The 63,716-nt window shown below is 35.5% G+C and overlaps 1 protein-coding gene across 1 annotated transcript; it reads left to right on the top strand.

Moving 5' to 3' along the window:
* The first annotated feature begins 4,610 nt into the window (after positions 1-4,610).
* Positions 4,611-52,479, top strand: LOC109855286 (somatostatin receptor type 2-like). The gene is made up of 2 exons (XM_020429372.1): positions 4,611-4,953; positions 50,854-52,479. Exon 2 carries the CDS (start codon positions 51,214-51,216, stop codon positions 52,459-52,461), a length of 1,248 nt encoding a protein of 415 aa, XP_020284961.1. The 5' UTR covers positions 4,611-4,953; positions 50,854-51,213; the 3' UTR covers positions 52,462-52,479.
* Positions 52,480-63,716: the final 11,237 nt, after the last annotated feature.

The raw sequence follows: 63,716 nt of genomic DNA, 5'->3' as shown, positions 1-63,716 counted from the left end.
GTTATTTCTGACATTTCTTATATGTGTATTATATGGTTTATAAGACGTATATACTATCTGTCATCGCGGTGACAGGTTGTGTTCACTGACAACACGTTAAATAAAAATAACAATAGCGTGCGCGTAGCGCGCGTCTGTGTTGTGCTAGTTGATTTAAAAAGATATTGACAATCGCCAAGCACACTTGGCTGCTATCTGTAATGTTAGACAAAACTTTTCTACTTCGCTACATTGTAGTGCATACGATCAAATTTCTGCCGTCAAAAAGTTGCGGATGTGTTTCCACGTAAATGCACGTGTGTAATATATATGTAGATGTATTATATATATTTAAAGTTTATTAATCTCTTTCTTGGAAAACAGTTAGCTTAATTAATTATGACATATTACGTAGAAACGTATATAACAGTTCAAAGGTTACATAAAATTAACACTTGCGAACAGGTTGTTATCTTAATTAAGTCTACTGCATCGTAAGTTTTATAATACGCGCTAGAATAAAATGATATATCATCGAGTTTCAAATTCTTCTGGGAAATCCGTGATTATATATTTTATGCCGTCTGGCGGAAAATATCGCACAATGATCTGTTTATGAGAAACTCATTTCAACTCGCTATCACAACCATCGATCCGCAAAACACGTTTTCTCGGAAATTTCCGTTAGTTGATCTAGTAAAATGTTGTTACGTTATTATGTTATATTGTGCATCATCTCCAACCAAACTTCTTTAATTTTTTCTGCAAATCTTTTTCCACTTTTATTTCCACTACGCTGCAACAAAACTACATCGTTATATCTACGTCGAGTTAGATCGAGTGTTGTTCAGATAATTTGTTAAGTATATACAAGAGTCGGAAAATGGAGAAAAACGCGAAGAGAAATTCTGTTCTACAAAATAAAACAAAGTTTTAAAAAGCTTCCAAGATGCTGACATTCTCTTTTTGCTCTTTTGGAAGAAAATAGGTTTTTCAGGGTAATAACGAGATTATATAACAAGCATTTTACGGACACTTTTGCGTGGAAAGCTAATATCCTGCAACAAAAATTTACAATAGCTTTTAAAAAGCTCGACAATAAGACACACTTTCGGTGTTTTATCTTCGCAAATCGATACATAATTCACGATTTTTTTTCTGCCTTTGTTACACCCACGCTCGGCAAACTTGACGTTTGCCGAGCTATCTGATGACCCGGCACGGTAAACTACTGCCCTACTTGTATTGCTTGGGGTTATCAAATTTCGGAAATAAAAAGAACTCGTCCGAAGATAGACAGTAAATCACATCGAGCAGGCGTGTTGCGTCGACGTGCAAAACTTTTCTCTCGTTTTACACAAAAGATCGCTTTGAGATTCCAAAAAAAACAAAAAAAAAAAACGGGCAACTATGTGCGAGACAAACGGGAATATATTCTAGTGAGGGGTGTATCTGACAGCTAGAGAGAAACGTGGTACCTGCGCCTCCACCAAATCGTCTACACATCACACTCGAAAAACCAACCCAACAGATGTTATGTTCGATAGAGAAAATCCGTTGGGAAATAATATCATCTCGATCAAGACTCGAATCGCTTGCGTTCTCTAGGTCGCGTTCTCGATTACGCTACCGAGATGAAGGTAACGTAATAAAGTAAGTGTCCCGCAAGGTATATCACTGGCCGGATACTAGATTACTAAAGAAATAATTACAATCGAGTATTTATACACGCAGAGTTAAGAAAGTTAACATTTAAAAATTAATATCTCAAAAAAAATACTCAAACATTAAGAAAACATAAAGAACTGTTATAATATTTTTACATATCTAATAATTATTTCTTTAAATAACCGACTACATGTGGGTACACTTTAGGTCAGTGAGGGGGCATTCGCCTCATTCGTCGTGCAACCGAACCATTTCAAGTCAACATTTCATAGGTTGCTGACTTATTCGCGCAGATCATGCGTGACATACACGTACAACTCCGGAGAGATATGAATATTCTCACTCAGCAGATGCACGCCGCCACTCTGCTCGATGTCAGCGTCCGTGGCATCACACACATGCATCACCGAAGGCCAATGCAATAAAATAAATCCACCTGGATACGGTAAATAATAACATGTCCTTTCGTGCGGCCGGTATTATTAGAAAGCCCGCGTGCAAACTGGGAGATACGTATGTACGTGTGTATCTATTCGCGACGTCCCAATAAATTTACGTTCCGGCGCGCGAGAGCGCGTGTATCTAGAAACATGTCCCCGAGACGGTAGATTTATGACGTACAGTATACGCAATCACATCACGAGAGCGAGTGTTGCAAAAATGAGAGCATCACGCTCTTCCGAGCACATTCTCTCTCCTTTCAGGAAGAAAACATGCTGCTACCAACTGACCCGAAGCTCCCAGAGATATAATGAAAGCGAAGTTTTCTAATTACGTGCCTCGCGCGGGGATATATGTGTGTGTGGTTTAGGCAAGCTTCAAACTTTGGTTTGAAGGTGAAATGTTACACACACACACACACACACACACATACAGGCGTGTCTTGCAAATTAAAACTAAAGTTTTTTAATTGTTCAATTATCTAATAATACTGAAAAAATGAGCTTAATTTTCCTGATGAACTTGACGAGATGGAGAAATTAAGAAACCTTTTAGTCAAACTTTTCTATACGACGTATTTGTCTCATTTTTTTAAATTACTTATTAATTTATTTGTTTCACGTAATGAATTGCAAATAATAAGTCGGAGCTATATTATCTGAGAGAATTTATGCAAATTACTCAGCGGACAAAGGGATGCTGTGCGCGTTTAGGTAAATCTCAGTTGGGTCAAGGTCCTGGAGATCCTTCATCTCCGCCATCCCTTTTCGCCAAAAAACTCCACCTTGTGACGGTTGCCGTATAAATCATCTCGGTGGTTTGAGACTTACGATATGTCTACCACCAAAATGTATAACAAATTTCTATTCCGGCCACACCGCGCTTCAGTTATGATGTCTCTCGATTTCTCATTTTTCTCCGAATATATAATACAATTGAAAACACATATCCGTCTGTTAATAGAAATGTTCCTGGTACTGTTGGTCTCGCACAAAGAAATACATATATGTATATTTTTTCTCATTTATCCGATATGATTAAAAACAAATTTATTTATTTATTTAATTTATCTTGTTTACTTCGGTTAAATGTACAATATTTTTTAGTTTTTATGTACAGAAAACGGTTTAAGAGCTTTAGATCGTAAAATTTGATAGTTTACTTATTATTATTAGTGACACACACCCACGCGCGTTCACACGGACTGAAATAGAATTATTATTGCACGCCTCATCTCTTGAGAATATGGTAAACAGTTATGGTAATCGATCTAATGTATGCAGGCAATTACCAGGGTAAACTGCTCTTTGCAGCTAACAGATTAGTGAAGTAATTTATAACAGCTTTTACGTTCTTTGACACTTTGTGATTTTAAACAGCAGTAAAATGGCAGTAGGGGACACTTGCGGTTGTTAATGCGTGTAGCAGCAATAATTTATCAACGTTTCCCTCGACTTTTTGGTTTGAAATTCTCTTTAGGGCAAATCAATACCAAATCGGAAGAAAATATTGAGGTCGTACGAGTTTCCGCAAAATCGTTACGCAAATCGCAGCGCTACAAACGTGGAAAGAGGCGCACACCAAAATAGTTTATTCAAAAGATGTTGTACATACGAGTCTCTCACGAGCAAAGAAATATGCGAAAAGGAATATATTTTTTATTTTTCAAAATTCAGTTTGTTTTATTTTTCAACTTTTATACGTTTTTTAACGTTCTTCATATTCAGTAGATATTTAATACCGGTTTACCCGTCAATCTGCAAATGGCATGCAACGCAACACGCTCAAGTCTTACACACATACAGCGTTTTGTATTGCAATATATTACGTGACGGATTTTGCAAGACTTTTTCTACTCGCTCTCTACTAACTTTTTTCTAACTTGTTAACTAGCCGAAACACTTTAATGAAGACGGAGACTTTTCTGTTTGATCGAAAATTTCATAAATAATCGATTTTCTAAAGTGTAAACAAACAACTTTAACGATGTTCTCAAGTGTATTAATGCGCGCGCTTCGATAACTTATCTTTCCGACAACTTGGCAACTCTTAAGCAGCAATTTGAGCTTATCGAGCATCAAGTCAAGACTGCCAAGCTGTCTCATTAAACGCTAAACGATCGGCTTCTTGAGGGAAGTTGCTAGATATTGATACACAATGCATTGATGTGCACGATACCTATTACGTATATTACACAATGTACACAGCGCATGTGTGTATCAATATCTCCTCAAAAATCCGATCATTCTTCATCGTTAACATTGATAATTTGCGACGGAAATTCTAGAAACATTCTTTCCGCTCGTCCGCAATAATAACGAAGATCGAAATACGAAGTTGTTCGCGGGAGGGAAGAAATGCTACGTGGAAGAAACCTGCGTTTAATCAGACGCGAGGGAAGTACGGCGCGCGCATGTGCGTCCCTTCTTACACTCCTATAAACCACCAGTAGCTAGTAGCACGCGTCGACGTCGACGTCGTCATTGTCGTCGTTGTCGCCGGCGCCGCGACGCCTAAGCAAACGCGTGTTGTCGCTTTTCTCTTTTTCTCGAGAACAGTGCGTTTACCTGTCGCGACTCATTTTTCTTCGTCGCTTTGTTGTCTCTTAGTTTGTCAAAAATTTGCGCTTTTCGAAATTCCTATCCGCGACTTCACTATGCCATCGGTATTTAACGTATACTGCACTCTTGATCCGCGCACGTGACACGGCACGGACGTTTTTCACATATCCGCGTTATTTATTTCCGCCGTTTCCTCGCGATCGCCGGAACCGCGCAACGGAAGAAACGTAGGCGACCGAACGCAACATCGGAAGTTGTTAAATGCCGCACGACAGACTCTCATCGGAAACAACAGGATGCCGAGGTAAAAGCGTGAACGCACGAGCGTGTGTGTGCGGTCTGCGTGAAAATGTCTCGTGTGTGCCGCGCGCGTGTCTGACATTTGAAATTCAAATTTTTTGACATCGAAACACCATCGCTGCGCGATAGATTCTCGCGCCACTGAATTTCAAACGCATTTCAAGCAAAGCAAAGTTTTCTTTGTTAGCTAAAATGGCATTCCGCTCTTTCACCGATATTATCTCCGATTACTTGCTGCTTTCACAGAAGAAAAACGCGAAAAAATACAAAAACTGAGAGGAATGCGTACGTCTTATTTATGTAAGAATTCTATATGTGTGTGTGTGTATTTAAGGGTAAAAGCAAACGTATCGAGAAAAGTGTTATATGTAATCTTGAAAAATATGAAACGTGAACTACAAAAATCCATTAAGTTTTTTGCTGAGATTTAAAATAACAAGAGTAATATCTCTATTTTACTATGATATGTATTTTATGCGTATTCGGTGCTTTAAACAGAGCGCAAAAATGTATAATGTACAAACGCGAAAGGAGACGAGATTAAAATAAAAAGCAAAGAAAAATTAATCTTTTGCCAACTCTCTATATTGTTTCACATTTTTGCTTAGTTTATTTAATCCACGTAAAAGTACTTTTATTCTTCTCGAGATATTATGTTATTTAAACAATAACAATAAATACATTTACTTACAATATTATTTTACATTTAAACAGAGATTTTGTGTAAGCATATTCTCTTCTCTCTCTCTCTTTCTCACACATATATTTTTTCTTTTAAAAAGCAATAAATATTTAATAAGTGTTACCTAAGGTAAAAAAAAGCATATTTACCGACTACAATAAAGCACTATAATAAAACACATAATAGATATTAATACCGTGCGAAATATCTGAACGTATTAGATCGATGACTTCTGGAACAGATAAAAACATGCCTGCGTGTTTTTTGACCGATATCTTTCTCGATAAAACGACCGAGAAAAGTATTGCATAAGTAGTATGGATTTCGACCTTTTCCTTCTCTCTAACCAATGCTCTTCCGAGAAAAACCGATTGCTAAAGGTTCATATTTTTCAGAGTAAAAACTACTCGACATTTTTCTGAATAAGTAAAAATTTTCTGAACATATAAGGGTTGAACTTTTCGGCGTCACGCGGCGATCGCGCGTTCCGAAACTTGCCGGAGAAGATGAGATTTCGCGGAGATCTTAATTCAAGTTTATTATTTATTAAAAATAAAGTATATTTTTCATAATAAAATAGTATCTCCCTCACGCGTGTGTATTCAACGATATTCAATAATTAATCATAAAATAATTTGACAAAAACATTATTTGTTTGGATGTTTTAAATTTAACCGCCTCTGTTACAACTTTTGTTACCAAAGAATCACGTTCATATACGTTTTTCTTACGTTCATATACTTTTTTTTCTCTCTTGATTTTTTGTCACGTAGGTAACGCACTTTATAAAACATGCATAGTGTGTTAGTATCTATGTTCTTTTTCTGCCTTTTTCATTGTCTACGTCATTATTACATTGCCAGTGTAACTGGATATGCACGTACCTTTCTGCGCTATTGTTTCCGTATCTTCATTTTCTTTCCATCTATCAAAAGAGACAAGTCTCATTGTTTTTCAGAGATATGCAACTACCTTTACATCTATTATAGTAACTTAACGTATCTTCTTGCAAATTTTGCGTCATTCAGTTTGTCTTTTTTCTTTTGATAAATTATTATCTTACGAGAGAACACATATTTAAAATTAATGTGAACATTAGTGTGAAAAACATTTACTACGCAATTCTTTTATACTTTTTATCAGAAAACATTCATTTATTTGCTCGGTTAAACTTAATGACTACTTATTTGACCGATAGCTCGAAATATTACAACTGCAATTGAAAATAAGTGGTGAAGTTATAATATTAAAGTATCTCTCTCTTCACCTCTAATTAAAAAAAATATATATATTTTATTATTCTAAATATATGTCACAAAAGAAAGAGAGAGAGAGAGAGAAATGTAACAATAAATAGAAAATTGGAATTCGGACGCGGATATGCATTCTTAAAGCGAGCAAGAGCTTTGGTTTTATTTAACGTATTTACACGCGTCTTAACGCGACAGTTGAACGATCTTCTCTTTTCTCATAGAACTTTTTACTGTCGTTTGTGCGAGAACAAGCAAACAGCAGTAGCACGTCCGCAAAGGAAAGTGTGCAGGTGGAATTTGGAAGTGCAATATTAAAGCCGGGTGCAGCGCCCCACTTCTTTTTGCGACCATTTATGACACTGCACTCAAAGCGTGAAAGCCATTATAACATTTTATGCAAAAACTTCTAAGAGGATGCGCCAGCTGTAACACTCTTACGTGCAGCAAGTAAAAAGCAAATTGCGATTATAACCTGCAGACGTATTTTGCAACTTTAACGAACTGAAAGTGCATTAAGTTGCATTATATACGTACTTCGAAATCTGTTATTATTTAGCGCGCCACGCCGATAGTGAAGAAATGCTTGTGTAGAAGTTGACAGAACTTATAGTTAATAAGTGAAGTTGTTGCAAAAGCGAAAGTGTCTGTAGATCGTGCAGCTAAGTTTGTGTTAAGTAAATAGAGTATAGAAATGCAATGTATGTGCATGTGTAGCTTGTAACACGCATGCAAATTGATTAGTAGCCTGCGAGTCTGGTATTACAAACCGGGATTGGATTGTTTGCACACACGTACGCGTGATTCGGTTTTTGTGGTTTTCATTTTGTATAAAACTAAACAACAATGCAAAAAAAAAATTTGTTTATTCAACGTGAGCGAATTGTCGAATATTTCTTTCATGCTATTCACGAGTTTCGTACAGACCAAAAATCACAAATTGCGAATATTACGTGCATCACAATCTTGTGCTAGCTGGTTCGGTTTTAATTAGAGTTTTAGAATTTTAGAAAGCAATAGAGCAACGGTTACGAGATATTTATATTATATATATTGTTGTATCGTGTTCTTTTTGTGGAATACACACAAGTGTGTAATGGAAGAATTAGTGTCCTGTGAAGGACAATATCCACATTTACTTATCTGTCTATGAATGTTAAAACATTTAAAAACTGTTATTAATTTTGAACGCAATTTTAAACACTAATTTTACGCAAAGGAAAATTTTAAGTAGAATATTAAGAAAATTAGGACAATAACTTTTATTATGTACTTTTATTATACGTAATGCAGAGAATTACGGACTTAAAGACAAATTGTTCGGAAAATACAGAGCACAAAAGAATGTTTAATATTTGAGAATTATTAAAACACATAAAAAAATAACATATAAATTTAGCGGATTACTTCCCGTCTGTTTCTCACGCTTTGATAGTTTTTTTTTTTATAACAGCATGTGCATTTTTAAATAAATAAATTGTAGAATTTTCTGCATGAAAAATGTCTTTCAACAATTAATGTTTTAATTTACTCAAGCGCGAACGGTTTTATTATATTTTTTAAAGTTAATTTCTAAAAATATTTATACGTAACAAAAAATACAGAAAAATTCAATATATATTTTAATATAAATTTCACTACATCGCGTTGACTCTAATGAAACAAAACTCTGTTCTAAAGTTTGACAACGTAATGACAATATTTAGCTTTTCCTTTTTTTTCAAGAAAATGCAAATGAAATCTTTTTCTTGACGCAAATGAAAGAACAACCTTGCTAAACGTTTTTCGTACGTACGACAAAATGATAAAAAAAAACTATCGCATGGTCGATGGGACGAGGAGACTCGCATATATTGCAGATCCTTTAATCTCTGCGGAACACCGCCAATCTTTTTTTTTTTACGCGTCACAGCGTAACGCGTGACGTGCGTTAAGATCGGAAAAAGGCCGAGGAAACAACAAGCTTGATAGTCGGTAGCCACATCGTAGTCACTTCGTCCGACATGCTTAAAATAAATATGCATCAAGTTGTCTCGCGCGTTCGTCGCGACTTGCGATCGATCGGCGCGTCGCGCGCGTCAGACTTTAACGGCGCAATTATCGTCATAAATCTTGCCTGACACTACGTATTAGGGAAGTTAAGATGTGAATTCATACGAATTCACGCGTCTATAATTAGCGCCGTCCCATTTCGATCGCGTGTTTCTCTCTTTCTTGGTCTTGTTGCTAAGCGATCGATGTGTCCTATCGTCTATCTGTGCCTTTTCCCCCAAACTTCGATAATTGTCACACGATTTTGCGCAAGCGTTTCTCGTTACGTGAGGACAATTTTTGCCACAGTTTTGGCACAGTAAACTGTTTACTGCTAAAATTAACATCTTTTGCCATAGTTACCGTATTATTGTTAACATTTTTTTATTTACAAAATAGAGGAACGCGCGAAGAATTGTTATCTCGTTGTATGCAGGCAGTGCTACGAAAAAAAAAAAAACACTCGAACGCAGAACATTTCGTGATCCGCATAGATACCAAAGTTAATGATCTCAAATATCCTGTGGAAATTACAATTCTCAAATGTTCTCGTTTATACGCAATCTTTCGGTTTTGCTCTAGTGCACCTTACACAGTGGCTTTTATCGTAATCCGATCTTTACGACTCTCTTTCGTTCGCGGCGTTTTCATTGAACTCGGAAATTCGATGTCTCTTCGCGCGCTTAGTTTCCCAAGGAGAAACTCGGGCTTGTTTTTTTATCTGCACACAAATTAAGAAAGTGCGCGGAAAGTTTTTAATATTGATGGAATATATCGCAAAGTCTATCTCGTGTGAGCGCGCGAAGAAAGCCACAAAGCTCGTTCGATCGATCGATGCGGCATCTTCTTCGAGCAGTTTAAATTTAACGCACCTATTAATCGGGGTAGGGGAAAAGAAAAGTTGAGATGACATGAAACACACAATTTCATTTTGCTGTTGCGGCATTACACATTTCGATTAATGCGGTCTGAAATAATCTATCTGTTCTATCTTCGGGCTCGTTAAAGATGTATGTAGCTGCTAACAGTAATAGTTCGCGCGTCTTTTGACTATAAGGGAACGATGTTTTCATTTTATGGAAATGTGCGCACATATCTCGTCGCGATGAGAGAGAAAGAGAGAAAAAGAGAGAGACCGCTTCCTCGTAATATTACGTACCTTTCTTTATTACCAGGACATTTCTTTGCAATGTTGGAATGACATCTATTAACTTTGAATGCATATACTCGCTCGTGCACATCAAGCGAATGCACTCGGGTTTTTTTCACGGAACGCACAGAGAGTTTTTCACGGAAGTTTTCATTGTCAGAGCAATAAGTTTAATAAAACCTATGATTAAAACATTCTTGTAATTTGTAAATAAACATCTGGGACATCTTGTAATTTTTAGATAAAATCAGATCAAACTTATTTTATATATTGCAAAGATCAATATTTATTTACGAATATTATTATCTATAAGTTACACACAATGTTATACGTATGAGAAAATCATTTATTTATTTTTAAATGTATTTTTGTTATCTTTTCTTGAATTCTTTTCGCTCGTTAGCACTCTAATAGACCAGTTTTTGCTCTTCCCTACAATTTTCTCATCACAAATTTGCCTTGCGCTTATCATATCACTTTATTGTACGTGAGTTTTTTTTCGTAAAATGCAAAATTTGTTTGTTCGCGAAGTCAAAATAAAAGCCGTTTGTACGTGACTAAAACCGCTTATACGTATTTGTCCGCACACACTTGCTTCTCTCGCATTAGAGACACTCACACCTTTTTTGCTTTTTTTTTTTTTTTTGCCCGTAAACGCTACTCGTGCACATGCACGTCCATCACGTATGCATCTCGTGCCCACGTTCTCAGCTTCTTCAGATTATTTTCACTTAGCTGACGAAAAATTCCACGGTACTTCAATCAAAAATCGCTCTAGTCGCGCGTTGACAGGTAATATATTTATGAAGAAAAAAATTACAGTTGCGGAGTTTCTATACCTACGTTGATATCGTTTCGCTGCTTTGACGGATTGATTTTCTGTCTTGTCGGAGTTTACATTAGAAGTTCGATGCTCATATCAACATAGAAAAACAGCTCACGCAGCAAACTTCTTCTTCCCTTAATAAGCTTCTTCGCGATTACCCATCTGCCGCGCAGTTTTATTTATTCTTGCGAAAAACTGTGTTCTTAGCGATAATGTCGTTAAAGTTTTTGGGGAAATTTCATGTATCTCATGTATCTCTTACTTTGCTTTACTCTTAGTTTACAGTTAATAAGGTGTATCAATATTTTGGAGCTTGATAATGTATTTATTGATTATTTATATAAAATACACACACAGAAATAGAAGCAAAAATAATATATATAGTAAGTATAGATGCACGTGATTAAAAACCTTTTACTAAATTAAAATATTTGTTTATATTTAAATATCACAAGAAAGATCAACATTTCTGTAATTGACGTCTCCCGCAACAAATTTCTCTGTATCTGAAAAGTTGCTCTATTTTTATCGTAATCCTATTTGTTGCTAACCTTTATTTTCGTTCGACTTGCTAAACATTCAAAGCAAAATTCTTAACCGTCTCTCTAAGAGACACAGCTCATTAGCCTTAAAGAGGCTCTAACAACTCGCAATCGGCTTAACCGGGAAAGGGCGAGCGAAACCCGTCGATAGCTCCAAAGTAGACATAAGTGGTTTGCTTCAACGTGAAAACGCGACGACGCTGGGTTTCGAGCGATAATAATCCGAAATATCACAATGATTACAGAAAGAATTACATCACACGATTATATATCATACAATAAAGCATCACGGGTCAAATGCGGAATTAAAAGATCGAAATTAAAGTAATCATGAACGCGCACGTAATTTTCCGTGATGTCGCCCATGAATTGCAAGTGTAATTAATCCATGCGTTGTTCTGATCTTGCGATCGCGTGCGTGTACGTGTGTGGCTATATTTGAGCGAGAAATGCAGTTTTAATTGCATACGCGATAATACGCGCATATCCCACGTTGTAGGTATATGTATGCGCGCGCTGTATATGATATTTAGTGTCAAAAGTTCCACGCAAATTCTTCTGTAATAAAAATTTTTGTAATTTGCAAATTTTATATGTACGCAATTTGAAACACGAACAAATAGAGTTTTCAACGATGCGGGATTTTAATACTAAATATAAAGCGAACACTACATTTTGCGATTTCTTTCATGGTGAATGTAGTGTAGTTTGTTCTAACATATACAACATAACATTTTAATATTTGTTCTATTCGATGAGAGAGAAACTTTCTGGTATATATATTTATATATTGTATGGTTGGTAACTAATAATATTACACGGCGGATTTTATGTAGGAGTATATGTTCGATTTCTTATGTAAAAGGAAATGTGTATCTTCTGCGTAGAGAAGCGCAAATACAAAATCTCGATGAACAAATTGAAAAGTAAATATAAACGTTCGCCAAAGCGAGCGAATTCGAAATTCGAACGCCGAAATGAAAGTTTTCCCCAATAGCGAACTTGCTGTTTGATAAACACGTACGGACGACGTATTAGCCGCGGCTTAGCTATTAACGAATTCTGACAGACTTAGATGCGCACGGCGATGGATTAGATCGATTATAAATTAATCGCGCTTATAACTCGTTTGCGAGTTGACGTCAATCGATGAAAACATTGATACTTGAAATAAAACTGATAGCGGAGCGCTCGTTTGTATTTGCATAATAAAATGTGAACGGTCATGTTTAATTAACGGTCTGTATTTATTTCTATTGTTGCATTTCTCGTCACAATTTAAATCCTCCCGATCTCGCGCGCGCACACGGCGGGCAAATAATTTATTTTTAAACTAATTTTAATTCATACCGCGCGCACCACATCTATCGTTTTGCTCGTGTAATGTGTAGGTTTCTAAGCATTAACTCTATTATTTTGACAAAGTGTTACTCGTTACATTTTGACTTTGTAGGCTGTGCGATTGCCGGATTTTTGTATTTTCTTTATCTTCTGACGAATGGAATGAATTGACCCATCTTCAAAACAACTTGACTTATGAACTTATATGTAATATATTACATATTTATACTGTGCAATCAATTCACGAAGTCGTAAGCATTCATGTAAATGTGACGTTTAAACATGGGAATATCGATTCACTCGGTTTACCAATCCAATGTCATCTCTCTTGACGTGTACAAATTGAGTTATGTCAAAACTACTTGCGTTATTATCTTTGGTAATCGTGATTGCGTTAGTTGGCAAACGTAGATCTAATTATTATCTCTTCTCGAACACAAGAGAAGAGAGGAAAGACAGTAGCGTCTCGGGAGCACAAGTTCTGCCATTTAATTTGGAGGATGGTTGTTAAGGGCAGCTGTGTATCTAAAACAGAGAGAGAGAGAGAGAATTTAAAACGTGCCTGGATTACGCACCCAAATAGATTAGAACAATTCGGTACGTTTGCAATTAGTGACAGTGAAAGATCAGTAAAATATAAACAAACAGAGATAGATTTAAATGAATGGAGATATGTTGATGGAAATTGTGGATTGCATGACGCACGAGATAAATTACAATTGAACATAGCACTCTGTACAAATATGTATCTACTAACGTAGACGTACATATCGCATTATTTGGTTGTAATGTATTACTAATGTATCAAGCAATTAATTAAAACACAAATCTGCATGTCCAAATCTGATATTATATTTGATGGTGATGATGGTGATGATGATGATGACGACGACGTAATGATAAAGAGGCACTTCGTAGCAAATATTTGTGAACGGAGATGGCAAACTATATTGTCACGTTAATAAAGATTTCACTGATGAATTAGTCAATATAAAGTCAATATAAAGAAACGGACATGCATATATAAAAAATTGTTACAATTATAAGTGCGTTATAATTAAAAAAAAAAATTAATTATTGTTATTGGTAAAAGCCTGAAGTTAATAAATTATTCTCTTGTATGTGACACAAGGATACACTACGCAAGTTTCGAGAGGATTAAAAATACCGAGTAATGGAAAGATAATAAGCGGTTGAAAGTTGAAAGTTGACATTTTTTTTGTTTGGGAAATTGTTTGAAGAAGGATGACTTTATAACTTTCTGTAAAAGTCTCGTACAATTTTTATAAAGAAAAAAAAGAATCAGTCAATTATAATAGAATTTAGTAAAACGCAAATACAATTTTAGTTTTTGTCAAAACTATTTAGACTATATTTATAGAAAAAAAAAATATATATAGATTCAAAAATCTCATATAACCGATATTAAATGTAATAATTTTGTAACACAAAAATAACATGAAAAATTAGTTAAACAAAAATAGACGTTTATATATGTGTTATATATATGTTTACATATATGTCTACTTTTAATTTTTTTAAATAAAAAATTTTATTCCGCAGTTGTTTTGAAGCTTAAAATTAAATTTTTAATGTAGAATTACTATCACTCGCGTTAAATTGTGCATATAGACGCATATTCACGCTTAAATGCGCAGGAAAAATAACTTTCGTGCTTTCCACCGTAAAAATATTTTCATGTACATAACAAAGTGTTCACTGGAATCGATTTCAATGCGATAAATAAATAAACGACGTGAAAAAGATACGATGAGAGGAGTGACAAAGGAATTGGATCTAGAGGAAACGTATTGTTGTATGTTAGAACTGGTATGTGTGTGTCATCAGAAACAGCGGAAAAATACGATCGAGCGGCGAAACGTTGGATCCGCCCCTACTGCGATTTAGTCCTCGAGGTGCCGTTGCCGCACCCTCGTTGGCCTGACATGCGCCATGACCCGCACAAAGGTATCCATAGGTACAATGTTCCAATGTGTCTCCACGCTCTTACCATATGGTCAGCTCTTCGTCATATGCCCGAGTACACGCGTGAATACGCACACTGCGCATCTATACTACCACGCAAACCACATCCACCCTTTTCCTCCTTCCCCCTTCTCTCTCTCTCTCTCTCTCTCTCTCTCTCTCTGTTTTTCGCTCTCCTATTCTCTCTCTCTCTCTCTTTCGCTCATTCGCGGTGTTTGCACCCTGAACATACTCATATTCATTGCGCGAATGACATTTCCGCCGACTGGTCGCGTTGTCCGTCCGAAAGAATTGAACTCCACATCGATGGCACGTGTACGCTTTACGAATGTAGAGATTTGAGATACGAGAGAGAGAGAAAGTAATATGTACCACGCGTGTACCAGTTCGTTCCGCTCGCTTTGCGAACTTCGGACTTGTATAAATAGAATAGCGATGTGCAAAATCTCGATGCGCGTTACATATCGCACGACCTCGTACAACTGATGTTTCTGTGCCACTTGTTACGCTCTTTCTCATACCGAGAACCGCACGCTAACGAAATAGGTCAAGTCTTAAGTTACATTGTTGGTTTTACGCGGGAAATTAGAAGCAGTGGTTATAAAACAAAAATGGTTTTTAAATGTGAAAGCGCGTATATCTCACGGTTCTGCGATTTTACAATGCTTTTACAAAGAAACGTCATTTGCTGGCATTTTTCTGCTGTATATTTTACATTTATGTGGGAAAACGAACGACTCAGGTTTTTAAGAAAACGTTTTAATATTTTTTTAAATATCCATTATATCTGCATTATATAGACGCATATGTACAGAAGAGATTGCAAAAATAAATTTATATATAATTATAGTAATATTATTAAAAAACTGTTATACAAAACATTTTCAAGAATAAACATTTGCTTCGTAAATTCTTAAGTAAGTTTTCTGTGTATAAGGAAATAAAAAAAAAAAACTGTGATTGACACATAACATAATAGCTGATTTGCACGTAACGACAAGTTATCAGATCGGCTTATCAGAGTAACAAACGAGCAAACTAGCGGGCAATCCTCTACGGACTCATTGAGTTTTTATTTCCTCCGAGTTTTTATAACATATCGTCGATGAAGCTTTGGAACTTCAAGCCTTTTTTTACCATATTAAAAAACATCTATGAAGCAGGATACAAAGAGATGTACAGAGGGTGTTTACGTGTTTTAGAGTTCAAATTACCTCAACTCGGTAGCTCGAACAAAACCTGACGGTGCAGAAGCGATGTAGTCGGTACGGACGCAAATTTTTCATAAAAGCGCGTTCGGGCACATCGTTTTTCCATACCCTGAGAAAACAAAATGCGAAACAAGTCTCTGTGCGCAATCATATTATAAGAATAATAGTGTCAATCAATACGTAATTAAAACCGAGAAGATAGTAAGCAAAAAAATTTGCAAAAAGATGATTCTTTTAATTTCTATATTTGCTACAGCTGTTCTACTTTGCCCAGTATCGCGCGGACACAGGTTTATTGACAGGTTTTGCGTCAGTATCACCGTTGTAAAGGAACTGTCATTTGGCCGCGTGGTACTCCAGTCGATTGAGCAATAAAAAGAAAAAGAAGCGACAAGAAAAGTGTTCTTAAACTATTTTGTAACGCGCTATCGATCAGTTTTTGTACGAGTTTTTGTCAAAATCATCAAACACACATGTCTTTTGTTCTTCTTTCCATCGCGAAAAACAAAGTCACAGTGGATTTTATCGAACAGTTATCTCGTACTGTTTCGGAAATATTTACCGACATATATATGTAATCGTTACGACAAGAAAAACTGTGTATATATAGACGCAATATATAAAAAGCGAGAAGGGTGAGCTGGAAGTGTCGGAAAGTGGCATCCGAAATTGACATTTAACGAACATCTTCGCCAGTCACGAAAAAAGAAACGATCGATAACGAGATAACACAAGGATAGGCTTCGAGATATAACTTCTCTTCTCTTTCTCTCTTTTTTGCAGAAAAAAATATCGTTCTTTTTCCCTCGCAACTGAGTAGCATTTTGTAATGTGTGTTTGCTCGCTATAGAAACGTGTGAAGTTGTACGGCAAGATGTACAAGCGAGAGATATGCGTTCGAGCAAAAAGATATTGCTTTCGATATTTTTCAATTGTGTATCGCGGGCCACGTGGCACTCCCGTTTAATCTCCACCCTCTCCGCCCGAACGAGAGAATATCCTTCCGAGTGTGGATCGATTTCGTACGCGATTGCTTTGTTACTCCCTCCCGTGGAGCATCGGCTTCGAAAGCTTCTCGAGCACAATTTGGTCACGTTACTGCGAAAATAGTTGGAGCTTAAGAGGGTGTTGTGTTTCCACGTTTTCTACTCTTCTTCTATTATACTCTATCTGTTCGCGCTATTAAATTGATATCTTTCATAACGGTTGAGAAATGTCTCGATTTTCGGTAAAGACCTTCTTTTGTCGAGAATACAAACACCCGGCATTTATAATGAGTCTCTTCTCTCTCTCTCTCTCTCTCTCTCTCTCTCTCTCTCTCTTGCTAACATTGCACGGTACGTATTTCATGTGAAATATCTTGGACCTTACTCTGAAGTTTGTGTAGAAACGATTTTTTTAACGATTTTTTATTTTGCAGCAGAGTCTGCAATTGTTGTAATTGCGTTGAATATTTCGCTGGTAATGACATACTTTGGTAAAAAAAAAAACAAATATATTTCTTTACTGAAAAACTGCATGTTGTTTGTTGGAAAACAATTATTGTAATACGGTCGACAAGTCGTATAATTAATAATTTTTTATAAATATGACACAGTTTTATAATTGCTGTATAAATATTAATATGTTTTTTTAAATATCTTACTTAGTAAATACGAATAAACTTATCGTTAAAAGATCGGGCCGCCGGAAGTCGTAGGAGAACATAAATTATCAGCAATTTTCTTTTCATTCCACTCCCATTCTACGCAAACTCCAAACAAAAGGAGAAATGCAAAAATAAGAATAAGTAAGATAAAAACATAGATGCAAAAAAGTCAACAAGACGACTGACCGAGCAAATAATTTATTATATACTTGCATATATTTATATATATATATTGTATGTATATAATATTTATTAATATATCACAATATACGTACGATAAAATATGTATATGTACGATAAAATATTTTACAAAATTATTTTTTATTTTATATCTTTAGCTACACAAAGGTTGTCCGTTCAAATAGTTGTTTGTTTCATGTAGTTACGTCGCGAAATTCCAATTTACAAACGAGTTTTCTGCATATGTACATATACGGTAGATGTTTTATCGATCTGTTTCGTAGAAAGAGATGGTATTTCGGAAATTATTCACGTGCCACATGTAATCGAGATCGGTGTGCCAACTTTTCGTTATTTGCGTGCTTCTGCTGATAGTAGTACACCTCGAATGATATGTTGTTACATCTCTTTTTCTCTCTCTTTCTCTCCTGACGAAAAGTTTCATTCATTCTTTATCTCCATCGGAGAAATACAGAGCCTGTTACCGCTTAAATTGTTCGCCTTTGGTATACGAACGATATTTCAGAATGTTTCAGCGTGCGCTGTATAACGCAATATCAAACCATCAATGTCTTTTCTTTTTTTTTTCTACGAGGTAGAAAATGGTCGAAAAATCGATTGAAAAGCGAAAAGTGAACCGTTAATGAACGGATTTCCGTTCGTACAATTTACACGAACCTGATATGGTCGATTTTAAGTAATGGCAATTCTATCTTGGCAATACGTATGCAATATGAGCACATTTTTTTAAATTGTGTAAGTTTATATGCTCGCAATATACGTCTTTTTGATGCTGTAAAATACGACGAGTATCTCGTTTCTTAAAACATATTTAGTCTGTTTCTCGTTTTTCATTGATATTTTTTATCAATAATGTTATCGTAATATGATTAGAAACAGAGAGAAAGATGATCAGATGGGATTTAGTGGAAAAAGATGTCAGGTGGTCAGACAGAATTCAGTGGAAAAAGACGATAAGCACTCAGGCGGGCTTCAGTGGAGAAAGACACTAAGCAATCAGACAAAGTTCAGTGGAAAAAGACACTAAAAGGTCAGACGGGCTTTAGTGAAAAAATTACGTAAATTTACGAAACATATCTACGCGCGCACGAATAAAATTGATTAAGCCTTTGTTTTGTGAAAGATAAATTTTTGATGTATATACTATTGTTATCGATCTAATTAAATTTTTCTTGTTACGAAATAATTTATATAATCGGTTAATTGTATGATTTTACTAAACATATGAGGAATTGATAAAATTTTAAACTCGATCCGAATAGCGTAGATTTATAAATAAATATTTTGATATTTTAACAAATAAATAATAATTTAATATATAAATAACACATATCTTATGTATTATGCAAGTTTATATATAAAATCCTCTAGAATTTTTCTGAATGTATATTTTCTTCGATTTTTCTGAATTTTTTTCGCGATCAAATTACAAATAGTTGCAAAGCTCGAGATTTAAACGAGTGCGAAAATTAAACTCGGACATCATATTCTACAAATTAGCGCCAAATCATACACCAGTCGAAACAAATGTCAAAACAAATTGTTTCAATACGCGAAAGTCTGAGTAATGACGTGTAAACTCGTAAAACTACATTACGACGCTCAAAAAGTTCCATAACGGTTTTAATCATTGTTTCGAGTTTTTTTTCCAACTTAGTTAGCCTAGTTTTTCTCAAAGTAGAGAGTTCCTTTCTCTTCTATTAATACATTGATAAAGTATTTCTCTTGGAAAACGAAAAGTGTTCGGTTCGACCTCCTGGCCAAAGTGATATTTTTGATTAACTTCTAATTTAATTTATATAAAAGTTATATATAAATTAAATGTATGTAAGTATATAATATTTCTACATATATAAGTTAAATTTATATAATCCCAGTAGGGGCGCATCAACGGTGTGTTTTTCTTGACAGAAAGTGAAGAAACTAAACAAATAAGTCTCTAACTTCCTTCCTGCGTAGTCATGTGACGCGCCATCTCTTCCCATGTGTCATTTTTCCCCGACTTTGTCCTACATATCGCGACAAGAAGACACTTTGTCGATTTTCTTCGGGATTTTTATTCGCGACTTAAGTCATGTCGTGTACTTATTAAGACAGTTTATAATTCCATGAACAACTCGATATTAGCGCAAGGTGTTTAACTGTTTTTTTCTGATTGTATAATTTTCTAACAAAAGTTTAAACAAAACAAATTTGCATGAATCCAATTTGTTCGTCTGATTAAATTTAGGTAGAATTGATCATGTCGTTTGTGGAAGTTGCTAATTATTCACCACGTACAATAGCCGGGGAATTCGTTAACGCGAAAATTGTAACAGCTTTTGTTGTGTGATATTTATAATGCAACGTGTTTTTGTTTGTTAAATATATTACGATAGAAAATAAAAAGTTAAATTTTCCACATACGTAATTCGGTGTTACTGTAAAATTTTACGTGGGAAACAAATTACGAAAGTTAATATTCGTTATCAAGTTACGGTGCTTTTGATTTAAGTAATCATTTATATTAAAAATGCAAGAAATATTTATATTTATAAAAATAAAACATTTGTGTAAGTCTTTTTGTTGATTTTTAGTTTCTCTATCGATTTATTAAAACGCTTTTTGAAAATTTAACAATTTAATGATATATGATTGCGTTGTACACACATGCGGTGCGCATTTATTTAATTTTCATAACATCTATGATATTTTTTATATAACACAGATATAGACCTTCTTTCCTTCTCTTACAGAATTTAACATTAATACCAAAATAGAACGCGATTAGAAGCAATCTTTGTGTGGCAGTCTTTAAGCTCCACTAATACCTAATTTTCCAAGTTGCTGAGTCTTATGTGTACATGAGCCCTTCAATGCTATTATACAGACTGATTATAAAGTTTCGCAACATATAAGAACGTAGATTATCTTTTGAATGATTTAAAGTCTCGCGAACAGCAGAGCATACAAAATATATTTCAACTTTGTGGTATTTATTATGATAATTATTATTATATTTACGTGATATTACAAGCGCAATTTAGTTTAAAGCGCATTAGAAAAAGAATAAAAGAAAAAATAAATTTTTATTTTCTAAGAAAGCAACAAAGAGAGAAATATTAGACCTTTATTGTCACATATAACACACAATCTCTTTTAAAATTCAAATAATTACATTTTGGATGTTTGTTCGAATCTCATATATAAATCCTCATATCATTGGATATTTTAATTTTAATTTTAATTTTATTATGAATATTTCAAATTTTTAAAAATCTATACATATTAACAATCTGTTTTATATTAACGCGCTACGTAGGAAAAGAGTATTTGAATACAATATGTTGGGATAAAAATCTCGGTATAACATATTTTGTTAAAAAATTTTCCAATAACAAGCGTACGCATAACACATTTATACACGAAGATTAAACTATGAATATATATTACGCGAGTCAACAACGTAACAAATGTATTATGGCGACAGAGTTTTGCAACATACAAGTAAAACATCAAGACACAATAAAATGATAATGTTTCGCTGCACGTAATAATATTCATTCATTAATTTACGCGAGTTTCCAAACTTTTAATTTTGTTAAATCTGAGATCGCTAAATAACATATATATTATATGTGGCGCCAATGGTAATAATAATTAATAATATAGCGCTTTTACGATGTTGGATACTTGCATGGTGTAGTTGTAACAGCCAAACAACATTATTGCGGAGTGACGTGAAAGGTTAAACGTGCACAATAAAACTATATGTCTCGCTCGTAAATTCAGCTTCAGAAATTAAAAGCATGCTCGCGCTTAATTCGTGATCCATTCGCGTTCTTCCCATCTTGCCGATTTCTTCTCTCGTTTTTTTTTTTCTGCCGTACTCAATTGCTCGAAGCACTACTACGTGACGAAGAACAATTCACGAGAAAGAATCTCGTGGATGTAGGACGTTAATGTCTTCGAACTCGAGACGCGTTCTTCAACTTCATTCATTTTTTACTTCTCCACTTACATCGACCTTCGTCGATATTTGTCCAGAGTTTTTTTTAAGGAGTGAGGAGGCTTTTCTTTCTTTTGGATTTTTTAAATGTGATTTAAATTGCGATTGTTTATTTCGGAATAGATGACAACTCGAACGATTTCCAATAATGGATGTTTAATGTATTTAGTTGTGCATATATATATATATATACACATAACTAAAATCAATCTTTCGATCAACATACATACACACACATATCGATCAAAATTTAAAATTTAAGAAAGACATTACAAAACTTTCAAAATTATATGAGTTATGTTACTTAAAATTAACGCATATATGTATATTATATTATAACGAATTATTTAAAAAGTATAAATTTTGTATATTTATAATTTTATAATGTATAATTTTTTACGCTAATGATAAGTTTGATTATAAAACCAAACATTACAATGAAATTTATTTGTAGCTTTAACTAAATAACTAAAATATGTGAAAAATTTCTACTAAAACTGTTTTGCTATTATCTTATGTTTTTTCCCGTGCATTTCTTCAGGGACTCATTCTTCGACATAACAAATTGTACAGGGAGTTTCTTATCCCATTTCTGTGTTTCTTTACGGTTTCTCATTTCTTTTTTTAGTCCGCGCTTATTCTTACATACATTATGATTTGTTCGATGGGACATTCGATGAGACAGATGAATTTTGTATAAATAAAAGTTGTCGTACGTGTGACAGTTTTGTTGATTTTGTAAAAAAAATATTTGTTTTAGATATATTTTTGTTTTCTGATTTCTTTTTTGTATAAATATTATATTTATATCATGATTTTTGTTTTAAATAACAATAAATTTTACGTATACAAATGTTTGTATAATTTTATATACACATATATGTGATATATACATATATTTTAATATAGTATAATATATATATATACACTTGTACTTTATGTATTTATTTATTATATATTTATTATATATAATACTTACATATTCGAGAAAGTGGCAAATGCTATGAAAGGAATGCAGCTCGCGAATAGTCTGGCATAAATAGGACGTATCCAGAGACGCAATATTAAAATATCTGTCTTCCATATTATACAATCTTTCTCGATGTGACGTACATTTTTAAAAACAGCGTCCTTTCAGAAAGCATTTATTAAGCCGTACGACACCGAAAAAGGTAAAAAGATAAACGCGGGAACATGGAATTGTGGCTGAAAATATTGAAGCTTTTGTACGATATTAAAAGTCTGCACTCAAGAAAAAATTTGAATTATGAGGAAATTTTTAATGCACCTTCTCGCTCTTTCTGTTTTGCTTTCCGCCAATTATAATATCTGCGTCAGGAAGAGCATAATAGCTCGTATTACGCGATGCGATACAATTGCATATCCGCGATATTGCCGTAATGACTTGACGTGTTTCACAGCAATCGTGGCGTAACAAGAAATTAACGCACGAACAAGTTACATAATTTGCGTCACAAAAAATGTTCTCGATTCTATTCGCGTCGAACTTCGAAAGCTACGCTCTTGTTTTGAGATAAATCAATTTCAACAATGTTGGCGCGGAAGCTCTATACAACTCTTGCAAATAGCATCCAGAACTCTCGTACCGAAGGCCGGAAGACCGATAAGGAGAAGAAAACGCGCGCGCTATGAAATGCGGCAGTGAAACTCTCTCAAGAACAAGTAGTACGCACGAAATTTGTAACGGACGAGAACACCGACGAATGAACGATTGCGCGTTAAATCTTTTTCGCGGGATTTGGCACGTCAAAAAGTTTTGATTTAGTACGGCGAAACGATTTCTTACTTGGAAATAAATCCCGCATCTCCAGAAAGTCGCCGGTGTTCGTCGACATCGCGCTAAAATCGTTAACACGTCGTCAACTGTCAAAGCTCGGGATCGAATGCTTGTCACGCGCGTTCTTCTCATGAAACTTTTATTGCCAACTATTCCCACGTCACCTGAGAAATAAGTATTTATGTGTATATGCTTTATATATATATATATATTTACAGTGCGTTGGGTGCGTATCTACCAAACAGAATCTTCGAGTTTGCGCAGACGTGTTATTTACTTAGTTTTTTTTTATATATATATGAATTTTTTTTTATAGTTTAATTTAAATGTAGAATATATAATTATACCAACGTAATATAAATTTTTTATTCTTTCTCTCTCTTTAAAAATTAATTATGTATAATTAATCATAATCGATATTACATTTTTATACTTCGAATAAAGGTTTTATATGTATACAAAAAACTTTTAGAAACACATATTAATTATCTATGACACATAAATAACTTACTTTTACGTATTAAAAGAGAGAGAAAGAGCGAGAAAGTTAAGAAATCAACTAGCACTAGCAGATTCACGTAGTTTTGCATTCAAAGTAGGAGAAGCGTGGAAGAACTTCCTCATCCCGTTTGCGCAACTTTAAATGATATTCTCGAGCACATTGCCATCATTGATTATCTTACGATATAAGCCACTTCCGGTGCGCCCGGTAGTTACGGGCGTATGACCTCACAGACAGGAAACGTGCACTACTGCAGGATGTACTTTTATTGCTGTCGTATACGGAGTGCAACAGCGCTTCCAGATAAGAGAGTTTCAACGAGGTCGTTGTCGTGGACGTAACGCGCGGGTGTAGATATTATAAGAAAGTGCAGTGTTGTTCTCATCCGCGTAATAACATCTCTAAAACAACTCAAGTCTGTTTTAACTACATTGGTAAAGTGTCTCAATGACACTCGCACTACAATATCCTAAATTGAAATATGTTCTGACTGTTGATTTAAGGTAGAAATCTTAATTTTCTTCTCTCTCTCTCTCTTCGCGCTTGAGAGAATTTTTTTCAGAGCGCTATATAACTAGAACGATTTGTCTATCTATTTTTTTTATTCTGCCAGTAAAAAATTTATATATAAGATTATTTATATTTAAGATTAATATGAAAAAACATGATGCTTTATAATTATTTTTAACGGAAATAAGAAATTTACCGTAACAGTAATTTTTAATGTCTTTTCTTTCTTTTTAAAATTGTAAAAAATTATTATTATATACTTTGTTGTATGTTCCTGTTATTTCTTTTGTTTTAAATGTTAAATTACCGGAAAGATAATATGGTGATTTTTTGGTGTAGGTTTTTTATTTTATTTGTTTGAGTTTTTCCAAGTTTTCTCTTACACACTGAGTAACATCAGACAGCGATTAGTTTAGAGCTTAAACGAACTGGATAATTGATACGTCGCAAGAGTATACATGCAACGCCCACATTGGGGAACCCACTAAATGCCTTCTTGAAACTTTTTATAAGCATTACCTATTTAAATGCAGAAGGCGTTAAAGGGCTGGCTGCGCACCGCAACAGTTGCTTATCTCTTGTGGAATAAAATATATTCTCTATGGACTCATGAAATTCTACCGTTGCCGTTTGCCACATATAAATACAAATATACAATAACAGTTATTTTTATTCCCCAATGTGCAGTTAAAAGTTTTCAAAGCAAAATAGGAAATGAATACATACATACATATGAAATAAAAGTATCTCTTTAAATGGGAACAATCTCTTTTAGATAATCGAATCCAGCAATGCTTACGTGACCTTTATAAGATTCATTTAGTAAACGATTTCTCACACATCTTTCTCGAAGTACAGAGATGTTTTTTTTTTTATGAGCTTTCACATTCACACGCAAGTTCCGAAATGTAATTGCGCTACGAACATTATTACTTCGTTCCGGAAATGAAAAGGGCAAGCGCGTTTACAACGTTGGCTTCGTGATCGATTCGACAACGGTCCCCGAGAAACAGCGCGCACGGTTGAAGTCGCGCGGCGGCTATCATATTTCGCAGAAACGAAGTGGAGGAGGACATCGATGTGTCTTGAGAAGTATAGAGTGGCTCGAGCGCGATCTTGTGAGATTTATACAGCCGTGCTCCTTTCGAAGCTCCGCCATTTTTCTTTCGAACTGAAAGTTTCAGAGAGTGCAATACCGGTTGCCGCGTGCCGTTAAAGCAACGATTCTCGCCGGATATTAATTCTCTCGCGTCGCGGCAGCTTTGCCTGATTAGGATCTTGCGGAGAGAGATGGGCAATTATTAAGACATCGAGTGTCATTCGACAAATTGCACCGACCAAGTGCGTTTTTTTATAAAAAATGTGTTATATAGTTTTACACAACTTATAATAAGTTCTCTCTCAGCACGAAAGGAGGAAATGTAAATTGGATTACATAAAGTACACGTGCTCCGCACAAATGGCGTATTCTGATTTGATAGAGATCGCAAGTGTTTCCTCGCGACGTGGAATTAATTTAAGTTAAATGATCGCCGCGCGAGATAAAATTTTGATTTCGACAGGCAGTTTTGGGGAAGGAAGGGAAGAGAGACAAAACTAATTTCGCGAGCTTTTGTTCGATTTAAAATATTTTGTTTTAGATAGAAGAGAGTCTTACATAAGAATATTCTCGTTCTCGTTAATAATCGTCCATCAATATCGAACGTTTCTCAGCGAACAAGGAATATGGCGCGTAAATTCTCTAATTTCGCTGTCTTGAATCCGAGGTTATGATTAAATCCGTAGCTTCTCGCGCCACGCTCCCGCTGCGCAGCTGCGGTTTCTGTCATTATAGACGCAAACGCTCGTACAGTGACGCTATTTGGGTCTCGCTGATTAAGCCCCAACATCAAGCTACCGATATGAACTCCTGCATTAAACAGGTTAATATTCTTGATAACCGGCTGGCCTACGTGACTGTAATTTATAGTATATATACCATTAAATAATATATATTCCGTATTATATAATATATATTGTAATATATTATTCCGTATAATATATATTATATAATTTATTATATATTTATAATATTATACATTATATTATATTATATGTGTATTATATACTACAGTATTACATACTACAGTAAGGTCACTGATCTTGGTCGCGTGACCGCGGCGGGGTCACTGACCCGGCCGCGCGGCCTTGGCGGGGTCACTGACCTCGGTCGCGCGACTTTGGCGGGATCACTGACTTTGGTCACGTGATTACGGTATATATATATGTATGTGTGTGTGTGTGTGTATTATATATAGATATAGAATATTATATATGATATATATATAATATTCTCGTTTTTACTCTTTTCCTTGTCACATGACTTTAGTCATATGGTGTTTCTCTACTTCTCCTTGTTATGTGTTGTTTTTCCACTCTTCCTTTTTTTTAGTTTTTAAGTTTGATTTTCATGTGTTATTTCTAACATCTCTCATTTGTACTTCATGTGTATTATATGGTTTGTAAGACGTATATATTAGCTGTTATCGCGATTGTGTTTACTGACACAACACGTTAAAATAAAAACAATAACAGCGTGCGCATAGCACGCGCCTGTGCTAGTTATTAAAAAAAAACCAGAAAAGCGCGTCAATTCAAAAGCGATTTATGTCATTTATTCTTGACGCGCGGATGTCATAAATGCATAACTTGTCACTTTCGCATCGGCTGTCTCTCTTTGTGCTCGTTTACGGGCAAATTTAAGTAAGAGAGAGAACATCCATCGCTATAAATCTGTGATAAGCTATCTCGTTTCTGGGGAACTCAATAGTGGACGAAGTGTATAATTAACACGTCCCGAGTTGAGTTACTTAATTAATTTTTCAGAACTACAGTATATGCGCGATATGCGAGAATGAACATAATCCACTGGTCAGATTTAACTCGACGATATAAACTACTTCCATCGAGAGGAGTGTATCGATTCTGCGTTACAGCAGTTTAATTAGCGGCCTTTGAATTGCGCGATCATATGCACGTTTAAACTTACGGGGAAAATTTGAAAGAGAAAAGAGACTTGAATGATTAAAAACGCTTTTTAAACCATTATCTCGCGACCTATTACTTTACAATTCACTTCATCAAACAAAGAAAAAGAAGAGGGAAGAAGAGAAAAAATCGATGAAAAAAGGTGCTAGATAATCGAAAAATAATTAATGAACAAAAACGCCGATCTGTGTTAGATGAGAGAAGATAGATACATATTTAAACACGATTCGATGTGGAAAAATATGTTGAGTTGTTGTCAGCCAAAGCTACGTGAAATTTTTAATCTGCGATTCCGATAAAAAAAAAACTTTTACAAAAGTTGTCGGAATAAAATTCTTCTAAAAGCAAAAAACAGGATTCGCTTGATATCAATAAACTTTTTATAAAAGTTATTATAATAAAATTCTTCCAGAAGCAAAAACAGAATTTACTCGATTTATGGCGGTTAAAGAAAAACGATTCAATGGATTTTTATGTTGAAATGGGTTTACTTACCGAGAGAACACAGGTAACCGCAATTGCGGAGGTTGTAAAAAAAAAAAAAAGAAAAAAAAACGGTTGGATAAACGAATAAAGCTCAAAAATTGAAATCTCTCCGATAAAATATGATGTGTGTTGGACGAATGAGGTGAAAAATTGCTCTGGCTGTGGGCGCGCCCGCCCGCGCGCGATCGGCGGATAATAATTAAAGTAAGACATTTCCTCGGCGCGCTTTCACGCTATTCTCGGAAATTAATTTTCTGCGCACATTTGTGCGATAGTCGTTTCGCTGCCATTTGCGAGTAACGACATCAAAACCGGACCACATCGCAGAAGCAAAGTAGAAATCACATCTGTATCGGCTAATAAAGCGAAACTCTGCGCGTTAGCACTTTGAAGTCGACGCTGACCGACTTTACACCGCGCTTCTCACCGCTAGACCCTCAACGAAAGGACTCGTCTATTAGTTTCACTGCTATGTCTCTCTCTCTCTCTCTCTCCCTATTTTCCTCCTATCATCATTAAGCAAATATGCGTGGTCCAACACACAGCTCCGCGTACGCTCCAAATATTCCTTTGAAGTACATACACGTCGATATCATTTGTTTGAAAAGAGTGTCCTGAAAAAAAAATCCTCCGCTCGTTATGTAACGCGCACTTTTCAGTTCCGCTTTTTGCAATTTTTTGAGTTGCTTAAATATCGTAAACTAATTACGGATATCCTTTGTCGGAGCTTTTCACATTGTAGTCAGAAGTTGATTAATTTTCTCCTGTTGCTTCTCTGTGTGACTGTGAGATTGAAAGCCGGCGCGCGCGCAGAGTTCTTTATTAAAAGGCACCGAGTGAAAAGGTGCCTTTGAAAAATTTCCACGAATGTAAAATGTTTCGAAGGGAAAAAAATGCAAAATTATTGAGCATGCGGAACAAGCAAACGGAATTTGCACACAAGTATCAGTTATAAGGTTTTTATTTATGCTTAAGTGTCAGAGCGTTTGCTCGTCCGATACGAATTTTTTATGTGTGAGAACTGTAGAATACGAAGTTAATCTCTACTAGATTATTGCAAGATTCTCACAACCCTCGAAGTGTGCGTGTAACAACAATCAGCATAAACTCACGCACGAGATAGCTCGGTCTTTTTCTCTTCCTCGGTTTAATAAACGTAATTAGATGTAATGTGATTACCGATAACACGTTAGTAAATTTAAACAGATACTAATTCTAGACCGCACTGTTGACCCGCAAATACTGCTAAGCATTAGACTAATATTTACATATTACCCACATGGGATTAGCAATGATGCGTCATCTTCTAATTTGTCGTATGTTTGTAGCACATACGGTATGATATCGTGTATATATCCTATCGCATGTGTACGTGTTACATGTCGTATTGTATCATATTGTTTTACGTAGCAATTTATACAAATGGGTTACAATCAAATTTTTTGTTTGTAAGAAAACCTTAGTCAATACAACAATTACGTTCAACACAAATAAATAAATCTTGTACACGCAAAATTTATACAATAAACAACATTGCCTTTTAAATTTTAACATATTATCTATAAATGTATTTTATTAATAAGATAATTTTAATGACACATAGAATTTAGAGATCGTCTCGTTTTGTGTGATGTGCAATCGAACGACATAAATTGAACAATTATTACCAATGATTTATTTGTGTGTTTATAATGAGCCGATCTTTGATATTATATATTATAATTACGGCATTATTGAAACATTGTTATGCTAATGTAACAGTACACCACTTGCGCGCGACTATCAGTACGTCGCTGCATGCGTCGAAATAATAATTGGGTTCTCGATTTCCTGTGTGTTCCAACGAAAATTGCGACACACATGCTAAAAATAAATTTATCAATTTAAAATATAGACAAAGCTCTTTCCTTCGCACTGATTTCTGTAATTCTGTAACTGCGAACGCATTTTCCTGTAGCGCAATAAATTACAATATATAACGTTTTTAATTGTTTCCGCGTTTAATATGAAATCCGATTTTGAACGACAGGCACTAAATTGTAAATAAATGACGTTCCCGCGCATATTTCACTCAACACGTGCGTTTGATGAAAGCGATATCGAAAAAGCGTTGGTATGCAAATTTATCGATCAACATCGAATCACGCGGTTCTAAATCTTTTATTGACACTTTCCTTTCACCAATTTGTTTCAATTAGCATTATGAAGCTATCGTAATTTTTTTTTTGTGCAGGATGACGTTTCTATATCGTAGATGTGTAATATGTGTAGATGTCTTATATACAAGTCTAAAGACAAATAAAACACAACAAGAGGAGACGTTGTGTAAACAACGTACGATCGTGACTTTTATGATACGATATCTTTAATGATGAAATTGTATTTAGAAAGAAGAGAAATATATAGAAAATGTAGTAAAATATAAAGAGAGAAAAGCAAATAAAGTATGAAGTAGTATAAAGAAAGTATAAGAAAAGAAAAGTAAATAAAAAGTGAAAATATATATAAGAGTTTTATGTACGAAAGAAGAGACGGGGTTTCCAACTTTTGCGACTTACTTATATATTTTGGAAAATCGCAGAATCGAGAAATATCGCACGGATATGAATTGGCACGCACGCACCAAGAGTCTGTTTTCACGTTAGCTCGTTTGTCGCTCGACGACGCAGGTATAATGATAACGCCGCGGCACCAAGGCGTTTCCAAGGGATGTTACACTATACCGCGATCCGAGCTGTTGATTTTGTGGGGAGTTAACACACGAAGAATCTCCATTTTCGCGAATTATCAAGAACCGCACGCATAGACACGCATTTTATCGCGTAATGCCGCGACGATGAAAGGACAGAGAAAATTTTATTGCGATTGCTCTATCTTGTTTATAACATATATCAGCATACTTACAGCATTAATAAAACGTCTCGGGATCTTTTAAAGAGAGGAAGATTTCTCTGTCAAATATGTTACACATAGCCATTTATGAAAAAAGTAGGACACGAGTAATACGATTGTTCTCGTTTTTTGTACTTTGTGTCTATGTGTCTATGTGTGTGTGTGTGTGTGTATATGTAATCTCTCCCTTATCGAGCAATTTTCTCAGTATTTGATTTATGCAAATTTCAGTTATGCAAAATCGTGGAAAGCGTGATGCACAAAAAGAATACCGATAATGTTTAACCACACACACGCGCGCGCCCACGCGCACGCACACGCACAGTTGTCTCGACCATGAAATAATGTGTATGTAATAGTCAGAGAAACATTTAATAAAATAAAACAATCTTATCGATTTCTGTTTTATATAGCTTGTATTTTCTCGTAATCTTAGAAAAAATGCACATACATTTTTGCTAAAAATAGTGAAAAATGCTGAAGGAAAAAAATATGTACATATATATATATATATATATATATTTTGTAGCGATTACTTTGTAATAGAAGAATAAAAAGAAACGCAAAGAAAGGAAGTACATGCGAATTGCTCGTAAGAAAATTATTGTGACATTCGCACGCATTCTATTTTCTCTCTAGCCGTTCTTATTAATTACTTCCGCTGTTTGATTAAAAGACGAAATCTAGCGTAAGTTGTTTGTACAGTATCGCGATTAATATGTCTTGTCGCGTTACGGTATTTCATTATTCCACGAAGCTGTGCCAGGCAGAGATAATGCCACGTGTATTAGTCAAGTTGTAAACGCGCGTTACGCCGCTGTCCGTTGATGGCGCGCTGAAAATTATGACTAACAGTGTTGTGTGAATATTGTAGGAGGCACTTTAAACAGCGCAAAGAAGTAGCTGAAAGCGTGTTTAGATTGTATTATACGTATAAAGCGTTAATTTCTAGAACGTGAAATTCTGTTAACGTGCAATTTATGTGCAGTCCGTGGCGAAATGTATCATTTCGCGGAGAGTTTCACATGAATAGCAAATTATTGTGTATACTTACCAACTCCTAATAACAACCTGCTCTTCTTCGTTGAGTTTAGCGTGTCATCGCTGAGAAATTTGTTTCGGAAGCACGAGTCTTTCTCTTTCTCTCTCCTCTTGCGAGATAATAGTTTTAATATAAATACATGCGTTAATGTTTATTAAGACAAACTCTTTAACAGATAGTTATTTTTTTACGCAATTATATTTGCACGCGTGTGATTAAGATAAAAAAATGTGCGATATATATGTATATAACAAATACACTACTTCTCTCTCTCTAGTTTTATTCGCTTGTAGTACTGCTTTCTATCGACGCGCTTTATTGCTCGTCCGTAATTGTCGTGGTTTAGCCTGCACACGCGAATCCGATATTTCTACGGGTTCTAAGGGAAAAAATGGCATATCTCCAGTCTTATCACGCACAACTGAATTTATGTCGTTGGTAATAAAAGTGACGTAACGGGTTTCAGAAGTAATTCCCGCGTTTTATTACTGCGTTATATATCGTGGCACAATGTAAAATTACCAAGAAATTCGCTTGTGCAACGTAACGAGATGTAAAACTAAAATTCAAGAGGGTTGTGTGCCTGTTGTTTGTTAATAATCGAACTATGATACACAGGTTTTATATAATTGCTTTCAAAGCCATCGAGAGCGCGTCATTGTTAAGATACACGTCGCGCAAATGTTTAAATATTCTTTTTTTTTATAACCATCATAATATGTACATACATAATTGGCATTGGTAATTATATATGTATGGTATAGTGGTATTATGATATTATTGGTATTATGGCATTATTGATAGTGGTATTGCGGGTATTATATTGGTAATTATGTACATGCAGGTATGATAATACGGTAATTTTTATTTATAACATTGACCAGCTTAAACAATTTTTAACTTTTAGAATAACAAACCGTGTTTTATATATTGTAGATCGCTCTTTGTTCCGAAACAAATTAAATGCTAACGCTTTGCCTTTCATTTCATGAAAAACATACAATTACGTCATTGTGACAACAGTGTTTTAATTGAATCCGTTATTGTCGTGTTCGACAAAATGAAATCGTATTAAATTCTTTCCGATTCAGTTGATTTTATCCCGCAATTCAAAATTCTGCCAATTTGTCAAATTTAAATTAATAACGTATTAACAAAACGCAAATACACAGATAAAAAACATTGTGAAAAAGACGAATTTATTTAAAATGTATTTTGATGTATATTTTATATCGTTAAATTATAGATTTCTATTATTCTACAAAACTATATACATATTTTGTTCCGCGTATTTCTCTTTGTTTTCTCTTTGTTTTCATGGTAATATGTAGACAACTAACAATTATTAATAATTATTAACAAAACTGCAATTACGATATCTTCTTATGATGCTATAAATCGTGCATCAATATTATTTCAAATTTTCAAATATCAGATTGCGTATAGCTGTTGGGTATTAGTACATAATTATAACTTACGGTGATATTTAACTGTGCAACCTCGTTTCCTAATAGTATCCATAATTTGTAATTATTTGCGCCAAACAAGTTATTTGCGCAAAACGCTTATAAATATGGTTTATTGGTATTTATACATTTCTACACTTTACGCGTATATTTGTGACACTGATTTTATTGCGGATGTATATTTCACATAACGTTATTTTATTTTTATTATATTTCATACGGTTCGTTGCGCGCGTGATGACGTGTTAGTTTAACAATACTTTTCAAAAAACCAAAGATTTCAACTTAGGTCACAAAAAATCACAGAAAATACTACAATGCGTGATATGTATCACACGTGTATCTGTGTGATGTATGAACGGAATAATTGCAAAACTAGGAACAATGCCATGTCTATAAAACGCTCACTTTGCAGATAAAACGTTAGGTGCTTTAGAAACGACATCATATCTAGTTTACGACTCCGCGCACAGCACGATGCCAAAGAAACAATAATCAAATAGCATTGTGCAAAACAAAATGATAAATTTTGTTCACCGTTTATGTCCTACGCTATACATAAACTTCGCGAGCATTGTGTCGTGTGTTTGCTAAACGACATTATTTCCAAGCGCGCAAAATAAATATGTAGATCGAGAGATGAGAGCCGTTTCTCGACCTAATGAGACTTTATCGCCACGTTGGCGATTGGCAAGGAACCAAACCTTGTATCCCCTCGCTTGTGTGTGTTTGTTCATATCATCGGTGTTATCATCATCGCTATATTAAAACAACTGACTGCGCTTTTAATCTTTCACCCTTCAGACTTTTTCCTTCTCGCTATTCTTCTTTTTCTCTTTTATACGCACATCAATCACCTGCGTAGCACAGAGACACAATATGTACCGGATGCGCCGGAAAACATCGCTGACCGTAACTCGTGCTACGTACTCTGCACAATTGAAAGTTTTTCACCTTGGATCTTATTGCTCGTCGAATTGGAAGTGATGCAGCAAACGGACGAAAACCTGGTCCATTTGAGCCGTTCGAAAAGCGTTTTTTTTCTCGTCTGATGCGACACAAAGACGACGAGCGAATAAGGCAACCTGATTGTAAATCACTGACGTAAGAGCCTTATATCGGTTCTCTCGAAGATTAATTGTTTTTTTACTTGACACGGTGACAAGAGAGAGAGAGAGAGAGAGAGAGAGAGAGAGAGAGAGAAGAAATACTGCTTTTTTGAACGTTTTATATTACATCAAAATAAGCCGCGATCGATTTTTTCTCGAGAGAAAGAGAGAGAGAGAGAGAGGGGGGGGAATGAAGTTTTAACAATAGTACTTCTATTTTAATGGCCTTTCTAAGGTGATTTGCGTCAGCAATATATATTACGCAATGGAATTATATTCCCCGCGCGACGTACTGACCCTTAAAGCGCGCATTGTGCATCGTTAACGAGGAGAAGTTCCCGTCATTGTAAATTATCGCGGTAGCCCCCAATGCGGTTTTTTCTTTTTTTATTGTAATTTTATATATAAATGCGAGCGCGTAAAGAGCTCGCGAGGTATTTCCGCTCGAAACTAAATCGAACACTAATAAAACTAAAAGTTTCCGTATGATACTAAAAATTGCACAAAGACGTTTTCACGCTTTTTTCAAATATGTTTTATTTTTGCAAAAAGTGAAAAGTTCTTCTCGGTAAATCCCTTTAAGTGAAACATCGAGAGAAAAAGAACCAAGCTTTAAATATTCATAAAGTGAGCATTCCACGGATATCTATTATTATTTCTTTATTTGCATATGTAAAACCGCTCGTTTTCTCCTTTCTTCCGTCGCATGAACTTTTGACCCGATTATGTTAGATCTAAAATAAAATAAAAAAAAAAAAAAAAGACACAACCTGACAACCGAACGTGTCGGATAATATTATCATCTGACACAATGTCGATAAAACTTCATTTGAATAATGACAGTCGCAAGTCTTCTCAAGACACATTTGAATAAAACCACATTGAACTCAAACGCAAGGCTTGTACGTGTCTTTTCGTTTGCCGCGCGTCGCAAACTTGCTATAAATAAAAATTACCTATAACCGAATCGCGTGATCGCACGTTCCGGTAATTCGTCAAACAAACGCAATAGCATTCCTCGCGCACGTACGCGCTTCGGTTCTTAAGCTATATATATATATATATATATATCGAGAAGATCAATGTTCTATGCCGCAATCAATATCGGAGCTCATCTAAGCAGCATGTCGGACGGACTGTGCGGAGAAAGGTCGTTCTGAATTACACTCGACATTCGCACGATGCGACGCGCCTTAATGTACACTTCATCGATGCTCCAGAGCGAAGGTAATCTAGCTGGATGCGGTTTTAACGAGGTCGGCGGTTCGCTCTGCCGGAGCGAACGAGAGAGGTCTCGGTACACAGCGAAGGGATCCATGAGATTCTTTCCGTCAAAGAAAATGTCATCGATTCCGCGTTTCGATTGTGAAGCGAAAATGAGCAGCGAGTGAAAACTTCTTTTCGTCGTGCGAGGGGAAATTTACATGCAATGTTTCTTATACATATATTGTATGAACATACATCTAGTGTATAATTTATTATATCGCGCGCGTTTATATTTGTTCTTCTTTACATTTCGATGCGTTTTAGAGTCAACAGTTACTTCATTAGAGCTGACATTCTCTTACTTATTCGCGTTAATGACTTCCAGCTTGTGAGCAAAACTCTATCAACTCCCTCTACGTCGCCGTCACGTTGTTTGTCATCCATTTGAAACTAAAGTGACAGTGCGCGGTAAGCAAACGAACACAAATCCCGCGTTATCTCCCCGAAATCGAATTCCAACTTCTTCGATCCCTTTGCTTACCGCGGCATCTAAATATTCATCTGCGATCAAGCCGCTTTTATCCGTACGGAGAAGGTAAATTGACATAAAAAATGATTTCGCATATTTTGTGTATAAATATTGTATGAATCCAACTATAAATATATATAAATGTATAAATCCAACTATAAATACTATAAATATATCATATTTACGCATTTTTTTCAAAAGTTCATAAAAATAAATACATATTTTATAACTAACGAACAAACACACATACACGCGCGAACTTAATGAAAAATTAATAGAATGTCGAGCTGACACCAAAACGACGTTTCATCTCACGCTAAATTGAAAATTCCATCAGTTTTATTTATTCCAAAAGAATGAGCGAGACAAAATGCTGTGTGTCTGTGGATACAATACCGTCACCTTTATCATTCTCGTCAGACTATGCGAACTGATTAACCTATACACGCTGTACCGATATTTGGAGCGATTCAGGAACGACGAAGGTTTAACGCACAATAGAGTCGAATAACGAGAGAGAGAGGGAGAGAGAGAGAGAGAGAGAGAGAGAGAGAGAGAGAGAGAGAGACCAATACTCACTGATAACACCGTTTGTTGTAACAATTGATGAACACTTGTCACGTGTATGAAATATTCCGGAAACATGGGATAATAACAGCGAAACATTTTGCTCGAGGAAATATGCGACAAAACCTAAAATGTCACTTCATGATGGACAAATTTACATGTGGCAACTTTTAACTTCAAATTGTCATTTGTTTGTATATTTGCCCAATTGCAATAAACAAAGCGATATCACACTCTTTCATAAGACTTTCTTGCGCGCAATATTGAACACTTTCTTTGTTTCTTCTTCAAGACAAAATTATATACAAATATTGCTGTCTAAGTAGTGTTTATCCGGTTATCAAACCGGTCGGTTGCGCGCGCGAGCCATTATCGCTCCGCACGTATCGAAACTCCCAGATACGTGCTCCGGCAACTGAAACACACAATGGCATCTGCAAATACGTATATCTGCATTTGCGGACAATTATTGAACGTTTAAACTCCCGGCATATTTGAACAATGCGAAAGCGCGTCTCTCCACTCGTTCACAATTGCTCGGGCAACCTTTACGTTAATTTTAGCGTGCTGTATTCGTGTATTCATTAGAATCGTTCGACTAGTCTCAATCAAGCGCGACATTGTCGTTACAAGGGCTTATGTGGAAGCTTATATTATGCGGAAGCTTATATTGCAACTAACGTGTATTGAATGAATAGCGCGGAATATGTAGCGCGAGAATGAGAGTAGCAATTTTCTGATAACATATTCCGGAATTTTAATGCAAAATCGATGTCAGCGCGCGCGCGGTCGCGAGAAATTTATCATTTTATTTTGTAACTCCATTAATTATATATATATATATATGTGTGTGTGTCATATTTACATAAAGAGAAAATGTAATATTTAATAATCAATTATATCGAAACAATTCGCGAACAACCGGTGAAACACTTTTAATACGATTTGCGTTTCCAATTTAAATCGAGAAAATTAATGACGTAACGTCTAAATAAATATATATGTGTATAAAAACCGTATATATATATATATATATATATATATATGAAGTATGTATGAATATATTTTCTTACAAAAAAAAGGATCAATACCAAAGAGGAAATAATGCGAAAAAGAAAACCAATCAAATGGCTCGGTACAGAACCCGTAGAGACTCCGGTTATAACGCAAATGTAACGAATATGTGCGCGTTTAGGTACTCTCTCCGTATATTACTGTGTGTCGGACATGTCCCGGGAGGGAATACACAAATCGTTTATTTATCAAGCCGACATAATCTGGACCGACGGACGTAAGATAAAGGGCAAGCGAGTTTGCAGAGGGGCATTTATTAGCGGACAAACTTATTACATAATTCCACGGAGTAATGCCCGCGTGCGCCCCGATTGTTACTACACAATGGCCGAGTGTATTCGGCAATGGAAGCTGGTAATTAATACGCGATGTCTGGTCAGAGGAAGTTAAGCCTCGCCAAGCTAATACGCCGAGCAAGAGGTTTGCTAATTAATTTGGTATTATCGGATTTGTGCCTCATGATCGACCACGAAAAGCGATTGAATCTATGAAAAAAAAAAGTGGAATTGAGATAATTATTTTATTTCACGAAGATAATTGCAATAGCTTTTCCGCGTCACAGTGAAACAAATACGCAACTCTGTCAAATTCAAAGCTTCGAACGGAAGAGTTCGAATAAGGAAATGCATTTCGGATTTCCGAAAAAGAGCGCGTTTGTTTACAGACCGAGCGGAGCAGTGTGCGAAACTTCATTTGCATTTAGCAGGCCAGGTCTGCTGACTGTACCAGACGCATTGTTGAGATTGTCGGGAGGGATATGGTTACCGATAAGAGCAACCTTAAGGGGAATAGAGCAGGATGATAGGGAGATATAGCAGGATGCGACGATTCGCAGCGACAAACGTTTTATTTCCCACTATTGTGGTTTTATGTTTTAGAAAGAGAGAAAGAGAGAGAGAGACGGTCTTTTTATTTACAACAGTTATTGCAAACCGTTTTAACTGAACGTTACAAGTTATAGTCGACACAAAATTTTGTACAGTACAAAAAAAACAGTTCTTACTTTCTAGTAAGCAATTTTTCGGTTGCAATAAAAATATACGTGAAAGTTTTAGCACACACCTATCGGAAATCTCATATATTTTGCGAGAAATTTTTCTCGTTTATCTTTTTCCGTTATGTAACCCGTATACTCTCTGCACATACCTGTCTTCGATGTGTTTTTGTTTCTAGAAACACACACGCACATAGAAGCAGAAACGAAGCGCACTTCGCGCACTCGTAAATCAATTGCTTCCGGCAGGAATAGAACTCGCAACGTGTGAATCCCCATTGAATCCGAGTGCAGTACGCCCGATAGTTGTGTGTAAAAAAAAAAAAAACGCGATGTAGTGTGCTCCAAAACGATGTAAAAAAATAAAATCGTAGTCGCGCGAGAATGCGCTCCGAAGTTTAGTCTCAACGAATCGTATTATTGTTCTCTGCCATGATTGTTTCCATAACGCTCAGTTGGGCAATATCGTGCGAGTGTGATGATATCTGTCACATCCGGCGCGGTTTGGGGAATCGTTGCCTCTTTGATTTGCTGCAAGCTGCCCCCAACAAGATACGCGCTCATCTCACGGATTAGCAATTTTACGGTCGTGACTCCCTTATCCCTGTCTCCAGAAATGTCCGCAATGTCGTTTTCCACATACATATACGTCCCTCCGGCTGTCCCTTTAGCAACTTGGTCGCTTTCATAACGCAGAACGATGCGCGGTGTATTCTCTACGTTCAAAAGCGTCCCTCTCGCCATATGATTCGCTATCATTTCCGCGCTGACAATTTACCGCCGCTCTTAGCGAGATGGCTTTCTTGAGAGTGGCGGCTTTTACATCCCTTATTGGACTCTATGCGTCGGTGGAGAACCCGGACGAGGATTCCACGCGCGGATGACTCGTTACGTAGAGAAACGTTGAGTATATTTGAAAGGGAAAAACAAATTTCCGATTAATAATAAAAAATATATAATAACAGTTTAAATATATATATATATATTTAATACATATATTTAAACTTTGCATGTATATTTAGAAGTGCATTTCTCTATGACGATCAAAAATAATAGACAATTTTCTACGATTATGTGAAATAACAACATTTAATAAATATTTTGAATTTTAAATGTGTGAAATTAAAATTTCAAATATTAAATTCGTAAAAATATATTTTGACAAACTCAAAAAATATATAACCGTGAATTTATTTCGCCCCGCAACCAATATCCTTCGGAGTGAGTGCTTTTAATTTCTGACGAAATTATCTTGCTGAGTTTCATTCAAGACAACGGGTTTAAAGAGACAAACACCTCTTTTCCGTTCTGTTCGATTGCGCCTCGTTTCTTTTTATACGGCGCGCCACCGGTGTGAGACCGGCGATATTCCCATTACGCGCGGGAAATGTCTCGTATTATCGGACGCGCGTTTCATCCAGAACGCGAGCTCTGTCAGAGCCCGAAACCGCAGCAAATCGTTCCTCAACCGAGATTTCGCCTTTTCGCTCGCGTTTACGAGGCTCTTAAAGCTGTCGCGCATAAATTCACGACGAAGCTGGCCGCAGCTTTCCCTATTCGCAGCGTTGATAAGGAATTTTAAATCGACTGTATTTCAGAGACGCGCGTACGCGTAGTACGTGACAAAGTGGCAAAGTAACGATATTTTTCCTCGGAACCTATCGGCGAAAGAGAGAAAAATAGATGGAGAGAGAAAGACTGAGAGAGACCCACACAGATGAATTGATGACTTTCCTACGCTGCAATTCCGGTCAAAGTAATCCAGCGACGATATCGTATCATCGCGAAACGTCGTAGCACACGATGGAACTTGTGCACGTAAACAGAGAAGAGCCTGTGTCAACCCGTTCAGAACGAAATTGTCCATAAATCCGCGCAAACTATGGATAGAAAACTACAAACCGTGTTTGTACGGTATAAAAGCTAACGTTTCGTAACGATTTTCCAAAGATTAATTTATTCTACTAATATGTCTTTTTTTTCTTGTAAACAAAAATATGCTATCAGAAAATTGTTTCGACCATTTTCTTTTTTTTTTTTTTTCGACAGTTTATTCCGGTTCTGTCTATCAGTATTTTATAAAAAAAACAAACTAAATATTTTACGTGTTGTTTAATTTTTCTTCTCTTACGAGTTTTTCAGTTGCGAACGATACAAACAAAACACACGTTGCTGTGCAAAATTCAGTTGTTCAGTGATCTGTATAAATTTTGTTTTTGTAATTTACGGTTGCTTTTCCGGAATGAGATTTTTCTCGATTTTTAATTCACTTTTTCTGTTTTTCTCTTTCTCTCTCTCTCTCTCTCTCTCTCGCAAATTTACCGCTTTTATTTTGAAATACTACTCGTTTGACCGCAATAGAATTGTGCTCTCGCGCAACTAAAATCCGCCACGCTGAGAATTAATGTCTCTTATTCGAATTGCAATTACTCCTACGATCGCTGCTTCAACATTATCGTTTTCGAAAAACGTTCAATAGATATCAACCCACTCAAGAGCTGCTGCGAAAAATTGTCGAGATAACCGAATGTAAAAAGAATTATGTAATTTGTTGAAATTATCCTACTTTATATGTACTTGATCCGCAGTACATGACCCATTCTCTAAAAGAGTTATAACTTCGGTATATCTAACCGAACGCATCGAAGAAGGTAAATGAAGAGAAACAAAGAAGATGTATCGGACGGACACACTCGTACAAGCGGGAAATCTTGTTGGTACACACGCTTTTGTTTGTATGCGAAACGCATTTGCGTATAATCCGGCAATAGTCGTAAAACGGCTTACTAGCGTCCGAGGAGCTATAGAAGCGCAAACGTAGCTGCACTAAATTTTACTCCCGAACGGGGGGTGTGTTCTGGCAGAGAAAAAGAGAGAGAGAGAGAGAACTCGACGTCGTGAGGGAACGACCACTTGTTCCGAAGTTCTGCCAATGTCGTGAGCGGTTTCTATGAGAAGCGCGGCGCTTCTTGTGTCGATACGTGCTTATCGTAACTCGACTTGCGACAAATTGTCTGTAGTAGAACGCAGTGCATCCCGCCTGCTTCTCAATATAACTTGTCTCGGCAGTTCTCTTCTTCCCACTTGACATTTTAAAAGCACTCGAACAAGCCGTCTTCACACACAACACTCTGTTACATAAGTATGAAACGTTGTCACTGTATTCGACACGCTAGACTACCAGTCGTTATCCTCGATATTCTCGGCGAAAAAGTGGCGAAAACTTCTCACTTTTCTCTCGCGACGATGTCACCAATCTGTACATTTTGGACAGGAGGAAAAATCGAATAAACATATTATCGCGACTGTTTTCGCGTGCGAATCTTGCATCGCATTTCTCGTCCTGTCAAAGAGAAAATAGAATTATACGGTGACAACAAACAGACAATAGAAGTATATGCGAGACTCAAAGGGAATCAAACATCCTCGCGCAATGTGTCTCAGGGGTGAGATCAATTTTCGGGATACACGCCGTGAGAAACTCGAGGTTTTCTCTCTGTAGAAAATAAACAGAAGAGAGTTTTCTCGGAAATTCAACTTCGTGGCTTAGATCACGAGTGCTGAATTAAGCATCAGAAAGATAAATATGCAGACTTTTTTCTATAATATTTGATTTTTGTTTTTAACCAGCACAACACAAACGCGCGCTACGCGCACGCTATTATTATTTTCATTTTCATGTGTTGCATCAGTGAACACAACCTGTCACCGCGATGACAGCTAATATATACATCTTATAAACTATGTATTTAATACACCTACGAGAGATGTCAAACATAACGCATGAAAATCAAACTCAAAAAATAAAAGAAAGAGAGAAGAATGGAAAAACGACACGTAACTAAAGTCACGTGACAAAGAAAAGAGTAAAAAAGAAAATATTATACATATACATATATTATAGATAATATTCTATATCTATATATAATACACATACATACACACACATATACACATATATATATATATATAGTTATATACCGTAATCACGTAACCGAGGTCAGTGATCCCGCCCAGGTCGCACGACCGAGGTCAGTGACTCCACCGCAGTCGCGCGACCGAGGTCATTGACCCGCCGCGGTCGCGCGACCGAGGTCAGTGACTCCACCGCAGTCGCGCAACCGAGGTCATTGACCCCGCCGCGGTCGCGCGCCCGCGGTCAGTGACATTACTGTAGTATGTATATAATACAATTATAAAGTATAATATTATAAATATATAATAAATTATATGTATAATATGTATTATTTAATGTTATATATAATATAAATTACAGTCACGTTATTTTCACGTGTTGTTTTTCTACTCTTCCTGTCAAGTGACTTTAATTACGTTTTTAATTTTCTCTACATATACGACGAACTGTCTCAAAATCGCTTTTCATTATTTACTCTCTCGATCTTACCGATTCGATTCGACTCGATCAACCAACCAACCAACCAATTGGCAACGCGGAAAAAAGACAACAATAGATGCGATACATTCGGCTCCAAAACGCGCACTTCGCGGAACACATGGATTTTTTTATATAGAATTCAAAACGAGGTCTTTACAACAAATGTGTAAGAAGTTGAGAAAAATTAGAAATTTCTTCGTCGTGTCCTTCATGACGTGAGAGTTGTAATATTAATTCTCACTAAGAAGTCGTTAGGAGACTGGAGTAGATACTTTCTCGTCATGTCTCTATAGCTCGCGTCGGAAAATTTGCGAAAGTGAGTTTTCAGAACTTTGCACTCGCCAAGAAAAATCTCTCGGAAAAAGTTGAGATAAAGCTTGCGTACACTTTGTTGTGTGTGTGTGTGTGTCTCTTCCGCGCATTACGTAACGAATAATTAGATTCCGTAATTCTCAGGGACATATTAAGTTTGGAAATTTCGTTTTGCCGGCGCGCGTAATTTGTATTTCGATTAATTTACATATTGATATATAGTGAAAAGAAGATTCGTCACACATTATAACTCTTCGTTATTATAACTTACTGTTCTTTTTCGAAATTATTATTTAGCGAGTTTGCAATGAAATGACGACAGTCTTAACGCGCGAATCGAAATATCGATTGTCCGGATGTTCGATAGGAAAGTTTTTGTTCCTAGAGTGACTTTAGCGATATTATTATCCCGCTATACATACAAGGTAAATTCTTCCATCGAATATCGAATGTCTACGTATGCAGAGAACACTGAATGTAACTTGAAACCTCCCATTAATCTTCAGTTTGAGATACAATATACGTGAACTGTCAATTTGTTTGACGCAACTTTTTTCCTATTTCTTTACTGCACAATCGCGATATATGCACAATCCGTCATTCAATGAAAGCGACCATGATGCGCACAAGTTGCTTTCGTATATTTGCGTAGAAAAGTTATTTTTCTGAAAAATATTTGCAAGCAAAACTATCTTCATACAAACAGTTACCAGCGCGCGCACACAGGTGTGTGACGCTTGAGAAAAATTTTGCGGATAAATTTTTTGTTTAAAGTAAATTGAAGTACTGCAAACAAAAGACCCACGACAAAAAATATCTATAGGATTTAATTTTCCTTTCTCTCTTATCATCGTGAATAAGAGATTACGTAACGCAAAGATAAAGCTTAATATAAAGCGGCAAACACATAGGCGTAAATCTACCTTTAGACGTGCCCGAAATTGAATTTCGACCGTTTCATTAATCATTCGGGTGTCTCGATTTTCCCACGAGTTTCGTCACGAGACGCCATGTGTTATCATGTATCCCACAAAAGCACGCTCGCATGCTTCATCGCGTAAAGATAATATCATTTATTATTAGAAAGCGGATAAAAGTAATAAAAGAAAATAGATGTAATACATTTTTGTTTCTTATTTTCGAATTGTTTTTTATTGTGCATAAAATTAAATTTTTTTCTTTTTATAAAAACATAATTAAAGTAGCGTTAATTTAAATAATACACAAAATAATATTTTTTTTTGTTGATTAAATTATTTTTATAATTCTGCTTAAACATATGTAACTTTCTAATTTTACATTCTTTATAATTGCGATGTAGTCTCTTCTCTGAGTCTTCTCTGAGTAGGTTTTGATAATCGGTTAAAAAAAAGTGCGAAGACACACGGACTGCAAAATTCGCAGAAAAATTTCTTTTCGTTGCCACCTCCGCATTTATCCTGCTGTCGTCTTTCCCGCGCAGTTCTTTCCCAATTCACTTTATGTATATACCTTAAGACCTGAGGCACTCCGGAATTAATTAAATCGTTTCTCAGAAATTCTTCGCGGCAAATCCGCAATTTAAAAATACGACACACACGCACTTGCACTTTGAGAAAATGCACGGTTTGGAACAAAACCGGGCGAACTGTGTGTGCACGGCTTTAAAATGTGAGGCAATGAACCGCGAAAAATATAAGGGCGTGAGAAACAAACGACGTGAGTTAAGTAGTAGAGAAAATAAAGCTTGGAATTTAATAAGCTTGAAACACAAACGTCTTTTTTCCGTCTGGAATTTGTAATACGATATAATTGTTTGACAACACTTCAAGTTACTCTGAGTAATCTGATCAAACCGACAAACTTCACAAACTTCGTGTTTTGTTTTCATCGAGAATTTTGCATTTCTATGCGAAAGAATCCTTTGATCTATAATTTTACTTTTTTTCTCTTACAGGCGCGTGGCAAGACAAGAATTAAAAATCTCTGTTTTATTATCGAATTACAGTTCTAACGTAATTCTTTTTTTTTTTTATTGCAAAGCCATAAATGTCGAAAAGTGAAATCAATATCAATCTAACACCTGATCTATAGTTATAGCGTAAAAAGTGTTTACTTGGTTAATTTTTAAATATTATTTATTTATAATATTTTTTATAAGAGTATTAAACGTTGGAATATGATACAGTTTATTGTGGTTACTTTGTATGTTACAAGAGTTCCGAGAGCTTTGACATGTGTATGCGTGGTTCCATCCTACGATACCTTCTGTGCAGCATAAACCGTGACAGGATAAAGGCGTGTATTTCTCTCACTATTTCACAAAGCAACACACCACGCTGAAATATATAATTAAAACAAAAATTCTTATTTACATGTATAAACTTCAATAGTTAAGGAAGTTCTAATATCTTGGAATATAATATAAATTACAATAAGTTTTTATGTACAAAGCGTAAATATCTATAAATTTTGTACATGTAGAAAATATTGTGCCTTCCTCATTGTTGAAGAAATAAATTCAAGTGAAAGAAAAAAGTTAAGTTGGCGGTAAAAGATAGGTTTAAAACTTCAACGCGATTAAAAAAGAGAGTTTAATGCTTGTTACTGATCAATATTGTAGAGTCTGTAAACGTGCTGTAATGACATGTAAAACAACTAAGTGTTGTTTTGACGTACATAAGCATCTATAATGAGATACAATTTTTTAATTTAATTTCTCGCTTCTGACGTCATAATTAATTGAAACTTTGTAACGATGAAACAAGAATTATAAAAAATTTATTATTTAGTTTTCTCAGTGCGTTTCCTCAATTATAACATAAGACAAAGTCATTAATTTTGTTTTACTTCATTATTATCTGGAATTTTTCCCGATGAATGTAAGATTGTTTATGTGCTGTCGATTCGTTGTGCAAAGTGTTTCAAACAAATTGCGTTTAACAATGTTATCATACTTTAGTCACGTGTTTTTTAAAAACTAAAGTAAAGTCATGTGACTTAGTCACGTGCTGTTTTTCCTCTTTTCATTGTCACGTCTATTTTAGTCACGTTTTTAAAGACACGTGACTAATGTAAAGTCACGCGACTTTAGTCACGTGTTGTTTTTCTACTCCTACCTCTTACTATTTTTTTATTTTGATTTTTATGCGTTATTTCTAACATCTTTCTAATGTGTATTATATGGTTTGTAAGACGTATTTACTATAGCTGTCATCGTGGTGACAGGTTGTGTTCACTGACACTACACGTTAAAATAAAAACAATAATAGCGTGCGCGTAGCGCGCGTCTGTGTTGTGCTAGTTCTTTTAAAACCTATTTTAAAGTAAAGTCAGTTGGCAACTTCTTTTCCTGAGCCAATTTCATCGAGTTTTGTCGGGCGCTTAGCTATTCCACGCGCATGCAAATGTGGTCCCCCGCAAATTGCGCGTATTACGTAATAAATATTCGGAATTCTCGTTTAAAGTGCAAATGTGAAAATGATATTAGCTGATATGACAGAAAGAGAGAGAGAGAGAGAGGAAGAATTCAAGCGCTCCCGATATGATTAATTTACCGATACTAGGTACATTTCGTATATCAAAGAGAAATTTCGTATTTATGATTTCAACGCGCAACACGACAAGTAATTATGTATTAAATTTTATGTTAATTACTTATTAATACATGCTTATTTATGCGCTTCAGTATTTAGAGGTTTAATACCACTCTTGATAGAGAGTGAATAATGTATCGTCACGCATTTGTAATAAATTAATACATGTATGTACATTGCGTATGTACATACGCACAATGTGTGTAAATTTTTATGTAAAAACATTTGTTGTCATTGCAAGATGCACATATGTAGATATTCTTTACATTCGAATTTTGTAGTCACTTTATTATATCATTTAAGTGATTGTAAAACACACACAAAAACTTATAGTCTGTTTGTTTGTTTGTTTGTTTTTTTTAATTAAATTGTTTCTCTTATCTCTCTTTCTCTTACTAGATTTTCGAAATTTTATCGTTATTTTTACCCCCAAAGTAAGATCTCCGTCTCATTTGACTCATTTCTCATTTCTCACATTTATAATGATTAATTGCGAAAATTTATTGTGTTCAACTCTAGTCTGTCTGCTCGATCGCCTTAAGGATCCTGTAGCTAAAACAACAAATAAATAAACCGACGAGACACATCTGCACATTCGTTTGATTGAGCTTTTTCCTTTTAGTATCCGCCGCGCCCGAGTAAGAAGGTAATTAATTTTTCTTGTTGTGATCTCTCTCTCCGTGCTCTTTCTCTCTCTTACTTCCTAATGTTCGTCGGTCTACGCGCTATTTTCTCTTACAATTCTTTTGTTTTTCCAATAACGTTTTTTTCCGAGAAACTGTTGAGATATATATCTGCCAGACTGAACAAATGCAATCGAACAAATACGATTCATGACGTTTAAACTATCAACGTTTTCGCGCCGTTAAGAAATGTATCTCTATGCACTACTTAATATTAAAAAAAAAAGTAACGGAATTGCACACGAAATTAATTAAAAAGCATTAAAAATAAAAGTAATATTAGCTCGCAACTTTTTTTCTACAACGGGGGCGTCTGAAACGTCTAATAATAATATTAAATGTGCAATATCGTTTTTTTTCTTGCACATGGATGACGTTTTATACACGCGTACGAAAGCGAGAGACAGCAGCTACTCAATTTGCAGCTTTTATCTATTCACACACGTGTCTCACAGTGCGCTCTTTTACGCGGTAAATATCCGATTAAAAGTAGCAATAAACGGGAGGAAAAAAATAACGTGTCGCTTTTGCGAGAATGTAAGCTTGAAGTGATTATAGTCGGCAATTAGTCAGACTTCTCCGGTTGATGTAGCGAAAAAGCATGTGCATTGTGACGATGTATCTCGTTATACAAAAGAGTGATAGTTTTAAAAATAATATTATCTAATTAATTATACGTATCTTTAAGTTTAATTTTGTACAACGTAATCTATAAGAATGACGCGTAATATCGAGATAAAAAAACCAAAGGACAAACTGTTTCGGTCTCTCAAATTATATAGAAAGAGATAAGCGTTCTCTCAATTATACAAGAGCAAGAGATAAGATGGTTTTTACGACAAATGAAAACGAGATAAACGTGGCAATTAAGGAAACTTTAATTGAAATTCGAGATTTAAATAAAAAAATTTATTCACAGACCTCTTGTTAGAGCTCCATCGTCACTTTGGCACGAGTCAATAAATGAAATTTCGCCGGGAGATTTGCCACTCTTCAGCCAATGTGAATCGGGGGGTGACCATATGCATGAAATATTCATTGTTTCCTCGTATTGACTACATTAACTCGTGTTTCTGTTCTCACTTGGAATCTCATTTCCGTTATTGCTCGACACACGACTTGTTGATTGGTAGCGAGAATTGCGAGAGGACAAACTTCGCGATTGCAATATCTGAAAAGCAAATGCGTTTCGCGTGTACGTACACACCCTCGCAAATATGTAAATCACCGATTCGATCACGTAAAACTCGATTCCTTTTCGCGTTGAACTTTGTTTAAAAAGTGATATTTCACGGAAACGAGACCGCGCCGCGATGTCTTTGGGAAAAACATCTCGCGCGGAAATTTTATGTCGCCGTAAAATTCAAATCTTATCGCGGGATATTTATAAAATATGTTAAAATATAAATACGTATATATATATATATATACATATAAAACACACGCATGCGCACGCATTTTTTATTATTCTATTTTTGGTTACCTAGCAATAAATCAATTAAGAATATGAAATGTGTTACGCGCAATATATCTCGCAGAGAAAATAATAGAATCGCCGAGTCGTATGATCGATCGAAATATATAACGAAAATATTTACGAGTTTGTCGATTCATAATATGCAGCACAGAGCTATCGTCTAAAAGAATATTTCGGATTCATATCCGCGTTGAATAAATCGCGCTCTACTTTTGATTACTTTTACGCCCATACTGGATTTTTCTTGTTCCACTTTGAAGGCAAAATGTTCTGTTTACGTAACTTTGCGAGTTTGTGAGTAAACAGTGAACTTTTATTTTACTTTGAACAAAGCCACTTGGAGCAATTTGATATTTTCTTGCTTTAAGTAATCAATGTAAACGTATTATTCGCGCGCGCGCGCAACCAATATATTTAAGAAGTATAAATTACTTTTACGTATAGTATATAATATATAGTAATTACTATAATTAATATAATAACATAAAGTGACATTAAATGGGTTTAATTACGCGAGCATTTCATCACTGCTTCGTGTTGCTGTTTGCGTTTGAACGCTTTAGGATAATCTACGTTTTGATGAAATTTCAAAGTTTTCACTCTGAAGTTGTACGTCCAGCTTACAAATACATACACACACACAGCGTACAACACTTGTGTATAGTGTGGTTTACCCGAAACGTTACGCGTTTCGACTGTAGTTTTCAAGTTACAGTAAGAGCTTTCAACGGGTCAAACACAGTTTGTCACAAAGCTTCGCTTTCTCCGTCTCATCGACAACATTTCCCCAAGCCATTGTCGCAATGTGTGACTGGTACCACGAGCCAAGATTATTTCCACAAGAACCGGTAGCTTGAAAATTATCACGTCGCCACCAGCAGCATGATGCCGCATTGGTTGCACAGTAATTTCATTGCACCTCGCATAGAGTGACGAAATGATACCTTGAGTGCGTCGCCATTCATTGGCTTCTAAATGCAGAATTATGTTAAATCATGAGAATGCAAAAATGCAATAATAATTCTGTTTTTTTTTTGTAATTTTTATTTTAAAGCGAATTTCCGCTTAATTAAAAACGCAACTCTTTCTCTCAATCAGTTTTAGTAAGTTTTTTAAACGTAAAAGAACAACGAGAAAAATACAAGTTTTGAAGTTCTTTAAACGTTGTTGTTTTATGTTTAACCACAGAGTCTAAACTACTTTATATTTAATTTGTTTCGAGATTACACACACACACACAAATCTTTCTGTCTCTTCGGACAAGCCTTGCTCAACAAGTTTTTCGATGTTTTCAACAAAATAGAATCCTACAATAAATCTTTTAAATTTAGAATAAAAGTGACTTTTTGTTCCCCCGTGCGTGTAAACATGTTTTTAACCATTTTCCTTCTCGTGTGTTTCAGATTCTACATTCGCGATCAATAAAAAGTTCGAAAAGAGAACAAGAAGAGAAGATGTTGTAAAAATTGACAAGCTAAACTGACTAATCTCCAGATTACACTCGTCAAGTGGCAGAATGACATCGATGTCACGTACGTTATTCCCATCGATGAAACAAACTTTAGTCACTTCGATCTCGTTCTCTGAAACATTGTCGTCTGTCAAGGTAGTAAGAAGATTTCTTTAATCCCCACGACAGCGTCTTTAGATCTTCACTGTCATAAACTAGATTTTGTCGATTGAACAAAGATTCCTGCAATCGAGAGAATTAAAGAATCGACTTGATCTCTTTTGTGTGCGATTGATTTTGATTCCGGAAAATAATGACAAATATGACGACAATGGATCTCTTGGATTACGCTCAGAACATCACTCACAACAACTTGACGTACAACGGCACGAACTGCGACGCCGATCTGCCGATTATCGCTCTGGTCAATCAGATCCTGTACTCCATCGTTTGCGTGGTCGGACTTCTCGGCAACACTCTGGTCATCTACGTCGTTCTCCGTTTCTCGAAGATGAAGACGGTGACGAACATGTACATCGTAAATTTGGCGATCGCGGACGAGTGCTTTCTAGTGGGAATACCGTTTTTGGTGACGACCATCAGCTTGCGCAGTTGGATCTTCGGTGAAATTATGTGCAAAGTGTACATGACCACCACGAGCATCAATCAGTTCACCAGTAGCATCTTCCTGTTCATTATGAGCGCCGATCGCTACATAGCCGTGTGTCATCCGATATCCTCCCCGAAGATACGCACGTCGTTTATTTCGAAAATAGTCTCGCTTACCGCCTGGACCACCAGTGTTCTCTTTATGGTTCCCGTGTTCCTTTACGCGAACGCCATAGAATCTCCGGAAGGTATCGTCAGCTGTAACATTTACTGGCCGAACGATCACGGCGGTCAGACCACGTTCACGCTTTATACGCTTATTTTGGGCTTTGCTGTTCCTCTGGTGCTTATACTGATCTTCTACTTTCTGGTAATCAGGAAACTGCGAACTGTAGGTCCGAAGAACAAGTCGAAGGAGAAGAAACGCTCGCACCGAAAAGTCACCAAGCTGGTTCTAACGGTGATTACCGTCTACGTGTTTTGCTGGTTGCCCTATTGGGTTACCCAAGTGGCGTTGATCTACACTCCGCCGAAACAATGTCAGTCCAGCATCAGCATCACCAGCTTTCTTCTGGCCGGTTTTCTCAGCTACAGCAACAGCGCGATGAATCCGATTCTGTACGCTTTTCTCAGCGACAACTTCAAGAAGAGCTTCCTGAAGGCGTGCACCTGCGCGGCCGGCAAGGACGTGAACGCGACGTTGCACATCGAAAATAGCGTGTTTCCTCGAAAGAACAAAGGCACCAACATCGACCGGCTTCATTCCAATCGGATCACATCCGCGCAATCGAAATTGGAGCTCGAAGACGAGGAGGCGGAAAGAGGATTGCTCATCAGCAAGACCTCCACGACCACGGTAACCATGACCTCGCGATCCAACATCACAATTAGCAGCGAGCCCAAGGACCCCGTCAAGAACGGCGCGCAGTTGACCCTATTGACGCAGGTTTAAGCTCTCGCCAGGATCCTGGAGGATACGAGCTTTTTTTTAAATAAACGTAAGAGGGGCTAATCTGCAGACTCGCGTCCGCAGCTCGCTGAGATTCTGTAATTGTAGCAACGATATTCCGAATAAATCTCTTGTTTCACGAGAACGCGAAGAGAGGACTGCTCGTCAGCACTTTCGCGATCTCCTACGATGACCATGACGTCACGATCCAATATAAGAGAACAGAGAGCTCAAGGATCTCATCTTTAAAAGAAACAGTCGACTCTATTGACGCAGATTTAAGCTCTTGCAGGGATTCTGGAATAAGCGTCTTTGTGTGTGTGTTTTTTTTTTAGAATAAGCGTATTATAAGCCGAAGTTAATCCGAAGATTTACTAGTTTGCAGGATTTTGTGATTACGCGCAACGATATTCGTATAAACTTCTCATTCCACTGTTGTGATTGACAAGGCTGAGAATTGAGAGCAGAAATACAGGAAATTCATTATCAAGTTAACAATAGTCTGATGCACGGATGACTTTACGAAGCAAAACAATCCGGGCGAATGTTTCGCTGAACGAGTTACTGCACAAAAACAATCGTCGTAATTATGTAAAATAAATTATACTCGCAGTACAGATTGAAGTATTGGTGCTATTTGATTAAATTATTGATTTCTGACTAAACTGATAATCAAGAAGCGATCAGTCAGATTGTCATTGATGTTGATCAAAGAAAATTTTTATGATCCGACTGCGCGCGCACATCGCGAAAATGTCATGATACGGAGATATTGGATCGTAAAGATTTTCTCGTAAAATAATGCTTGTCCCAAAACAGCGACAGTTGTTGTACCTGACTGTTAATCGATGTTAATCGTGTATTATAATGTAATAACGCTCGAATTTCGAATTAGAGTATAGCGACGAAAATCCCTTAAAAAATTCCCATTACGCTCAATTCTAAATGCAACGATCGTCTAGAAGGCCGCTTTGTTTGCTATCTAGAGACGGAGATTTCTAATTCTTTATCCAGAGCATAAACTACGTGTTGTCGTTTGAACTGAACGTGAACGTTCAGTGAACTTTCTTATTTCGAGTTTTTGTGAAAGCACCAAAGTTGCCGAAAGAGTCAGCTCGGATTTGTGAATATGTACGAAAAGTGAAGTGTCGTAATTACTCATTTGCGTTTTGGAGCGGAATTGAACGTGTGTGTGTGTGATATAGATGACAGGCAGAATGCGTATTAGAAAACATTGTTTGGCATTATATAAACGTGAAAAAATCTATTGTAATTAATACAAAGATAGACAAATGTGACTAGGTCAAATATTAGCCACCTACTGATAGTTTATTAGATCCTTCTATTAACGTTTCGTGCCAAAAATATAACGGCATTTCTAGAAGTTACGAAACTCAAGAGAGGACCGCAAATAATTTTCGAAGAACGATGAATCTTCCCGACTCAGTGCTGCGAGGCCTAACAATTTTCCTGAGCAGTTTTACTCTCGAAAGAAAAGCGACGCGGTTTTCTCGAGTTTTTCACATCATAATTTCATCTTTCATATATTTCGCTTAATGCGCTTATTAATTTTATTGTTTTTTTTTTAACTCGGCGAAAATCACATATGAAACATCAATAATACCGAATTTATATAAGTCACACTTCTCTTTTGAGTATTTCCTTATATGTGTCCGACGCGCTTACGAAAAAAAAAAATAATTGAACATTGCGCGCGAAGCGCGAGAAAATTTCTCGATATATTGAGGTACCTTAAATTCTAGATATTAATAGATAGTGTAAAGAAAACAAAAACAAAAAGTTTATGATAAAATATCAGACCAAAAACGTATTTGTCACATTCCGATAAGCGGTGTTTCTCGTAATTTTACGTCGAACACGATTTCATTTATTATAAATATTTCGGATAACATCGGGTAAAAGCCATCGATGATACTCTTTGAGCTGAAAACATTGCCAAAATATTAAAAACAAAATTCTTATTTCACGAACTTAACAAATATACAAACTTAATAAATTGAATCGGTTTTTATTATATAATCGCGATCATAAAAATATACCGATTTTTATAATTCTTCGTGTTTATTACTAAAACGTAGTTTCTTTTACAAAGAGTCTGACTGGATAAACAAATTGATAGCTTTGTTTACTACTACTGTTTACACCATTTTTAACTTTTCTACAAAAACTTGTATCGTTTTTTAACTTAAACCTTAGTATTTTTGCATTTATTAATCATTCTAAAACCAATTTCAAACTTTTTGGTATAATTAAAATCGACCAATTAAAAGGTATAACATAGCAGAACTACGTCTGTCAATTTTCGACAGTAAAATTTAAATAATTTGTTATATTTGATGTGTGTGTCGAATTCAATTAATAATTAATGAAAACTTAAGCAAAAATATCTAACATGTAAAAAAGTGTTTACATATATAAAATATAAAGAGAAACTGCGTGCGCACGTGACGGTGTTTCTTTCATATGTGATACAAATATAATATAAATTGGCAAAAATAAAAAGTGCTAATAAAAATATGTTTAAAATGGATTTTCAGATTACTTCGTTTCGGATTACTTTCTTTTTACTCTATGGACTTCTGTGGATCTTGTAAACTAAAAGAAGAGTGTTACTGATTGCTGCGCATGTCTCTGATATACTCTTCAATTATCGTAGCCTTTGATCAACGTTTTTTTTTCCATTTTATTTCTTGAACATTAAGATTTCTCTTCTATTTCATTCAAGATGGCATTTCGTTCTGTAAAGATTTCAAGAAAAAAAACATTTCAACAAAATATTAACTATTGTATTAAATAGAAAATATTCTGCTGTCTTTTGAACATGTTACGATAATAATTTTACCTTGTAAATTATATAATACTTATTTATTTTTATAGCAGAGAAACTATAAAAGAGGAAATATAAAACACAAGTGGCAATACATGTTTTTTTTTTAAACCAAAATATAATAAGTTTTACTTTGTGTTAAAAGTGCATTTCTTTAAAAACAACAGCATTAATTTTCGAATTACGTTGTACTTACTTGAAAATACTTGTTGTTGTTGTTATTTTTAATTTCAAGGCACTTTGTGGATCATTATTTACTCAATACTTATGCAAACAAATGAAAATTAATGGAAAATTTATCGAAGGAAACTTTACAAATATACAGGTAGATAATACAAAGTGCTTTTCTCATTAATTAATCTTACAGATTTACTTAACAAACTTTTACTGTTAAGAATTTAAGACAATTTTAAATGGATAATGTATGTATTATAAAGTTTTGTCAAAAGATAGTGTCACGATTTGTTTTTCAAAGTCACTTCAAAATTTTTGAAAAAGTTTTAATTAGCGATCATTTTCCTTAAATAAACTACACTAAAATTGAAACACTTTTTCATAGGAAATGCATTTTACAGAACATGTTCGTTATTACGTCACGTGTGTTCGTAGACTTTATAATTGGATACGTGAAACGTATATTAAAATTAAGTTACCGTGTAATTACGTGTATACGTATGCATATGTGTGTGTGTATATATATATATTTATATGTATATATATATATATATATGTACGTATATACACATGTATATATACATATTTAGATATCTCTTTAAGAATAGTTAAGTATCACATGTATGTAGGTAAGCGTCGTTATTTAATTACACAGAATTTATGTAACAAAATCTAAAATGCGCTCAAAATTGTTTGATGCTTTGGATGTTCACGAATATGAATGTTCTTTATATATGTACGACAAATTGCGCAAAAATTTATCGAACGAATACTAAACGTTTAAGTACGTTACCTCTAAATACATAACATAAAATTGGGAGTCGCTGATCCATTTAATATGTCTATTAACACTTTGATTTATTTACAGTAATAAAAATATATGCTATATATACAAAATATAATATTTTTTTTTATTAATAAGTTTCTCACGAGATTAACACCTAAAATTATTTGCTAAAGTTTTGCAATATTGCGCGAAAAGATTTAAGATCTTTGTTTAAATAATGTTCGACTGACAAATGCGCACTTGCTATCGCATTTTCACGGTTTATTTTTTTCTATCACGTTGTACGTATTTACGCACTTTTCTACATACGCCAAAAATTGTTTCACATCTGAATGAAACCAAGCGCTTATCAAGAAATAGGTCATAGAACGAGCGTGGTGTCAGTCATCGTCACGATCCTGTCGTACCTGAATATTCCGACGAACTTCATAATCCGGCACTTCGGTCGACATGCTCACCAGCATGATCACTTGCAATAGAGAAACGTCGCGTTAACTTTCTCAAAGTTACCGGATCCGACAGTGAGGTAGAAACTATTCCGTCTCGTCCAAAGAAAAAGAGGATGTCTTCTCTTTCGCTTCGTTTAATTTCACGCAAGAAAATGCGCAGAAGTTGCGTTACATAAACAGGCCGGAAATGAAGAGAAAAGAGGAAATGAAAGAAAAACAGAATAAAGAATCCGATGAAGGTTTGTTACGAGACGATCTCCTCTGAGAGCAATGATAAGGATCAGCCACGAATAAAATCACCGCAATATTAAAGCGCGCAGCAGTACAGATCAAGATAAATGCGACTCCGAGCCACAATCGCTGCGACATACTAGATTGACAAAGTGCTTAATTCCGGATACGATACACATGCGATTACGTTCGGGCAAGATGACGGCTGACGGATTGCACATAGACGAACGATTTCCGCGTCATCTACTTTGTTTTCTGCAAAGCCAAGCATCGCTTTTTCTTTTCCATTTTCTTCCATCATGTTCATTCTCTCGTAAATTTATGTGTATTTTATAACGCCCGGCTCTACTACGTTTATTTCTATAAAAAAAAAAAAAAAAAAAAAAATACAGTGTAACGTAAAAAATGCATTTATTTGTGAATACTCGTGATGTTTACAACGACGTGACTAGTGAAACGTGTTAGACACCAGACATAAAATCCGGTGTTATTCGAACGATATTTTAATTTTTTGCAATGCGTCGGTCGAGAATAAAAATTTCATAGATTTACGTACTAGTGATATGGTAGTTTAAAATGTGAATTTTTCATCGTTGCACACGGTTATCTGTCTGCAGCGAATGTCAAAATTAATTTAAAAAGATACATGTATATTCCGGAAATAAATATCAAGCACTTACTCATTATATAAAGCCTGTTTATATTAAACTGTTTCTTTTTTATTCGATTTATTTTATATCACATCGAAGCTGGATATTTTTATATAAGTTTATTACACGATCCCGCTACGGTAATGATATCGCGCTTTCACGTTTCCGAACTACTTTAGCCACTCTTTCTCTTATCGATTTCGCTCGGTATCGACTCTCCAATAGAGTCTCGAGATTTCTCATTTAGATTCGCTGTGTATCCAGACTTATCGGACATCATCGGAAATGCCTCGCAGTGATGATCTTGCAGACAACAATGAAGTTAGTAGGTTGTCCTTTGTATATGTAAATTTTCTCTCTCTCTCTTTCTCTGATTTGTTTTGTCAAAGTACAATAAAGCATCATTACGTATGATCGAGAGTTCGGAAACAGTTCGAAGAGTGACGCATTACACATGTCGTCGTGTAATGGTTAAAGAAAAATGAAAGTGTGTGCGTGCACACACAAAATCTACAGTTCTAAAAACCTATCACTTAATGATGAAATTGAGATTCGCCAGCTAATTACCAATATCTTTTTAAGCGACGCAAGGAGTGCCTGTCGGGCGAAATATCGATCGATAATACTGCACACGCCTACAACGGCAAACACTGACTGACTCGTAAATTGATATTCACTCTGCAGCTCTTGGTTTAGAGTATGCACATCACATACTGTTCTGAAAGTAGTGGCTGGTCAAGAGTCTCGTTTTACGATACTCAGAAAAACCATTTGAACAAAAAACGAACCGTTACATCACGGAATACCAATAAGTTCAAGTAAATTTTTGTCCGGACCAATGGTGTGAATCAAAAACATTTTTCTATCCGATTTAGTATGAGCACTAAAGAAATCCTGCAAAAAATTTTGAGTCACCTTGCAACAACATTCTGCACAGATATTCTTTTGAAATATCATATAAATTATAATTATTATACATAATTAAAACATATAAACAAAAATTTATAACGTTGTTATATATGAAAAATATTATATATGAAAAATATATATGAAAAATATATATGAAAAATATATAATTACATTACTTATAAAAATATTACAAAAGTAATGAATATTTTAGTATAGAAAACTCGTGTTGTAATTAACAAACAAAAAATTCAGAAGTGCAGTTGATAAACGTGACAGAATAAAATTAAACAAAAACTAAAACATATAAAGTTGGGATGAGAAAGCGAGAGAGAGAGAGAGAGAGAGAGAGAGAGAGAGAGAGAGAGAGAGAGAGAATTTAAATCCAGAATTACGTTTGTTATTTACAGCGGATATTTATTTCCTTTGTTTCCACTGTGTAATTAAATAATTCTCGAAAATAGAGAGTAATGTAAACTTATAATACCTCAAAATAGAATAATCCCGTCGGATAAATAAATCTGTTACAGACGTGTGCTTGTGTTTGTGTTACGAATAAAATTAATAATTGCCTCACGTGCGACGCACGGTTCCAGTTATTCAACGCCGCTATACAAGTATATCAGGCCGATTATTAAAGACGCAAATGCGACATAATACGCATGCTGATTGCTGACCTGCGTCAGTCGTCGTCGTTTGGTCGCTCGCTGGCACATCAACGTGCTGGCTAAGGTTTCATTTGTATAGTGACGATAGTATTGCTGAATTGTAACTATGTTTTTCTATTTTACCCGCTAATGTTATTAATAAACATTTTACGGCTTTATAAATATATAATATTACGAGACGTATTAAGCTAAAATTTCAATACACAAGATACTTTTACACAAGAACACGTGTTATGTATTTTTATCAACAAAATACTTGGATAAAAAAGACGATAAAACAACATGTGCTCTCTTCCAAACTTTCAGTTTGCCTGAACGAACATTATATCTAATTTATTTAATAGTTTTTTAAATATATGTTTTATATATTATTACGGTGACACATATATATTGTGTGTTACGTACGTGCGTGCGTGCACTAAAGTACACGCATGTCATAATGCGTGTAAATATTGTATAATTAATTACAAACACAAACGTGTTGATTTTTATATTTTCAGATAGGTATTTTCAAAAATATTTCAGATAGGTATCAAAAAAATACCTATCTGAAAATATAAAAATCAACACGTTTGTGTTTGTAATTAATTATTTGACAAACTAAACACGCGCTCGCGTATAGTATGTATATAATATGCTGCTGAACACTTCAATTAATTGGACGGAAGTCCAAACAGACGCAATCAGGCGAAACCACCGACGCGGTCCACGCGTACAAATTCCCATAAGTATATCTCTCGTAATAAGATAAAGTGCGTTCCGTTCCTCTCAGATACTTGCCAGGAATTTGTGGAGTTTGCCGTGGTTAGCGAGCGTACGTACACTCGCTCGAAGGGCGGGATAGACAATTTCATTGAGAGTTTTGTTAATACATCAAGCACATTTGCCTGAACGGACGAAATTAGATTTGCAGCGCGTCCATTGTGTGCGCGGCGCGGCCGTATATATTTTGTGCGCGGTTTCAGAAAACCGACAAACACGTGTACGACTGGCGGTTTCTGTTCTCGATTATTAAACGCGCTAATATCGGAGAATGTGTGCGATGATTGCCGAACGGTTGCATTCGTGCACCTCTATTACACTGTCCCTTTGCGTGTAGCTGGCAAGTTCATTTTACGGGACTATAGCGCTCGTTTGATCTGTCCAGAATCGCGGCTGCTTTCGTCGCAATGAAAAGAGACAGAGAGGGAGAGAGAGAATATCGGCAGCGGCACGTAGCAACTCCGCGACAGAACTATCATAATTGCAGGTTGCGCCTTTATTGATCGAAATTCCATTTCGTGTAAATCATTCCGAGACCGATATTGACCCGCCTGCTCGATGAATAGTACGGAATCTCTTACGCGGTTAAATTCCAGAATCGAGGCGCGATGTATAACGAAAGGACCTGCATGCCAGTCTCCGGGTTATTTTAATCGCGAAATTAAACGCGAACGTGTATATTATAAATAAATAAATGTGTGTTAATTTTAAGGGAGTTTATAAGTTATTTGATGCACATTTCCAAAACTGTAAATAATATGTTAGACAATAATTTGTAGATGATTTGTAATTTTGCTTGTTATATTTTTTCATATTTATTTACAAGAGACTTTGGAAATATTAAATTTTGTTTGATATATGTACATACACACACAAATATGTATTCTTAATGTAATCAATTTGAGATAGTTTCGTAAACTGCTTTATTGTAAACATAAAAATCGTAAATGCAATGTATATTTACTGCATTTTTTGAACTATGTGTTCTTAATATTCAGATTATATGTGTTAATTCTCTAATTAGCTAAACATCTTGATTTTCGACTTTAAAGTCACGTGTTCGATCAAAATCACACGCTTTTGTTATCATTGATCATCATCAATGTAAATTTTGACATGTACGTCCTTGTCACGTCCTTCTAATCAAATATTTTTTTATCTTGATATAATTATTTTCTTTCATCTTGTATAGTTATAATTACTTAAATAATAACTTCAAAAATAATCCTTTGCTTGATTCAAATTATCTCGACACTAGTTTAAGTTAATACAGTCGAACCTCGATAACTCGAATCTCAAGGGAAGAGCTAAAGTCTTCGAGTTGTAGAGATTTCGACTTGTCGAAGTTCTGTTTTTCTTTCCGCGGAGCGGAAGAGAATGAACAAAATTTTCGTCTTATATAGGTTTTCGAATTATCGAGATTTGACTGTATTATATATTTCTTTTGCTTCAAAACTAATCTCGACGTAAAAATAATTTGGTTACAATTTAATTTTGTTGTCGACATTAAACATTCGCTTTTGTTCGCTGACGTAATGAAGCATGTTTGTTTCACTCGTAAAAGAGAGTGATTGATTTTCAGCGGACGTTCGTCACACTGGACGATTCTAATGAAATCCCGTCCAAGGTTGAACAGAACGACAGAAGGAAGGACAAATCTGGGGCAAACTAGTCTAGGGGGAAAAAAGAGCACGCGTCGAATCACACAATTTAATTGGGAAAAAAGTAAATTTATGAAGTTTACGACTTCTGCAGATAAAGTAGAATCCAAAGAAACGCAACAATTATATACACGTGTGTATTTTATTACAAAATAAAATTAATCAAATTGTTTTTTCTGTAGAAGATCAAATTTGATTTACTGATCTGATATAATCGATCAAAGCAAAAATATACATTACAACCTCAATTACGAAAGTGTAAGATTACATTAGCAAAATTAGTCAAATTGACCAAAGAAAACATTTTTCGAAATTTTAATCGCAAACTTTTTATCTAAATAATGTACACAGTTTATACAGTTTTTTTTTATCGATAATTTTAATATCAAGATTAATATATTTGCTGATAATATATCTGCGATAAAAATAATTTACTGCAAATATTGTAAGGTGCTGCACACATATTTAAGAGATAATACACAATATATTAATTGTCTATTAAAATGAGAGATATATTCGCTGTTAATTTAATACACATTCGCTGCAAATTAACGATTAAATCGCCTTTGAAGAGATTTTAATTAAAAATCAATTTTAATTATATATATATGTGCTCTCTGCTCGAACCTCATTAACAATTCGCCATAGTTACAAAGCGAGTATGTGGTTATTACCATAATTATACTAACTGCGCTTCAAATTTACATTTATATATTTGTAGGAAGATTGAACAACGCCTAATTATTAACGGGACAAGAGAGAAGCTAATTAAAATCATAATTATGTACACAATTATATACATAACGTTTCCGATGTGATTGTTGCGCAAAGATGTCTTTTTTCACATTAAATTTCAATTCTGTCAGTATACTTGTGCAATATACTCTAGTGATGCGATATCGTTTTCAACTTTTTACACCTACTCGGAATTTTTTTTTGTTTGTTTTTATTGCACTTTGCAGAAACGAGACATATAGGCCATTAAGTGGATTAAACGACAACGCATCGACATCTAATCACTCGTGCAAATTTTTCTTCACACTTTAATCAGTTAATGTCCCTTTGTCACACGCGAATCAATATTACACTGGCGAGAATAACTTCGCGTTTCTAGATGCAATGACGCGTTCGCTCAGATGAGATCTTCGCCAACAGCAACAACGTGGATATTTTGTCTTTGCGAGCGATCAAAAAACGGACACATATTCTTGTTTTGATCGTGCGCGCATACGTACGTGGTGGCTCTGATGATGGTCCAGATTCCCCAGATGCGCGTCTGGTTTTCCACGATTTTGTAATGCGAACGCGAAAATGCGCACACACGGCGCGATGCCAAGACAAACGCAAGTTGTGCGAAGCGACTCGCCCGTGTTGCCGTTGCAAGCTGACAACATTTTACGCAAAAGACGTCGCAAATTTATGCGCTCGAACGTGCGTCGTCGCGCGCTTGTGTGTTCTTCTGGATGACTTCTATGTATGCGTTTCGTTTACACAAAACCTGCCTCATGTGACGAAGTGTTCTCGTCGGATCCGGAGAACGGGATGCACGCTCGGTAACTGCGGAAATAACGTTCCGCACGTGGAAAGGAGTTGATCAATTCACTCGCGCAGACAATTCGATAAAAGTTCGTACGTGTGACAATTTACATCGATAGAAAAAACTGCGCAGATGTTCTACTAGTTGTATGTATTTTTTTTTTTTACAAGTTCCATGTTACTGACATTGACGTAACAATTAGCATGATGTGTATTTGTCACACTTCTCACTCTTTTTTCTCTAATCTTATAATTCAATTATTAAAATTGTATATTTATTTATTTGCAAAAGCTTCCACTGTACAAGAAAACTTTATGCAAAAAAAAATATTTTGACAGCGTTTGCTTTGTATCGTATTTTCGGATTTGGCCATCGCGTTTCTCTTTAAGGAAGCTGCGATATCGCTCTCCCGACAATTACACTAGAGATTCTCGAAATTCCTTGGAAATGTGTTCCCGCTATCGCGGGAGAGAGATCGCACTTGCAGCGCCTTGACGCGCCAGAAATGCACTTGTTAAACGACGCGATCGCCGAACCTCTGAACAATGCACGTTGCGTTTAACCAACTTCTCGCCGATTTCGACC

This window comes from Pseudomyrmex gracilis, unplaced genomic scaffold (assembly GCF_002006095.1).
Source record: "Pseudomyrmex gracilis isolate BER0280 unplaced genomic scaffold, ASM200609v1 scaffold_86, whole genome shotgun sequence".
Taxonomy (NCBI): domain Eukaryota; kingdom Metazoa; phylum Arthropoda; class Insecta; order Hymenoptera; family Formicidae; genus Pseudomyrmex; species Pseudomyrmex gracilis.
The sequence above is the reverse complement of the archived record's forward strand: the minus strand, read 5'-3'. Positions and strand labels throughout refer to the sequence as shown.

Excerpts from the sequence above, each read along its gene's own strand:
- LOC109855286 (XM_020429372.1), top strand. The coding sequence starts at position 51,214 with ATGACAAATATGACGACAATGGATCTCTTGGATTACGCTCAGAACATC.